We start from the raw sequence: 72,089 nt of genomic DNA, 5'->3' as shown, positions 1-72,089 counted from the left end.
TATCTTTCACAATCTTTTTTTTTTCTTTTGTGTGAACTCAACTTAATCTTTAATGAAGTGGTGTCATGACCGTTTTGCGCCTTGGGCTCTAAACATGACGACGCACCTCGTATGTCGAGACCCGACACCCGTTGAGAAAGACATTGAGTTCAAAATCATCTACCTCACGCACTGGCGTAGCATGAGTCCACACATTGGGTGGGGGGCACATGTATTACTCGGAAAATTTACAAGACTAATGATTAGGGGCGGGGGTTGCGGGAGATGGTCCGAGCGGCTTCCTTTCTTTTTCCCTCCTCTCCTTTCCATAATAAAAATAAATAAATAAAATTACCAATCAATGGGGGGGGGGGCATGCCCCTTGTAGATATACGCCATTGAATTCACACACTAGCGTAGCGTAGGTGAGGTGACTAGGAAGGAGACGATGGTCTTACTCTAACTAAACGTGCTAGATTGACGAAAAGGGGGACCGAGCATACGAAGGGATTGGGGGCGTCGCGTCCAGTCATCAATTTTTGATATCAGTTTAAAAACTAACATTGTCTGTCATTTAATCTCTCACGTCTTCCCCATACCCTTTCTCACACACTCAATACCCCTTTCTCCCTGCCCTTTTACCCTTACGATGTTTCCTATTCCATTGGGTTGGGGCAAGTGCTCCTGTGCTCCTTGCACATGGCGTTCCTTATAACTATGCCACTATCCTCATGCATTTTCATCATATTATATTCCGAAACTCTTTCTCCCTTTCTTAACCCAAAACTCCTCCGGCCCAAACCCAATACCATATTGTCCACTCGACATCCAGTACAAATTACCACGGGGCTTTCCTGTGATAAAATTACTAAAACAGCAATTTATTTCATTGATTCTGTGCCGTATTCTGGATCAAATGTCGAGAAACCAAAATTTGTTCTCCATCCCTACATGTTAGTCGGAAATAATAAGCCTCAAGGAGCTATCATGTCTCGGTTAAACAGGAAACCTTGATGAGCCCAATGGACTCAATAGGATTATTGATATGGCATATCACTAGCCAGTAAAGGCTATTGTCACGAGAAAGGGTACCCGGATGTATTTCATTAAAGGCTTTTGTCACGAGAAAGGGTACCCGGATGTATTTCATTCTCAAGTGTAGTACTCCGCTGAAGTCTCGTTATATTGTTGAGATATTTGTTGATGTTATGTTTTTTCTACACTTCTCACACTTCACGCGTTTGTTCAATTTGATTGAAAAATTCAGTGTTTTCATATCTTGGTTAGATAGTTTTCGTGTTAAATAGACTCGTTTATTTTATTTAATATTTCCAATTAGAAAATTAATGATGAGGAGGGTATAATCATTAAAAATTGACTTGATATAGGTCTAAAACACATTGTGAAAGGGAAGATCAAGAACTGATAGACCAAATAGATTCACTGACTCCAACTTTGATCTTATTGATATCTTACATTATTCGGAAAAAATGTACATTTCCAGAAAAGGCCTATACATTTAGGTTTTAAAAAAATCAACCAAGTGTTTTTTTTCTTCAATATTTACTAATCGGACATAGCCTTCGGTTGGACATTCACTGTATCTATTACTTTTTATTGTATATTTATTTATTGTATATTGGTTTATGTGCTACCTCTAAGAGGTAGGACATAAAACCAATATCTTTCCTGATTTCGTAGCCCAAACGTATGTCGGCGGGCGTCAGAAGGGCGTGTATACAAATTAATCTCACACCATTGATGTTTTCGAGTGTAATTTATCGTCTATATATCTTTCAGAAGCTCGTTAATAGTGTCTGCTGAAAATCCAGTGTTTTCACATCAGGATTAGATAGCTGTAAGGTGTATTAAAGAAAGCTGTTTGTAAACGTCTCAGATTCGAACATGGTGAGGATTATAATTCTTACGGATATGAAGTCGGTTATAAATATTAACGCATTTGTATATAGACCCCGCATACATTATCTTCTCATACTAGGGAATAATAAATAGGCTAGACCATCAGTATTGAGATAGATATGCGAGAATACGCCATTGAATAAAGCTACAAGTATAGAAAAGAAGTGACTGATGGTCTGGTGGATAGAACGGGGTCTAGGACATGAAGGAATCAGGGTTCAAACCATGTCAGTGAGCAATTCGGTGCCTTATGAGGTAAGGCGCTAATCCTCGATAATTAAGTCCTTCGCGTAGGACTTAAGCTATTGTCCCTGACGGATTAGGTACGGGCATTTTTGCTATATTAAAGCATAATGGTTAACGGTAAAATGAACTCATCATCGATATCAAGATAGATCACAACACTGATGATGATGAACTCAAACAATATGGAATTTTGGAAACTATATGCGAATAATCTTTTTTGTGTTATAAACAAATAACTCGATAAAAACAACACAAACAAACAAACAAACAAACACAATGAACAAACATGAAAGACGATTAAATTTGCCATTTTCCCGATTTTTTACCAATCAAAATACAAAGAGAAAGGAATTTTTAAAAAAGAAGGAAATCAGACATAATATATACTGAAGTCATCGGTATTTATTTAATTGTTCACTTTTGGTAACGAGGAAGGGCCATAATCTTATACCACGGAATATACCAACAACAAAACTATATATACAACTAAATGACTGCAAACTAAAATGAGAGTAATCTTAGATAGGAATCATTGAAAACTAGATACGTGCAGGCTACAAGACAACATATCTCATAATCTGCATAAGCGATTAACCTTTGATTATTCAGAGCAAAGTTTTATGATTTAGCTGTGCTTGTATTTTGCTGTTCAGAACAAACCCATTCGGGCAGGATTTTGTTCAATCTTGTTAACTACTTTACTATCGCTTCAAAATGTCATTAATTTGATATCAGATTTATCATGTTGATTACCAGAATCGATTACTATAATTCAATAACAACCTTTAATTCATTCCAAAGTATTTCATATCAACCTATCTTTCTTTAGCACGTGAGCTGAGAGCAGATAAAGAGAGAAGTGCTAACGATGGAATACAGCTGCGATTAATCGTCACTGAACGAGCCTGATAAAAGACGCGCGCTGATGGCATCGTCTACTTGAAAAAACAAACGACTCTGCTACATGCAACAACAAATAATGCGAGTGAATAATGGCGGTGTGTTATCGCGGGAATTTCTTCGAGCAACGAGTTGGATTGTGACATGAAGTAGTGCTGTACATTTAGCTCGTAACTGCTTGGCTATTAATTGCTTAAATTAGTGAGAATTGGGGCACTGCTTTCCGCCAATCTGCATGCTCTTTATCATTATTCTGCTGTAAATCTTAACTGTTCGATCATTAATAACTTTAACGAATGAGAAACGGGGCACTGCATTTTTTTAAAAATCTACACATTCTTTGGTTCCATTCTATCCGCCTTTTATTCATATTTTATTACAAATATTGTTGTTGTTACTTCAATTGCAAATTGTTGAGTGAGATGTAAATATCTAAAAATGTTATTTTGCTGAAAGGTATTGCACATTATTGGTAAAGTTCAAAGATATTTTGGATACACTTAGACTCTTTTTTGGTCAAAGATGTTGGAGACTTGACTCTTCGGGAAAATGTGAGAAACCTTATTTTGAGACCTCGGATCCACTAACCAAGAATATTCCTACAGCGGTGTTGCCCCTTCTACCTCCACCACCACCACCACCACCACCAACAACAACAACAACACCACCACCACCATCACCACCACCATCATCCTTCATAATCGTTATCATCGTCAGCATCTATAATTATCATTCTCTAAACCGTCTACATCTGTATCACCATTATCATTATCGGCCACTCCTAACTTTAACCATAAGTATTGTCATAATCACTGTCGCCATCATTACATCATTATTATCGTCATCGTCACCATCTTTTTATTTGTAATGGTTTATACAAAATCCCTCTTTAACTTACATTCCAAAACCTACCCTTCCCATCTGGAACCACCCTACCCCACCCCATCTCGGCACGCACCGTTGGTCTGTATGTTGGGGGTAAGTAATTCAATCGCCTACCACAAATCCCCTACTTATTCTCCCCAAGCAGTCTCCCCATTACAACCTACCCTAGCATCGCCCTGTCCTCTACCAACACCACTACCCCTGCCACCATCGTCATCAACATGATCAACAACATCATCATCGCCGATATCATCGTCGTCAACACAATCAACATCTTAGACGTCGTGATCGTTGTCTCCTTCTTCCCCTCTTCAAAATCCCATCCTTTTTTCCATTCTAAGCCCCCTCCTTCCCATCTCAAATCAACCCATGCACCCCACCCCATCCAAGCACGCGCTAATGACCTGGATGTTGGGGGGTTAGTAATTCAATCGTTTTACCACCAACCCCCTACCTATTCTCCGCGAGCAGTCTCCCATGCCTTGTCGAGTAGTTTGATGGCCTCTTCCCGCTCGCGTTAATGAGTAATGAATGTGATGAGTAGAGCAGGCCCACCAAGCCAGGCAAGTTATTTACCGCTCATCATACTAGCGTAGTCAAAGGGTGGGGGGGGGGGGCAAGGGGGATCGCCCCCTTCCTGGCATGATTATTTCCGATCAAGAAAAACCCCAGCGCAGTCGTCTTTTATGAAACAGTATTCTGTAAGTCGATCATTGTAAGATTACATGTAAGAAATAGAGATAAATCTATATTCTCAGAGACCGTGCTCCTTCCCAGAAAAAGTCATTTTTGGCGATACCCCCTTTAAAAAGTGGTTTCATTATGCTTACTGAAATACGTGGATAACATAAAGTGAGATGTTTTGCCCCTTAAGAGTCCAGATTCTGGATACTCCCCTGGCACATCACTATCTGAATTCCGTCTTCGCCATGCTGTACTTTCATACTTCGGTTTCCGAGTAATTCTCTAGTCTCAATTGAAGATGACAAGTGAGAAGTATGCTTAAGCAAAAACTGCAAACTCACACCTAATTAATCAGTTCATCTTATTTAGTTTGAATAAAGTCGCTTGAAATAAATGACAGGAGAGAAGTATATCAAAGGAAAGACGAACTCGTACCTAATTAGATTTTTTTTTTTAAATGGGGGGGGGGCCTGAATATCGTCATTGAAGTATCTATCTTCTTGCATGGAGTATTGCTTGTAGTAATTGATAGGCAATAAATGCTACTTATTAATCATTCTTAATTTCATTTTACTTCTTTAAAGTGCACTTTTGACATTGACATTGCGTCTGATTGACTCTTGATCATCATTTTCTTATAATCTTGTATTTTTATAATAAAAGCGAAGAGGACGATAAGAATCATGCTTGTTGTTGTTGTTGTTTTTATTTCCGAAATCAGATAAAAATATTATACATAGTAAAATATACAAAGTACATGTACATAGACAAAAATCGGTGGAAAGCCCAATTATTATCACAAATCTCTACCGTTTAATCATGTTCATTGTAAAATAATGGTTGTAGTAGAAGCAGAAGTATATTAGTAGTTACATGGAATAGTTCTGATTTTGAAGTCGTTTACTGTAATAATTTCTTCGTCACCGTCAATTCGTTTAACTCTTTTTTTAAGGGTTATATAGAAAACATGGTTTGCGCACTTTACGAACTTATTTTCTCTCCAAGTTTCTTATCTATATTTTCCCATGTATTTTCGTACTATTTCTGAAGCTGTAAACGTGTTGTAACAACGTTATATATATTTCTATTTCCCGGGAACTTGTCAAGACATGGACCTTGAATCGTGGTTCATGACATGGTTCAGGTTCGCGTTAAAGACTAGTCTAACAGGTGCGGAATGTTCATATCATTGTATGTGTTCCCGGTCTCATTAATATCGGATTCACAGGGCTCTTTTCCCGTGCCATCCTCATCAGCGAAAAGAAGGAAACGCAATATTGAAAAGCAGGAGAACGAGAAACGCATGTGCCCTGGAAGCGTGAAGTTATGATTCAGTGTCGCTCTCCAAGAATTGTGATTCCAATTAACGATTTAATTCAGGGAGATGGCATGCATGGCAATTTCTTACAGGCACGTCTTCAGTGTAAAAGCATGTTCAACTTTGAACTTTTATCATGACCCCATGATAAGCCCGTTCGCATTAGCAGATGACACTTGTAACAAATTGTACAATCCACCGAATGAGATTTTATTGGGTGATTTTGCAGATATTATTTTTGACCTTTCAAAATGTAATGGCCAATGCTATGACAGGCATGTTCCAGCAATATCCTAGAGAGAAAGATTTGGAGGTGGTAAATGATAAGGCACAAGGCGAAGTTGGAGAGTTAATTATTTCTTCGTTTCTTTGTATTTTTTATTTATTGATTTTTTTTAAAGATTTTTTAAAGATATTTTTTTGGTGGTAGTAAACTGCATACAAATATAGAGGAATGTTCTAAATACATATTTACACATACATATCAACAAGTTCATGATGTGTTGATTTGTATACCCACACTCATCTACAGAATGATATTTATATGCCTTTTGCATGACATGGAGCCTTTAAAGTAAACGACAGCTGAGTGAACGTATGAACCTTTCCTCTCTATATAGTATTTCAGTGCGGATTGCTTGATTTCGTTTCTCAATTGATTTTTATTTCGCGAGATTGCCTGCAAGCACTCTAACAATACTTGCTATCGAATGGGTGTAATTGTATGTCCATCAGCCACTTCGGGAAGAGTATAGAAATTTTATAAAGCAATCAATTTAGAGAACAATATCTTGTTTTCTATGCGCTAAAACCAGTCGGGGATTTTTTTATTTTATTGCAAGATATTTCTTGGTAAAATCGATGTGATGTGGTTGAGTGATATGTGATCCCCGAGATATTCTGAGTACAAGGGAAGTAGGAGAAATTGGGATGAAATCGTTTTTATTTTCAAATGTCTGGCTTATCCATCCTATATTTAACAAAAAGGGTATGTGAAATTGCTAGTCAGCCTTTTGGATAATGCACGCTGACAAAATCTGTTGGAAATGGAAAGCAAGATTGGGTGGCTAAAATTAAAGACTTCTAAATTACTCCTTTAAGTTATGCTGCTCCTTATCGAAAGATAATTATCTTCTTTCCAATTCTGAAGTCTTTTTTAAGAAGAGTAAGGGGATGTGTGTATTGTAGCGGGAAATTAATCAGTGTTTTTAGATGTAAATGTACTTTACTGCAATTATTTAAGTAAAACAGTACTGAGGTTTAAGCACCATGCATGAACGAATTACTTTGAAGTGTTGTCGGCTCAAACGCATGAAGTTAACCAAAAATTACATCCCCATTACAGATATCTAACCCGTTGTTTATATTAAATCGTACGTTTTTCGAAGATATCACCGGGAATTCCAAAACGCTGATAAGTAATTTTGTACAATACCGGAAAATATTAATATGTGGAGAATCGATTAGCCCGCTTCTTTCTAAGCGAGGGACATTGACCGATAGTACATTGCACTCTTCCCCTCCCCTCCCCCTCTCTCTCTCTCTCTCTCTCTCTCCCACCGTGTAAGTAAACCTAACGGAGTGTATGGGTTAAAGAGAGATGTTTGTCACATGTTCCTCATTTACACGTAAGATTTATGGAAATGAGAAAAACAAGATACTTTTCAAAGGCTTTACATATAATTTAGCCGTACATATTACCTGAAACGACAACCTATCCATGAATTAACAAACAATGACGTTATAAAGTGATAAACAGTAACAAATAATAACGTGAATTATATTACCAGACAAAGCCTGCGGAACAAGCTTTCATTTGAAATACCCCGTAATATGGGTGATTTTGCAAATGTTCGGGCGTTTTCCGAAGGGTTTTAATAATTGTCATAGAGGGTAATTATCTAAGGATGTGGTCGTCTTGATCGTGCAAAAAAAAATTACTTGATGTCCGTGGATGGTAGTCCAGAAATAAAGGTGTGTGTGGGAGTAGGGGGTAAGAATATTGTGTCGTATCTTCTTCTTCTCATATTCCCTTCCATACTTTTGCCCCTCTCCTTTTCTCTCTCTCTCTCTCTCTCTCCCACTCTCTCTCTCTCTCTCTCTCTGCCTCTCTCTCTCTCTTTCTCTCATTCCTTTCGGAGTGTGTGAAAGTGTATATAATTGATCTATTTTCCCTCTCTTCATTTTTCGGGGTATATTTCCACAATATTTCGCAAGCCTCGTGCTGTTTTGAAGACATCTTTTTATACTTATTGTCTTACCCATTCATTTTAATCTAATTTTGCTACATGTCATCGATAATAATGTCATCATCGTGCCACATATAGCTACGTCGCCGCTCAGGGGTGTGCCTTGGCATCGTATTTAGTGTTAACATAGATCTGTTCAATAATTGTAAAAACAAAAGGAATGCCCCAGGCCAAAATGTCACCTCAAGTACATACATATTGCAAGACCAATTCCGCTGCTTGTCATGTTCAGCTTCAGGTTTTTGCCATCTCTTAAAGGCATCGTTTAGCAAAGTTAAATCTTAAGATGCAAGGCCCTACGTGTGCTCGGTGTCTGTGGTATGGTTTAATATTGAAGCCCTAACAAAATTGCGCTTTAAAATGATCAAGAAGTGCCTCAAAAAGTAAAAATCTTTGAGTGACCGTTTTTACCATAATCGTTTTCCCCAACAGACTTAAGTGTTATGAAAACCGTTAGGAAAACGCAAAATTTGATTTTGATTTCCAATAATAGATTTCTTGATAATCAGACAGGCAAACGGCTTGTATAAAAGTCATGGGGTTCCTGACTGGCTTAAAGTTTTATAATTATCTGTTTTAGAATCTGAGACAAAATTACCCAATCCTAGAAAAAGGCAAGTAAAGCTTGAGGAAACTCAGATAAATAATCAGAATGTTGATTCTTTTACAATTTCAAAGCCCAACAATATTATTTATCACTTCACAAATTGGAAATAATGATTTACTTTGCATGATACTATCCATTTTGTTTATTATATAGAATTTCATATTATTTTAATTTCCTCTCAATGTAATGATTTATCGAACCTCTGCTCGAAATCAATATATTACTGTCTCTATTTATTTCAAGAAATATGATATTTCTCAAAACTGATGATGCACAACACAATCAAGGTTGGTTCATCAAGGAAAGCAAAGAGTTTTCAACTTGTGCAAATTGACAAAAACACTTAGTAACTAGATACTTATTTTTATCAATCAGTAAAAACTCCAATAAATTGGACTTTCCCTTTAAAATGACAAATATTCCTTCCTTTTGAGTGTTCCCTCATCGAGGTGCAATAAACGTTCCCTGGGGCTGTACACGATACTTCGATTTCTTATGTGCAATGATCTGGAAAATATGTTTAGAAACATGGAAACGACTCTCTTTTTCGAGTACTGTAAAGTTTTTAATGCAATACATACTTTGTACTATGATTAAAGGGTATATATAACACAGCGTTGGTAGATTTAGAAAACTAAAATTTTCTTGTCCATCATGAATTAGTCGACAACCGAATAGACAATTGGTTTTTAAAAATCATCTTAAGTGATCTATGAAAACAGTAAAAAGGACAAGATTCTGGTCGGTTACATTCAAAATATGTTTCCATCTAAATTCAACAATAAGAAGAGGAAAGTTTACAAATATAGGTATATTTATACTTTTCTGACATTAACATGATTTTTATTTCTTAAATGTTCATAATTGAGAGAATTAGCCTCAACAAAAAATAATTCAAGAATGTCGAATCGACCCCCCCCCCCCCCTAAATAGGAGTTATGGAAAATTTATTAAAAAAAGAGATAACACTACTTACGTCATTTCTCGAAATGCAGGTGTTCCAAAGCAAACGTTTTAATGGGTTGGCTTCTGACGTCATTGGGGTAATTAATCTTCTTTTAAAAACATCTCATCCGACTTTGACCTATCCCCTCCACCCATCAACAATTGACACCCTTTATCAACTATAAGAATCACTTTAAAACAAGAGATACATTCATATCTTCGACAGTACTCCCGGTGAGCTAATCACCTTTTTCCTTCTTGGAGGATAGAAGTACGTTAATGAAAATAATGTTGTTTCTAGGGCTACCGAAATGTTAAAGTGTCATTTACAGCCTATGGTACAAAGGAACAATCTCCCGTATATAATAAATTATCTGCTTCAATATGTTTCCATGGTTACTCAGGTTGTATACTGATAACAAAATAACAGAAAGAAAAAAAGTTCCTTTGAATGAGAAACCGTCATGAATTGCTGTCGTCAGTTTCATGAATTTCTGTTATTTCTAGTTACCAAAGACTCTGCAATTGTTATTTATAATCACATGTATTGTAACTCGTAAGATATAAATTTCCCCATGCTTTCTCTTTTACGAATTCTAGTACTTGTAGTGGAAATTAATACAGCAGGAGCGCTATCCCAGCATTATACATTGACAAAAAATGAAACAGAATAATATATTTCGCCCACTATGATCCCTCGCCTCCCTTATTATATGCTGCCACAAAAGTAATATTAACCTTTGGAAATTCATGTATGAGTACATTTATTACGAAGTCGGTAAAAAAGCTGATGCGAAGCAAAATTATGAGTGACAGCAATGGTATGGGTTATAACATTATACTCCTCTAACTAGGATATCTATCATTTGGTGATTAGTGATCGTTCCCTCCACCGAATGCAATTCTTACTATTCTTCATGGAAATAAGCTTTAATTTCCTCCTGTTTTTTAATATTCATATTCATATTCATTTTTACTTTCAACAATTCAACAGCTTTAGGATTTATGTCAAATGGTTAACACGACCTTTGAATTAATTAATGAACCAGGCACCCTTTAACCGGTGTGTCAAATACCTTTTAAACTCTCTAATTTTCGATTACTCTACACTGTTGTTTTTTTTGGTCTCTATCTGTCACCTTTCTTACAGTGCCCCTCTCTAGAGTACCATGGGATGGCAAAGACATTTTCAGTCATCCTTGTCGGTCACACTTGCGATTTCTCAAGTCAAGAGGGAAAGAGGGTGGAATAAGAAAGAGAGCGAGAGAGAGAAGGAGAGAGAGAGAGAGAGAGAAAGGGGTGGAAGGGAGAGAGAGAGAGAGAGAGAGAGAGAGAGAGAGAGGGAGAGGGAGAGAGAGAGAGGGAGAGAGGGAGAGAGAGAGAGAGAGAAAGGGTGGAAGGGAGAGAGAGAGAGAGAGAGAGAGAGGGAGAGGGAGAGAGAGAAAGGGGTGGAAGGGAGAGAGGAAGAGAAAGGAGGAGGAGAAGATGTAGAAGAACAAGAAAAATAGAAGAAAAGAGGGGAGGGGAGAAGGAGAGAGAGCGGGAGAGAGAAGGAGGAGTAGCGGTAAATGTATAGAGAGAAGGGGGAATAGATATGTAGAGAGAGGAGGGAAGGGGAGGAGCAAAGAGAGAGGGAGAGAGAGAGAGAGAGAGAGAGAGGAATAGTCGTAGAAATAATAATAGTAGATAGTGAAATAGAGACAAAAATACAGAAAGAGGTGGACAAAGATAGAGAGAGAGAGAGAGAGAGAGAGAGAAAAAAAAACTGATCAATCTCGTAAACTAATTCGATTCCACTATCACAGGTAGCACGAGTCATTTTCTTACCTGAATTGAAAACTGAACAGGCTGATAGACCATTAACCCGAGATGTTCTCCTAAATTGTCTTTTTGCCATTCCAAAGGCTATTTATTATTGACGACACAATCCAATGGGTCGTATGGTTTTGATATCATTCCCAGAATTCATTTATTTCCCCGTATAGTTATTTCTGCAAATTGAATTGTGAGTGGAAAAAAATCATCAAAGGTTTAACAATAATAAGATTTGTGACTTTTTTCTCAATCATACAGAAAAGGAAAAGAAAAATTCCACAAAAATCCATCGCAATGTTTTGCCACAGACAGGTATATATAGTACAAGGTTACAGGATAACAAATTGTAGCAGAAGACTAATCTTATTAAAAGAAAAAGGTGATACGGCCTTTATAATCTGTCAAAGTAGTTCCACATCTGAGGAAGATTAAGTGTTTGATTGGTTGTAATCTTATTATAAAATATATTGTACACAAACGTTTTTAACATAGTATTTCCAACAGATAAGGAGTGTATATTCATGATATTCATTTGGGTAGAACCCATTTTGATATCTGGACTATATTATGTGTGTGCGTATGAATTACCAAATCTGTGAAATTATTGAATTATTAATTATTTCAGGTGTCAGTGTGTTTCAGTGCGTTACATATTGTTTGGGAAATAAAATTCATTCATTCATTTCAACCAATTTTTATTTTCAATAATTTTTAAAGCACAATGCAGACAATTAACCAATACCACGCTAGATTTGAATATGTGGAGGAGCAGCTAGCCACGGTCAGCGGCATTTTATGATGTCCTTGCATAAATTAAAAAATCGTGACTCACATTTTATTCTCATCGATGTAAAAGACTTTAAATACACTTCGAAAGCAATAACAACTTTCTTAGGCGGGTAATACAGGCGACTTGATATATGCTATAGAAGGGGCTTTGGGGCTGAAGCCCCAGCCAATTTATTCTAGCCCCCTCCCCCGCCAAAGTTTTGATTATAAATAAAAAATGAATGCAAGAACCACAAGCCCGCATCCCTCCAATGCTTCGGCTTAGTATTTAGTAATGGGTATATTTCTATTCATGAGACGGCTTTGAAAAACATCACTGAATTATATTTCTTTCACAATTTCTCAAAAGGGTGGATGGTTGTTTCTCGAAGCTCTGCCAACTGCGCAAGTTTTATAACGCTCAGATTGGCTTATGCAAAAGAAATATCAAGTATCAGAATCGTTTGATGTTAACATAATCAAGTATTGGGCGCCAACTCATAGATCAAGTAACACTTATCCCACTGGCACACTTCACGAGAACATGAAAGTATTCCGTTAAATGTTAACATGATTCGATTTCATATCGGCACAATCCATCGGGGGGAAAACAAGACATGCTTTTTGATTGTTTGGCCTGATAATTTTATCCCCTTTGAGCTATCTTGGGATTTCTGATATTCAAAGCCCAAGTCACTTCAACATTGAAGTGGGTTGGTTTAGTAAATGCTATTGCGTAGAAGATGTGATGTAAGCCTCAATGGATACCCCTTAGAGTAAATTGAGACTGTACCCCGGTGCACTTATTCAACATCAGCGGTTGTTATTGTGGCGATGCAGTATTCATTTTCCCTCAAAAAACAAATCTTTGCCCTTTGCACAATCTTTGAAGGTCATGCCGTAACTTCCACATTGTTTGAATAAAACTGGAGTAACCCTAGTTGTGTTAGTTCTTCATTTCATGTGGGTCTATATGGGGTGAAATCTGTAGTGTCTGTTATTGTTTTAGTTTGATTTTATTCAAATCGTCACACATCGTGCCTGGTAATATTCAAATCAATGAATGACAAAAATAGACATCGTGACAGATGTTTATTTCATATTTTAACGTTATGTGTTTGTTATGCACCTAATACATCTTATGGAATCGAATACGAAAACAATGAAAAGGTCATAAAAAGGGTCTTGATCGAAAGGTCGAATGTAACCTTGGTCGATAAAATTGATTTGTGGAAACCAAATAAACCAAAGTGTGAAATCATTCAGCTGAGCGGTCAACACAACTTTCTTTTCTCCCTCCGTGATATTAATATCCCGTGAGATTTTCGACAACCGAATCTATTTTCGTTCTGAAATGTCAAGTTCATGTTTAGATGAAGAGTGCAAACTTTGTCATCGACATCTTCCGCTTGTGTTTTACGATTAGGCGTGAACAAATCTATACATCGATTGAACGTACGTGGGTAGACTGACATCAGTGGCGTATCGAAAACCCGCGATGCCTTAATCGTCTGTTCGTTTGACCCGAAGCTGTAAGCAAGAGTGAGCGCCGCATCGCTCGGTAGACTGCGAGATTTCGTTTTACACGGCAGCATCATCGGTTGAGAATGCTACAGTCGCAAGGCGCAGACGAGTGGTAGAAATTCAACACTGTGCGTGACATGGTCTTTCTGCAGGCACTACTGCCGACTGCTTGAATGGTTTACGTCGTAAAGCAACTTGGTATCAATTTCATCCACGCTACATGCCCGTGTGCTATCTACTTTTGACGTGCATGACATTGGTAGTTCGTAAACTTCGCAGAGAGCTTTGGAATAGGAACATAAGACATCACACCAGATGCATTAGTGTGCGTTGTGAAGTTTTCTGATAAGGTGAGCTTTGGAACTAAAGGCTTCGTTTTATTATGAGTTTCTTTACTTGAGTTTTGTGATTGGGGTCATCGCATATCCCTGGAAGCAGAACGCTCGATCGTTGGATTCTCTAGAGACGTACCTGACTGGAAGAACCGTGTTAAACATCATTGGTAAGTTACTTACAAGACGATGGTCATTAATGGATCACTGAAGCAGCATTACTGCTTTTCCTTTTCCCCGTCTGGTTAGCTTGTGAGTTGTAGGCTTTTAATATTTCATTTGGATAGTATACTATCTAAAATAATGAATATTTGAATATTGCTAACAATGCATTGAATTTGCAATTGTAATGTCACGTAATTTTTTATATGGCTCCCAAACTTTGCATTTGCCCATTTAGATTATAAACTGTAGCGATTTTTAACTGGTGACATTTTAGATCGTGCTGGTTGTGATCGTCACCTCTGATTTAAGATATCTGTTTTGATAATTTTCATCTTCTATTTTTAATATTATCCAAAATGATTACCGTTTATATGCAAAGCCATTTCTTTTGCCTATGCTGCTTTACGATTGTAGGAACATGTACATGTAGCATGGTATTCATCATTTATCTGTTCTTGGGGATAGGTTTGCTGTTGAAAAATTGACCATTACAAAGCTATTTAAGTTATATTGTTAGGAAAAGCAATTTATAAAAAACATTACCCTGCAAGTTCATGTTGTTGTTTTTGTTGAAACCCTTTGGTAATCTACATGTATTTTTTTAATAAAGTTAGGAAAGTAACTTCTTGTTCCCTACTCTTACAAGAACATACACATATCGAGATCTTAAGTGAAACCGACAATAACTGTCGTCGTCATTTTCAAAATATTGTCTTCTTAATCCCAAGGTTCTCCATGTTTGTTATGAATGATCGCTGCGGATGTATTGACCAATTTCGATTAAAGTTTAGCGTTTAAAATTCAACAGACAAGAAATTAACAATGATTAAGCTCAATCAACTGGAATGGGAATGGGACAAAATCATCGACGAGGGAAACGACTTAAAGCGAGAGACATAGAGCAGGGATCAGGTGAAAGTTAAATTCTGGATGATAATGACCTCTTTACATCCGTCACAGACGGACACTGCCCGCCCGCCTCGTATCGACCTTCTTTGACCCGTCTCATCTCTCGATCCCTGAATCTTGAGTCTCAGGTTTACACACCCTCTTGGTCTTGTCCCGTCACTCTCAGGCCAGAAAAAAACATAATCTCATCCCCTCTTATCTTCACCCCTCTTTATTTCTTTATCTCTCTATCCTCTTCACCTCCTCCTCTTCCTCTTGCTCTTGTTATTCTTGTTGTTCCTCTTGTTCTTCTTGCTTTCCTTTTATTCTTTTTTGTTGTCGTTCTTCTTCTTCTTCTTCTTATTCCACATAATCATCTCTACCTTTATACCCTCCAAGCTCCTTTACCAATTAAGCACTTAGCTTGAGTGTATACTTCAAAAAAGGATACTACCATATTTTGACATGCTTTTGAAGAGCATTGAAGAGTATCGATTCGTGGGTCAATAACTCTTCTCAAAAGCTCCACCTTGCCCTTCTCGCTTCGTACTTACGATTCGTCCTAGATTCAGTAGTGTAGAACGGGGGCTAGTGGGCACGTATTCTTCAAGCATGCAGGGAATTAAAAAAAAGAAGAGGAGGAAAAGGAGAGAAGGAGTGAGTAAGAGAAGGAGGTGGGAGAGAGAAAGCAAGAGCTGGAAGGAGAAAGACAAATGAAAGAGAAAGAGAAAAAAAAAGAAAAGAGAAAATGAAAGAGAAAGGATTAATAGAAAGAGAAAGAGGAAGAAAAAGAAAGTGAACTAAAGAAAATAGGAGACAAAAAGACGGAGAGAGAAAGAGAGAGACATTATAAAACTTCTCTTCTACCACACCTATCACTTAGCTTCGTAACGATGATTAATATCGCATTTCGTCCAGCCTATAAGAGCAGTGACCAGGCGCCAACGGAGACTGGAACAATGCTTTACTGATCTACCAATTAATTCACCCTACTATATGCCACCCTCTCTGCCCACTAATTGCCATCCACTCAAGTCATAAATTCATTCATTCATACCTTTTGTTGTCGCTGTTTTTAGTAAAAGGTTTTACTGACTTCTAGTAGCATTTAGGACTATCTTACCACCCTGTCTGGGATTCGAACCCATGACCTTTACTGTAGAGACACATGCGGTCTTATATCAATGACCTTGCACTCACACATACTGAGCAACCGCTTGACTTCTATAGCGAACCCGTGCGCCATTTGCCACCTGTCTTAATATTAATTACTCCGCAGTGTTTGACTGATCTTGAGATGTTTATTTGGATAGTGTTCATAAAAGCGTACTAACTTCAGTCAAGGGTCCCGTTGCATAAAACTTACCATTAATGGTAACTTCCATGGAAACCTTGATTATGGTTGGCTGTTGAGTGATGTTGCCATGGTAGTTAATATTGATAGCAAAGTTACCACTCAATGGTAAGCTTTATGCAGCAGGGCCAAGGTGTAACTTCAATCTTTACCTATGCCCCTTACTTAATTAAACCTAGATTAAATAGATAGAGTTTATAGTGCACAGATTTATGGAGCGCCGAGTGTCAAACTTTTCATCTCATACAAATACCGTAATATTGTAATGTTACTTAAATGATCAAACAAAGTTTACTTCATAATCAAAATTTTTGAACAATTTTATTTCATGACTAATCATTTAAAAAAAAATATATTTTGAACAGAATTTGTACATAAAAAACAAGAGTTCGACACTTTGCGCTACGTAAATCAATGAATTAAGCTAATCCAGAATAGATTTAACTTAATTTGCTTTTGAATAATAGCATTTTTGTAAAGCAGAAAGTTAACATTCACTATCTTGCAACATTCCCAAACAAAAGGACAAGAAAAAGGAGAAATTATATATATAAAGCATGTGACGGTAACACAATAATGGTAAAATAGAGATAATAGAACTTTTGTCAAATGAAACGCCGATGGTTCTTACTTTCATCTAATGAAGATGGTAACATACCTCTATTTCAACCTAATGATAATAACAATTACCATTTTGTGTATTGCGCATAACACGTTTTGTCCCTGTGCGCTCGGAAAGACAAAGAAAAGGAAAATAGTTGTTGTTTGGCCATGGCAGTTACAGATCCTTTCCCATGTATCCTAAAGTAGATAAATGTTCTATCTCCCAAACCTTTGATTTTATCGTGATTTCTGAGGCACTTTGTTTTGTTGTTTTGTTGTTTTGTTGTTTATAGAGAGTATTTACGTGTTTTTTTTTTGAACTCTCATGACAGTCCATTCCATCCCCTCTTTCTCTGCTCCCCTCCAAACTCTCTCTCTCGCGCTCTCTCTCTCTCTCTCTCTCTCTCTCTCTCTCTCTCTTTATCTCCCCTCTCTCTCTTCCTCTTCCACTCTCTCTCCCTCTCTCTCTCTCCCTCCCTCCTTCTCTCTTTCTCTCTTTCCTTCTCTTTCTTTCACCCCCTTTCTTCATCTCGAAAAAAAAATAATCATAATCCCCTAATTTTTTTAATTTTTTTATTTTAAGGCATGATTTAACAACTCACCCCCGACCACCCCTTCCCGACTCATCTCTCACCATTTCTCCACTGTAGCAAAAAATATGTTGTATGACGTCCAAAATACCGTGTTGGTGTCTTGTGCCTTCCGTCAGCAAACAGGCGATTGTTGCGCGTGTGATTTCGCTCTATCAACAGTCGGGAAAGCGGCCAAGCGAGCATGCATGATGACATCGATTTTTGTTATGTTTTTCATATTTTGAAGGGGGCGAAGAGGTGCAGCTGAGATGCAGAATGTCCGTCACAGAACTGGATGGCCCGCGGGAGAGGATGAGGGAGGGGCTCGATGGGGGGAGGGGGGGCATCCCAACCTGTCCAAGCATTTACAAAACAAATGCTAATGGGGCACTCCGCTCAATTTTTAGCACCCCGCTATCATAATCGTTCGGCGACGCATATCCAGTGACTAGCAGTACTAAAATATTGCTTTTCATGTTATAATGATAATAATTTTGTTTACACGGGTAACCTCATCAGCATCAATGCTGTTCTTCCTGAGTGCCCTACAATTATTATTACCCAAACAATAGCCAAGTACCAGGGTGGAGAGTGGAAAATGTGGATTAGTGTCTTGTCAATGGACGTTAGTGCCGGACTGGGATTCGAACCCTCAACTCTAGGATTAAGAGTCAAGTGAATGAACCACTACACCATGACACCTCCACATTGATGTTTGCATTAAGAAGTCACGAAATCTTGAATTTATCAACAAAATGAGATAAGCACTCTCGTAGAACATCAATATAGTTCATTCAACCTAACTGCACATCACTCGCTTTCTCTCATTCTCTCTCCTCCTCCTCCTCTTCTCTTCATTTCTCTTTTTATCTCATATACCTTTCCCTTTTCCTCCATAATTATAGAAGTGTCAATGTTCTCAACAATATGAACATTCACCATGATCACCATGGTTTTATTATCACCGTCATGTCTACTTTTATTACTTTTATCTTTTAGAATAGTCATTTTCACTGATGACTATTATTTGCGTCTTGCCATTTCCTTTACATTAACTAGTAACAAGATGGATCTCGCATCTTGTATCTGCTTTTTTCTGATGGGTGTGGATTGAATTAAGAAGAAAAAAAAAACGGAATGACGTAACCAATGGCGTGATCATGTCCCTATAATAGACCAAGATCCCTGTACTATTAATATATATGAATATCTATCTTCACATAAATGCAGTAATTTCCATATCAATCAATAATCTTTGTCACTGTCATCATACATTCTCGCATTATTCCTACACCAAGTACAACATAAGTGAATCAGGAGAAGGCTTTTCCCCCATTAAAAAACGCCTTTTCTTATTTTCCAAAATTGCACACTAGGCGTTTTCAAAACTGCGTTATCACACACCGCGCTAATAAACCTATACACCGGTAATTACACGGTACATCTTAAATTCACCTGTTGTATGATTTATATTTTTATATCTTTCACACAAATAGATACAAATATGAATTGCCTCTTAGTACGGCTTTTTACAAGATACCATGTTCTTTGAATTTAATAAAGGCTTCATGGTGTTGCCAATTTAAGTACAGACTAGAATATGGACGTAAGAGACACAAGAATCTTTCGAAATGTCAGATTTGTTTGTGAAGAAAATCGTAAAACTCTTTGGTTCGATTGTCGAAATGTTATCAAATGAAAAACAATCTCACTAAGTCCGCTATGCTTCCTGTCATTGACATTTCACTGATATCTAGCGTTCAATTTTGTTTGACATTTGGATGTTAGACGGAGAATGAGAGAAAAGGAAAACAGAACGAAACATACCCGAAGTCTCCTTTTATCTTGTCAGTATGATTAATGTTGTTTTTAATTACTTTAAGTTAAGGCCTTTCCCTTCCCTTTGCCCTATATACTCCCATCTCACTGGGCCATCCCTTCTCTCTATTTGTCCACTCTCTCTTTCACCCCTTCTCTTTTTTTATTTTCCATCTCTCCCCTCTCCCTTTAAAGCCCCATTGTACTACTTATAGCAACTTGCGCCCTCTATATAGCAAACAATGCCTAATCGGTGACCATTGGTCCCCCATGATCCACTTTTTCTTACGTTAATATTGAGAGCTGATTTGCTGAGATAACCACCTGTCAATGACCTTGCAGGGAGGTCTAATCCCCTCTGGCCAAACTACTGCAGACGGGCTCTAAGGGCAAGGAAGTCAGAGGGACAGAGAGCACAACGCCCCTCACTTTTCCAAGCACTTCACTCCTTCCAATATTATATATTGCCCTATTTTGAAGGAAGCTTTATACAGTGAGCAAAGTTTCAATAATGTTCATTTAAAAAGCTTTGTTCATAATGCTCGCTAGCATCTATAAGCAAATAACGAAGAATGAAACACCCCAACACTGATCATACTATTCAAATAATTTGCAAAAGCACGACAAGGGATACAGGTAAGGGGAAAAAATTAGGAGACCCTTTTTCGTCGTGCCCTCCCCAACGTTTATATTGGATGAAGTGCGTTACTAATCATTACATTTTCTAATCCCATTCCTTCTTTACCGCTATTACCCGTTTTTCTTCTTTCAAATAAAATTCTGTCCTTTATTCTTCTCTTTCTGTCTCTTATTAGATCTTATGAATGTTGGCCTATATTGAGTGACCATTATCCGATTTGATGATGGATGGTAAACAATGATGAATTAACGTAGTTCAGAAGAAAAGGGAGAAAAGACGAAAACAACACCGATAAAATAATGGATGAATGGGGAAGGGTAATAAGAGAAAAGAAAAAGCTCAAAGATTGACCAAATCAGAGCAGGTTTAATGGCCTTGCGAAGCACAGACCAGTCATCAGGGGAGACATTATGAAGTTAACCTGATATGTTGGGTAATTTCCATATGTATGGCTTGGCCCAATAAAATCGAATTGGAACGACGAAGATGTACACATTTCGGGGTTCATTTTCCCCGTCTGTGTGACTCAATTCTAAAACGAGTCGAAGTCACCCGGGAGCGAAATTCGATTTGGACTGCAGGTATATCGCACCGATGGGGGTATAGAAGACGCATTGGTACCAGGCATGCCTAGTCGAAATGAAGACAGAGATAAGGAAAGATGAAGATACCGTGGGCTCCAGATGCAAATTGGGGGCTCTCTCCGAGGGGCACGAGGGGGCACGGGGATCAACCGGAGGGGCACCGGGTGAGGAAAAGTGTTTTTTGTCGGGTATGCTCTGGTGGGGTGGAGGAGAGGTGGATTGATAAATTTGGATGGGAATGATTGTGAGAGGACGCAAAGAAATCTGAGATTAATCTAATAATAAAGATAATTAGGCTAGGTGAGATGGTAACGTGATCGAATATGAGTATAGAGAAATTGAGAAGTAGTGATGGAGAGCAGCACATTACGAGATGAAATATCGGGAATAGGAAAACAAATTAAATCGCAGAAGGGTGTCTACCCCTGCACCCCCTTACACATACCCCGGGCAGCTACCTCCAAGGGTATTTACACCCGGACTTTTAGCCCGGACAAGTGACTCGGACGACCACTACTTGGGCAATTACCAAAGAACAAGACAGTATCTCAAGACGACCTTCGTCCGGACAACTACCACTAGGATGATTGCACTACCCTCCTATAAATTTACTACCACCATTATCATTACCATCAATACCACTACTTGGTTTGTACGGATTAGTGGAAAGGGTATGATATCTACGTTGTGTACGTGCATGCAGAATATTGACATTTTCATGCACGAGCAATGCGTTCGTAATTGAAATAGGAGATATAAGTATTCTCATTCATTCATCAAGGGGATTCCCCTCGTCCACCTTTGCTCCCTAAGTTTCGCTCGATCTTCAGGCGCGATTTGAGATGACTGAAATCCTTCGTGGAAACCCAATAACAAGGTGCGGTTGGATTCTCAGATCAATTATCCCATCTCTGTCTCGATTAGCCGCGAAGAAGAAGGATGAAAAGGAGAAAGAGGAAGAAGAGGAAGAGAAGAGGAATAGGAGGAAAAGAAGGAGGGGGAAGAGGAGGAAGGGAAGAAGAAGGATGAGGAAAAGAAAGAAGAGAAGAGGAAGAAGAAGAAGGAAAAAAAGAAGAAGAAGAAAAGAAAAAAGAATCAGAGGGAGGAAGAGGAGAAGGAGGAACAGATGATGAAGAAGAAGAAGATGATGATGAAAAAGATAATTCATTAACTGAAAAATGGGGTGAGTTGTCCAACGGTGTCTATACTAGTTTGATTTCTCTCCCTAAAGTTTTGCTTTATTCATATCTATTCGTATTGAGTATAACAAACCACTGAGGCCACAAAGAAAAACACAGATCAATTCGACTATTTCCATAAAATCGACAGTCACAAACAGGAGAGATGGCAATCTTTGAGTTCCCTAGTAACTTAGTGACTGTTTTTTTGTATTCAACACCAAGAAATCGAATCAAAGAAGAACGTAAAATTCAAGGCTTTGTAGCCTTCTGAGATATAATTATGCACAGTTGCTGTTGTCATTCATCTTGGGCGCGTGCTCGCTCTTGAGTTTTATCCCGAAAGTTCGCTTAATTCAATTTTTCTCGTGACTTTGACTTGTTCCTTGTGTTTATTTGTTTCTTTTCATTTATTTGATGACATTCTTGGGAGCAATTGGCTGATGCTTTGATTGAGATACTCGTTAGTGAAAGACAGGTGCGTGACAAACGAAATCACATTATCTGCCAAGTTAAATGTCGAGGGATTCAACGTACAATGCATACCTCATTATCTAGCTGTCATTTAGTTTGATCCCTCATTTCATCTCCCGTTTCATCTATTCCATCTCCTTTCCTCTCCCTCTCTCTCTCTCTCTCTCTTTCGCCTATATCTCTCTCTCTCTCTCTCCCATATGTCCCTGTGTGTTTCACTAGATTATGTTAGGTTCCAACCACAACAACAATTGTGACAGAATCCTCCCCCTCCCCCTTCCTTCCCTCTCTCTCTCTCTCTCTCTCTCTCTCTCTCTCTCTCTCTCTCTCTCTCTCTCTCTCTCTCTCTGTGTCTCTCTCTCTCTCTCTCTCTATCTCAGCCCTCTCTCTCATTATGTGTCTCTTGATATTTAGGCAGCAAACGGTAGGCATTTCCAAACAATCGCTTGATTAAAAATGACAATGGGAGTATGGCAAAGGCAGTAAGTAGTGCAATGCCGACTTGAAGTCTTTTGAGAACTTTTCTTCAAATGAAACTATACATGTAAAGTCAAACTGTTTGTCGTTCTACTAAAAACTTTGGTCATCTAAACCAGATCTTGACGGACCTCACATCCTGTTAAAAGATGACGGGAGGGAGGGGCTGTTTGATGATTACTTCATTGCAATTTCACCATAATAAGAGGAGGCTGCTCAATACGACCACAGTACGCAAAGTGCCCACTGCATGGGGCCAATGCATTAATATCAATACATTTCTTTTAGAGAGAGAGAGAGAGGTTGATCAATTCGAGCCCCGTGACCCCTTCCTTTCCACGGACCCCGCGCCAAGCACTCCTAGTGACACTATGTCGATAATAGCATGATTAAAGAAGATTTCGAATCTCCTCCACCAAAGACATCCCTATTAACACATACTGAACTCTTAAATCCGGTTCATATACCAACCAACCCACCGATTTTCACTTATATTGCACGCGATAATGCCCCCATATGATTGAATGATGACTGATGGGGAGCGTTACCGTGTCTCGTTCATGGGTTCGTTGAATGGAATGCGATGTCAGATGGAATCGCATTTCTCATCGATTAGGCGGATGGTTAACGGGGATGCCAGATGTCTATGGACCCACTATCTGTTGATAAGTGAGAAGTCAGTGGTGTATACAACCTAGGGTGGGGTTAAATTGTGTACCCCCCCCCCCGTTTGCAAGTTGAATAAGAAATATTTTAATAGTAAACTGTCATCATCGACACCATCATCATCATCATCTTTATTAATATTACCATTATTATTATTATTATTATTATTATTACTATTATTATTATCATCATCATCATTATTATTGTTGGCCTACATATCATAATTATTCTGGAGAACATGTGCAAGAACTCCAAGCACATTGTGACTTCATTGCCGTCCCTTGTTGACACTCCGCCCCCTCCCCATTACATTTTATGGATACGCCCTTGATGAGTAGCATCCGAGAGATGGGGGTGAGGTGAGGGGTTAGTGCCTGGGGTTATCCTCTCCCTCCCTATATGACTAATACTTATTATGATTAAGACGAACTGATATTAGTCAACCATGTTGGTAGTCATATTGTTTAATAATTTAAATCTAGTTAGAAAGCGGTATATGGTTGATTTTTTTCATAGTTTAGCCCAAAGATGTCAACATGAAATTCTGCATGATTGCATATTTTGTACATACGTTTGTTAAAGGAAAGCTGTGGAAGGTGTTGTGGTCGAGTGGATACGAAGCCGGACTGTCGATCACAAGGTCCGCGGTTCGAGTCCCGCCGCTGCACTAATGTCCTTTGGCAAGACATTGATCTACATTTGCCATACTCCACCCAGGTGAAGTAAATGGGTACCTGGTAGGAATTTATTCCTTGAAACGCAGCGCGCGTAACAGCTGCACTGCTAAAGCCAGGGTAATTATGCTGCATTATTGTAGAGCGCTTAGAGACTTCTGACAAAGTAAGTGTTAGGCGCTATATAAGCACTGTAATTATTATTATTATTACAAATGCGTTAAGTTAAAGGAAATGCCATGATTCTCTTGCCGTAATGCATGTACGTACATGTAACTCCTTTATTCCGCACTCTTATGGAGAAATGAATCAAGAAAATATGTTTTTCCATCTATTAAAAAAACACATAGATGTAATGTTTTAATGAACGACAATATATTTACATTAACAATGATAAACATTTTTTACATTGATTCATGGATAAATAAATCCATATAGCTATTCAGTAGTTCAATGCGATTTATGGCTTTTGTTTTACTCTATACAAACTATAACGTATTTCTCGTGTCCCTATTTGAAAGCAATGATAGAGTGAAACGAAACGACAAATCTCAAATGAAAAGGAAATTGATTGATTAATACACAAGAATCATTCATGGAAAAAGGCAACAACCCAGAATTTGGGATTTAAAATTGTAAAAAGAATAGGCCTATTTATGTTTAGCCGTAGGCTACTATGGGTTTAATATTCATCATCATTGTTTTAGGGTAGACGACTTTATTGATGGATTTCGATTCATTTTAAGTCATCCATTACCGTTTTTTTCTTCTTTTTTTCCCCTTCAAATTCTTTACAAGACTTGATATGTCAGGTCTAATCGAATCATAATGGTTTTTGTTTGGTTATGACTGAACGGTGCTTTTAGTCTGTGAGTTTTACTTATGGAAGCAGCTCGTATATTGAAATCTCATTGGAAAGCAACCGAACATTTGATGCTTTTTGTACGACTTAGGTTTTGCTTGTTTATTTTGTTTTGTTCTCTTTTTTTGTGTCTATTTGCTTCTTTGTTTGATTGCTTTGAGTCTTTATTTATTTGTTGATTGCTATGTTTCATTTGATATTAATTCCATTATGAAGTCACCGTTTAATAAATATATGATTAGCTCTTCAATTTCATAAATAGACTTGTATCAATGTTTCAGTTCGTATGCTTGTCTTTAAAAAACAACTTGAGCTTTCATTTTCACTGACACAACTTCTGTATCTAGGCTATTTCAAAGACCAAAATTGTCTTGGTAATGTTCAAAGTGAAACGTTCTGAGGAAATCAGAGGAGGAAAAGAATCCAATAGATAAAATATGTTTTAAAGAGAGGTTGGGTTTTCTGGTGAAGATGACCAAAACAAAATTGTTTTAGCTTTGTCATTCTTTGCATACCGGTTAGGAGGAACAACCGAATAGAAATATCGCGTGACAGATTGCTTTTCAAATGCCATCATATTCCTAAAAATTGACAAGAATTAGATGAAAAAATTGGACCAAACTGTATATGTGTGCACCGCATGAGATGCTTTTAAAGCAAGTTTGAGAAAATTTCCTTTCATTTGGATGATTTCCAAACCTCACAGTATGTATAAATTCTTTTTGCTACATAATCAATATTTTCCAAATGCTTCCAGATTTTGTTTCTTACAATGTACAATCGCATGACCTGACTCAACTTTATGTTTATCTCTGAGCCAAGGAGACGAGGTGGGTTTAATACAAATATCCCCAGAAAATAGAAGGAAATCAATCAAGCCATTAAACACTAAACGTAGGTGCATGATGAAATTGTTCGCGGTATGAGGGAAGGCATTCTTTCAAAGAAATCAGCATCGAGATGAGATACTCTAAACTGTCTTCAGTTTCAGGATCTAATGACCCGACCCGTTAAGCCTTCTTGGAATAATTCGGATGAAGTCAGATCGTAAGCTGTACTGTCAAAAGGGCAAGTGTTAATGGGCAAATTATAGATGGGTATATTTTGTCTAATAATTAATCTATTGGGATGTTTTTCTCCCAAGCATTTACCATGTAGATTTATTTAACTATTGGAATTTATTGAAAAGAACAGGTAGATCTTACTAGGCAAATCTGCATGCTCAGCAATGGGTAAAAATACATTGTCCAACGATTGGGTGTTTCATCACCACCTACAAGGAGTCCACAATACAACATTCTGGCAGAAAAATAGTTGGCGAATTTAAAAACGAAATTCTTCAGTAAACTGGGAACTGATAACAAAGGGCGCCGAATATGATTAACTAAAAGATAAAGAAGTAAACATGTCAGGAATAGGGAGAAAGAGGATTAAGCTATATGGAGATGGCTATGTGCGCATGTGGAGGCATCCTTTTAACAAAATCAACATCGAGATGATATATCTCGTCTTGAGTTTCAAAACTAATGACCCAGTCAGCTTCCTGGAATCATTTTGATGGAGTCAAAACGTAAGCTATATGAATTGCACCAGAGCCGCCAATGACAGCGCCATGTGTATAGAACAGTGCTTTTTTGGGGGGGGGGGGTGGGGGGGGGCGCCCAGTGTGATTTGACATTGGTACAGAGAGGTGAAGGGGAATGGTAGTGGCATATGGGGGAGGGGGAACACGTGCCCATTGGAAACTTTAAAAAAGGTATCAATTTCAGGATTGGAGGCAAACATAATGATCATGAGCGCATTATAGGATATAGAGTTGAGTCCTTCTAATCAAGGGTAGGGGGAAGGGGTAACTTAAAAGTGCCCCTCTCCCAGGTCGCCGCCCTTGATTTTGTAAAGTACAAAATGTATTACTTTATCGCCGTAAAAATAAAAAGTAAAGAGTAAATATGAAATACCAAATGAATGCGAAAATCGACAAGGGAAATAAAAACAAAGCACCTCGGTGAAAGATCCTAATATTATCATTAATTATTCTTGATGTATTTTCCTGAACAAATTTCAAAATATTAAACATAGGCCTAATTAATATCGGAAGTTGCCCTATCCTCGTCCGAAATATTATCATTATTCTTTCCTGTTGATAATTATTCCTGATTTATTCTTCTGAATTTTTTAAAAACTAACGAACATAATTATTATCGGAAGTTCCCTCATCCTCGTCTGAAACACCGCTCTGCCGCTGCGGGCTTGTACCTCTGACTGGAAGGGTAATGTAGCGTATATTTAACCAATGAATCATGTCGAGAAAGATACCAGGAAAAAATTCAGCATGGCGTCCACGCAGTCCGACCAATGCGTTTGATTTGGTGTTGTGTTAATAAAATCGTCCTACCTGGAAACGACATCTGGTATGCCGATCCCTGACCCATGCTAATTTGCTTGATCTATATAATGAGAGGACGCGGTCGTGATCCATGTTGTTGTTTACCATGTTGTAAAAAAAACACAGACAACAATTTTTCTGGAGAATGTACAAATACCAATAGTCCACTCTAAAAACATAAGGATTAACTCATTTTTAAAGGGCCGAGGATCGAAAGTGTTTTTAAACTATTTCCTTCTTTTTCTTTAAATGCCGAAAATAGTAATTATATCAAAACGATATTTTTGAAGGGGGGCTGGACGCCTCTTGAAGAGTCTTGTTATCATATATATCACAATTTTCTTTGTTGCCCCTGTCCATAAAGTTTTATGAAGAAAGGCAGTTTTTCCCTTTTAACTTTTCCCCCTTTTAGTTCTGTCTTTCTTTCCTCCCCTCACCCTACACTTTGTCATGTTTGCTATGTGATGGGTGGGGTCACTGGGAATATTTACTTTACAAGACTCTAGCATGATCCATTATTCCAGGAAACTTCAAATGATCTGTATCACTGGTATTATACCTAATAGTTAAGTCAAACACCCCGTCTATCTTAGTGATGAGTTACCACGAAGCGTGGGTGAGTTCGAATTTCCGTACTATGATGGATTGCCATCCATAGACACGTATCATACCAGGGTTAGATGTCAACAATGGCCTTAGTACTTTGCCCATCCTTGTGACTAATTTAACAAATGTAGTTTGTGGCAAGGCCCTTTTAACAGGCCCTACCATCTTTATTTACGATCTGTCTTGATTGGTCGAGTCCACGGTCACTTTTTAAAGCACATCTATAGAGCGGGGTATAGGGTAAACTTTGGAGATGAGTTCCGAAATGAAGTTTTACGAGGACTTCTCTTTAAAAATGATCTGATGAAGTTTGGTAGGTATTTTGATGCACTGGGGAAAAAAGTAGACGGAAGAGAGAGACAAATTGGCAGACAGAATAAGGGAAAGAGAGAGAGAGAGAGAGAGAGAGAGAGAGAGAAAGAAAAACAAATATGCAGTATTGGGGAAATAGCACGAGAGAAGGAGAGAGAGAGGTGGGAGGAGAGGCGATAGAAAATGAAATAAGAATAGAAAGAGGAAGAATAAGAAAATGAAGAAAAGGGAAAGGAAGGGAAAAAGAAAGAAAATGAGAGAAGTAAAGATGAAAGCCCCCCAAACAGGAGCTAGATATCTACAGCAAAAATGTGATGAAGGCTACTAAGTAAAGGCTTATTATTTTACGGTTCCTCACCCACAGCAACATCGCTTACATGTGAACGCTGGATGGAATGGCCATTATTTTCAGGGAAAATAGATACTTATTTGAGCTACTCACATTTTCTTACAAATGATTTCAAGTTCCGATTTTAAAGTATCCTCATTGAACCATGGATACACAACATACGAGAGCATAACATGCCCCTGCGAACATAATTATAGATTAATGACTCATGTTATAAGATTAAGTTTCGTTCTTTTAGGGCTAAAAGTCCTATGCAGAGGCTTTAAAGATACCGAAAAATTGCTTTTGATTTCCAGATCGATGATGAATAAGTGACCGATTTACGAAGTCTTAATGTAACTAAATTTGCATAAAATCGTGATGTTAATGTCAAAAGAGTTTCTCCCTCCAGTTTGATAATAATACTTTACATGTATGGAGAGATCAAATTATGGCAATATACAGATTAATTATGATGGTTAAACTTAAGAAAGACAGAAAAAACTGAGGTATAATGAGCCGATAAAGAAGAACAATCGGGTCTTTTGAACCCCCCCCCCCCCTCCTCAGAGAAAACGCAGCAAGAGAGGGGAAGAGACGGGAGTGACATCTTCCTGAAATGAAAACAAAGAGATGATATCTGGGAAAAGGTTACACATCTTAAAGACACGAATCTACTTGATTATGCTCCTTAAATTGGCAGAGCACTATGTCAAATGAGACGTCTTTTGCTATTGACACTATCAAGTTTTCATGTTTATAAGTTTTAAACAAATATATAAATTCATGGAACAAATTTTCACTTTAACAATCTGTTTAACAGCTTAAACCAAGCATAGGGTACATTTATGTGTGCATGGATACGGACAAATGTGTAACTCAAGCACATGCCAAAAATGAAGAAGCAATTCATATACTGTCTCGTTTCAGTCTGACAGAGGGTCATTAATATCAACATAAAAGTACTTTAGTAGATGACGTTGTCGTTGTAGCAATCTAATCGTGCATTGTTCTGTATACACGTTTACTAGACGACATAAAACCTCAGGGGTGGTGTTGCGTAAACGTAATTTTTCAATGTTTCATGAATGTTATATTATACGTATGACACTTGGAACACTCAGACTGGTCGTTAGGGCCGACGCCTGATCTAAATCAACACAACGTTTTAAAGATCAAACCGAGTTATGGTCATGCCACTGTTTGCAAACAATAACGGGAAAGGGTGATTATGTAGTATATAAGAAATCGTATTTACTACAAGGATTTGGAATCATTGGAGTAATAAGAAATTCACTCCATCTTACTGAAAGCCACGTCTACTGCACATATGGGACTACAAAAGCATGTGGAAGGAAATCGGTGCCAGCCTTTCTGCTGATTCCCCTTTTTATGTCGAAATATAAGGGCGTTTGAAGAACAATAATTTTCAGGGGAAATTTCTCATTTTTTTTCTTCACACTGACATATGAAGAGAACTTCAAAGTTATTTATGCACATTTAGCAGGACTCCTCTTTACTTCTCTTTAAGTGTTGATGATAATGAATTGGTGCTCTTATGTAGCCCTGAACGCCAATAAAATATGACCAGTCGTCAACGGCATGATGAATTTCTGAGGCGTGTATGAATTCATGCGATTTGCGGCAGACATTATACATGTCATACATAAAAGAGATATGATTGATATCATTATTGGGTGATATAGAGGAGAGAGAGAGAGAGAGAGAGCATGAAAGAGGGCACAAACTAATATCGAAACAATAAGATGAAAGGAAGAAAAAGAGAGTGATGATGATGATGATGATGACGCCAACGCCAACGATGACGAAAAGAATGGAACTCGATTTTGAGACATGTACCGTTCTTTTAAAGACAACGATGATCATTTCATCTTATTTTAATGCGTGTATGATAATTGTTGACCAGAGGCACAAACTGAAATATATGTAAATGAACTGAAAAATAAAGTGTTTACAAAGTTCTAGTTATAATAACGATGATGATGCTGATGATGATAATAATTTTATCATGATAAAAAGCGGTAGTATTGTAATTAGAACTCAGATGATAAGAACTGTATGATTGTGATGTGGCCTAAACCAAGCGAATCTGCGATTTGTCATTCAAAATCCACTTTCATTCGCACTATGATAATTTTCGACAGGATTAAACTCCTTCCAAAATATTTAACAAAGTACGCTTTCGTGGTTTATTTTCAAAGTTTATATAAAAAGTACAGGTATGACACATACAATACTTTTGCTCAAATATTGGCGGCCCTCGGTAGGATGTTTTTTTTAATAATTCTGCGCGAGATTTTTGTTATTTTTCTTATTTTTGTTGAACATAAGGGGGGCGTGGATGGTGTCATGGGGGTGGCTCAGAATTTATCAGGGGCAGATGACGTTATAGAGAACTCGGTCATCGAATGAAAGGAGAAATGGGAGAGTTCACCTGATACTTCATTTCCTCACTCAATTTCTTCGTATTTCTTCCCCTTGTCCTTCTTTTCGACATACTTAGGGGGCATGCATGTGCACCCTACGATCTCGTAGCTCCGCCACTGATTGACACGATCGAGTTACACTGTTAACAGTTCCGGACGAGGCGTCTAATATGGTTATGTGAATTATTACCCGGATTACCCTCCTTATTTGAGCGTTGCGTCATTTTAGAATCCCACCTTCTTGTTCTACGTCTTCCCCACCAAGCGGTGGAGTAGCGTAGATCTAGCCAATGGGGGACCTGGTGCCATGGGGATTTTTTTAGTTTTTTTAGTTTTTGGGGAAGGGGGGGGTGCCGGTTTAGTTAAATGCATACAATACCGAAAGAACAAGACTGTTGAGTGGGGTGAGGGTTTGGGATTTTCTTTTACGTTGTCTCCTTTCTCCAACTCCGAATCTTTCTCTCTCTTTCTCTCTCTCTCTCTCTCTCTCTCTCTCTCTCTCCTTCTCTCTTTCTGTCTTCTCCGTTTTTTCCCTTCATATTTCATGGGGGGGGGGGAGGGACATGCTTCCAGTAGCTACAACACAGCCTCCAAACTTCTGCATCTCTTGTATAACGTTACGTAACCATAGTAATAAAGTTGCACCCATAAGGGGTCGAGAAGAAAGACTGGAATCATATCTATATTTTTGTTAGTTCCAAAGCCAAGGTTGGAGTTTCTGACAAACGGTACGGTTACCGTGAAGATGCGATTAAGACCAATCTCTAATCGCGAATTCACACACTGTCTCTGGAGCTATCATGAAAACTGTTTTTTGACATGGTCTATCCGTATCCTCCTTCTCAAACTGTCTTCAAATAGTTCGCTACTTTCTTCTTGGTTCTGTTGAATTTTTTAAATTGATCAGAAACATGTAAAAAATGGAGTGAAAAAGTGTTAATAATAAACTCTAAAAGTCTAGATAGCCAGAGGAGTAAATAAATGGAGTTCTATATTACACTGTCACCTCACATCACTTTTATAATTGTCTTCCATAACCTTTTGGATTGTATTGGACATGTAAATCAGTCGAATAGTATATCAGTTCAATAGAACTATTGATCATTACACATAGCTTACTGAAATAATTTCCCTGATCGGACCTTATCAGCATTGGGTATCTGTTCTACAAGATACGTGAGATATCATTATTACATTCCTCTTGGCGGGAAAGGGCTGCCCAATTTATCATACCTTAACCCACATTTGTCTGAAATAACAAGATCACTCGACTGCTCACGCTCCAAAACGGATTAGTTTCAATGATCGCATCCTATTTTATTTCTCTATCTCCTCCCTCTCTCTATTAATTCTCTCTCTCTCTCTCTCTCTCTCTCTCTCTCTCTCTCTCTCTCTCTCACTGACTCATTCTCCTTTTCCTTGCTAGCTCTCAGTCCGTACTCACTACTACCTCGTTGTATACCCCCCCCCTCTCTCTCTCTCTCTCTCTCTCTCTCTCTCTCTCTTCCTCCTCTTTACCTTATTCCACCCATGTCTTTACCATGCACGTCCTCATCCTTTTGTTTTCTTTCCCTTTCCCCTTTCTCTTTCTCTGCCTATCCACATCTCGTCTCAGTATCACTCCTTTTTTTGCTCCATCTCCCAATTCCCTCCATTTCCCCTTATCTCTCTCTCTCTCTCTCTCTCTTTCTTCTCTCTCTCTCTCTCTCTCTCTCTCTCTCTCTCTCTCTCTCTCTCTCTCTCATGTTCACACGCAAGCTTATTATCCCTTACTACAAACTCAGTTCGCCATCATTAACCCTATTTCGTCATTCCATCATTGTGTTCGTTTTTTCTCTCTCTCCCTCTCTGTATCCCTCTCAGGATGTCCCGATCTCTTATATCCATATATACACGTTATTCATTTGTGTTAATTTTGTTTTGTCCCCCCCCCCTCTCTCTCTCTCTCTCTCTTTCTCTTCATTCTGCACTCATCCTTACTACATGATTGTCATTCCACGGCTTGTGAGTGATAAGAGACTAAGCATTATAGTTGGATTGAGAAATTTGAAAGTCGCATATTCCAAAAGTATGTCATTCAAATACTGAAAATCAATCAAATTTCGTAATGCTGAAGTCACGCTGTGCCCAAAGGGGGTTACATCGAGATCGGCTGTAAATGCTTATTCCTTGTCTTCCACAGTTAGACATTTTGTAACTGTACGGAAGAGGAACTTTACGAAATGCTTTGTGGTTAGGATTTGGAAGTATCACATCACGAGTTTGTTTCCTGCCAACTGTGTTATCGCGCGTGAACATGTATGTATGTGGGTAGGTGTGGGGGGATGTGTGTGCGTGTGCGTGCCTGTGTGTTTGCCAAATGGCGAATGACCAAAGCAAGCAGGTGCACAAAATGCGGTCTAAACTCCACAGCAAGTTTCGTTGTTGTTAAAGACCAGTGAGTGCAGTTGGGTCAAAAATGCCAGAAGGGCAAATGCATCCGCAGTTGCTGGTCCCACTCCTACAAGGTCCACTGACCTAACACATCCATGTTAATGTGGCGCCACGCCTGGCGCCTCCGATGATTCTGGTGGAGAAAGTGTGTTAATAGGGCGGTAAGTGAGTACCAGCGGGAGGTGGAGTCCGTCCGTACACCAACCTCATCCAGCCAGGTCACAGCCCAGTAGCATCTCACTGCGGTGGATAGTTGGATGGCTACCAGACTTATCAATTTATCAAATACAACCTCTCATTGTGACCATGGTATAAGTGATTATATTGAAGTTTAAAGTAAAATGCAGAATAAAATGAATGCCTTATAGTCCTTAAACTCAAAAGTTGGCTAGCACCGTGCTATCTGTGTACAAAGGAACTCATCAAATATTCTGGACTTCTTCTGGACTTACACTTTTTTTTAAAGCTGAATTTGAATTAAATTATATACATTATATGAATAAAAACATACGAATTAAATAATAAAGTATAATATGATTAATAGTAAATTATAGTAAAAAGCATTGTTTTGATATCCTCATTCAGTTATTGCGGCAACTGTTAATTGCTACTTATTATGAATTTACTCAAAACGAGTTGTGAAAAATGTTTAATTTTTGCTTAAATAGCAACAAAAAGTCTTTATATTGCCGACCCTAAACTACCCGATTATCACCATTTCTAAAGTGTCCGAATCGCAATGACGCGTGGCTCGTACGCACTAAAACAAACGAGTTCTTAGGAAACTCATACCATCATCGTAAATACTCACTAATGACCGGATGTAAATGTCCAAGTGAATGTACACATCCAAAGACAACTTCCAATTAGTTTTATCAAATGTTTCATTACGCCTGCGCGGAGGTGGTGATCCGTAGCAACGGCGAAGCACGATACAAAAAAAAAGACTATCGTGAATTACGGCCATGTCAGAGCGTAATTTTGTTAATTAAATTTTCGTGCTATCATCTCTGTTTGTCTTCTTGTTTCTTACGCCATACAGGTCGAAAGAAGTGATTGACCGGAGGTGCGAAAGACGCGGCTACCTACATGTACGGCTTTAGTGATGACTGGACGCTGTGATGTGTGAAGCATTCTTTTCGTCGGAAAACTTCTTACTGAGCAAGACAGGGTGCCATTGAGAGCCAGCGATGATGACGTAATTAGTCTCTCCTCTTGAACCAAGCGACAGGTCATTTAACTTGGCGAACTTGCAAGAAAACGCCAAGGAGTCGTTTTGGAGAATACTATCGCAGTATTCTGTAGGTTGACCAACTCAGCAGCCCAATGGGTGGCAACTTCATCACACAGTCTGAATCACAAGACGTATCAAACACGAGAGACAACATGGGGATTGATCACAACCTTGCATCATCTGACCTGGCGCCAAGCGCCTACATGAGCTCCAATTATCCAGACCTGAACTTTTCGGCATGGGACAACTCGGACTACTCGTCCTTCTCTCCGAATAAAGATTGCATCGAGACGAACTATAATGTCTCTGAGGGTGTCAAGGTGTTCCTTACAGTGTCTTTCGTCCTGACCATAGTCGTATGCGGCATTGGTAACTCCTTACTCTGTTTCCTGATCGTAAGGCATAAGAGGCTCCGGAGCGTCACCAATCTCTTGATTGGTAACCTTGCAGGATCGGACGCGTTGGTGGCGCTCTTCAGTGCACCCTTGTCACTGCACGCGTACTTGCAGCAGGACTGGACGTTGCCTTCCGTCCTGTGTCCCATTGTTGGAACGGTCAAAAATGTCTCGCTCTACGTGTCGGTCAACACACTCCTAGTGATTGCGATAGACAGGTAAGACTGATATTCCATAACCATTTTGTGTCCTTTGGATTCGATATCTTTTTTATATTTTTTCCCCCGCTATATAAACTGATAGGCCTATAAGTTGTGTGCCTACAGGAAGATCTACAGTTAGAACATTTCGACAGTAAGTTTTATTAATCAGCAGAAATTGGTTGATTGTGTGAAAAAAGATGATACAGTAAAGTCACATATCTTTCCATTATGTAAAGTAAAGTCTACCCGATCATGGTCTCCGAACTTAAATATCTAATTTTTTTCGGAGCGCCCTCTACCTCTAAACTAATATGAAATTTTATTTTAATCACTAGAGAATGGCGGAGAGCACGAGAGTAAGGAGGATGAGTAAAGAGCGAGGCAGAAAGTAAGAGAGAAGAACGGAGTGGGAGAAAGGGATAAAGAGAGAGAGAGAGAAAAAGAGAGAGAGAGAGAGAGAGAGAGGGAGAGATGGAGAGAGGAAAAGGGGAGATAGGAAGCAAGAGAGAGATAGAGAGAGAGAGAGAGAGAGAGAGGGGGGAGAGATAGCACGATGAGTTAACATCTGTAGTAGATAACTGATGATGTATTGAGGGCAGCCGGGGGACTACTTAAACGTTGCCCTGTATTTATTCAGGGTCTTACAAGAAGGTCAACGGTCAATACATCAAATATATCTACAAGGATAGGATACTGTCCCCGATTTCAAAATTATTATTGGCAAGCCTATCCCTGAAAATTATTTAGGGCGGTAGTTTAAGATGGTTCTGACATTTTTATAGGGCGCATGAGAGAGATTAAAAGAGAGGGAAAGGGAGAAAGGGAGAATGATAAGAGATAAAGAGGGGGAGAGGAAATAGGAGAGTTACTATCTAAGGTAGATAATTGATTGACGGTAACGAGGAACCACGGTAATGTCCGCTATTTTGTTAAGGGTCATTGTCCTAGGACAACAGCCAAAGATAAATACAGTACGAACCTTTTTTGTCTGAGGATTCCGTCAAATATTTCTTAAATAATTAAGTTCTATTCAAAGGAATTTCATCATTTTTATGCCAAGAACTGTCTCTGTTTTTCAGTCCTTTTCTAAAACGGTTTATAGAGGATTAAAAATGTCAGTGGGGCTCAACAGGAAAAATAGAATGATATTAAGAGACGGGGGAAAAGGGGGAAGAGGATAAGAAAGAGGTAAGAGAAAAAGAGAAACATAGGGAAGACAAAGAGAGAGAGAGAGGGGGAGAGAGAGAGAGAGAGAGAGAGAGGAGAGGGAGAGAGAGAGAGGGGTGGGGAGAGGGGAATACTAGATTCAATATCTAGAGTAGATGATTTATTGAAAAGAGTAGGATACCAATGTCATATTCCAATATTTATACGGGGTCCCCAACAAGTGTAGAGGTCAAATATACATGTAAATACATCGATTATTTCCGGCAACCATTCTGATCTGAACTCAAGAGATGTGATTTCGCTGCGTACGATAACTGTATATTCTGAAAATCTTTCGAGCGAGTTATAGATGTTGACATATTCAATTTTCAGAGTTAGAGTAAGACATTTCTATTTGAAGTCACATCTCGTGATCACTGCTTGTATGGGGTTGTCCTGGTTTGTTAAAGAGCATGCTATCAGAAAAATAGGGTTCTACGGAAATTTATTGAGTTTGTTTTGGGGTATTATTATTTTCATGCGATTTCTCGCCCTCTCCCTTGCACTGACGCTTAGGTTAATTGATTTTACAAACTAATCGAATCCCTGGAGGTGCTACAACTGTGACACACAAGTGATCCTTTTTCTCTTTCTTAGCTCTTTTACCATCTCTCTCTCTCTCTCTCTCTCTCTCTTTCTCTTTTCCGTCTCTCTATCCCTTTCTATCTCCCCTCTCTACCTCTTTAGGTTCCACTGTTTGTTCTACATCTTTGTCTTTCTCTTTTTCTCCTCTCTACACCACTTTCTTTCTTTATCATTTTCTTTCCCCCTTACATTTCTCGTAATCTTGTCATCTATCTCATTTCTTTCAATTTCTCTTTCTCTTTCTTTTGATCCTCTCAGTCTACCCGTGCCTTTCATTCTATCCTTTATGCATATTTGAATCCCTTTCATTATCTCCATCTCACCCCTCCCCCTCTCCCCCCCCCCTCTCTCTCTCTCTCTCTCTCTCTCTCACACACACACACAATCCGTCTTTCCATCTGTCTTTCCATCTGTCTCACTGTTTTACTCATTCTTGCATTCATACATACTCTTCTCTTGCATACCTCATTATACCTTAATATCTCACATAATGAACATTCTTCTCTTTTTACCACATCACTGTTAACTCATTTTCCTGTCTTTATAATATGTAACTTAACATTATTCTTACTCATTACTGCATAATTATATAAGATAAAAATTCATGAATATACATGTATCAAAGCTGAGATATTTATGTTCGTATGAACCGAGATCCTTCTCTATATTTAGCTATGGAGATCCTATTCAACTGGTTTTTCAGAATTCTGCGTAAAATCTTATTATCTCGGCGATTCTCCCCTTACTCCGAACTGCTGGTCATTCGTCATCTAATAACACGCGTGCTCGCTGCGCGCGAAATCGTTGAAAACAAATTTTTGGAAGGGTATGGTGTCGTCTGCATGTGACATATTTTGCGGGTTGTTAACTCTGGTGTGTCTTGCCTGGCAGATGCCTCGCTACTGACAGTTGTTGGTTGATTTATGACTCGTTTGCATGGATGGACGGTTTAAAGGTCCAAGTCAAGCAAGATAATGATATATGTACATGTATTTCGAAGAAAATGGAAGAAAGAGAAGAGAAATGAACGAATGAATAAATAAAAAGGAATAAAATAGATAAGTGAATCATAATTAGTTAAGTAATGATAGTAATAATGATAATGATAATGATTGGTATTATTAAAAGTAAGATGACTAGAATCTAAATAATGATACAACTGATATCATAATAATAATAATGGTAATACTATTACTACTACAGCGATATTGATCAACTACTTCTACTACTACTACTACTACTTCTACTACTGCTGTTGCTTCTACTAATAATAATAATAACAACAGTAATAATAATAATGATAATGAAAACAGGTATCACTGTTCTCGGGGAATCAAAGCTGAAAATCTTTCCTATTCCCATTTTTGTTATGAATTTGCCTTCCTTAAAAAGTTGTTTGGTATTGTTTGTCGTTATACCTGCATCTTTTTCTATTTTCTCTTTCTTTTAGAAGAATGTTTTAAATCATTTCATCTGTGTTGTTCTCTTTTCAAGTCTGAGTCTGATTCCTTCCTCTTTCATATTGATTTTTAACGTACATCAATCTGTGTGCGAATCTATAGGAAAATATAGGGAACAAAGTATCTTCTTATATTTTCTCTGAAATTTCTTCCTGTCACTTTAGTTCTATGTACGTGTGGTGTTTGACGCATATTATTTTAGCAATTTTGTTCGTGTAAGGCATTCATGTTACATGTACAGTTATCGAGTTACGACATATACGCGGAAACAAAAATCTATTCGGTAATTTCTTGTTAAATCAATGAAAATAGGAATACGACAACTATTACATGAACAGTAGAGTTAACAAAATACGCAGGAAAACAAATCCATTTGGTGAAATTTAAATCAATGAAAATGGAAGGAGATAACTAAAGCATCTCTAAGGTCCTTGACCTTAACTGAAATATGAGAAATACAATTTTAAAGGAAGGAAAAATCGAATCTTTCAGTGCTATTGAAAATTCGCTTCGTGACAGTCACTCATATGCCGCTTTCTTATTTTTTATTAACCGTTTTGTACTGTAAAAAAAAAATGACACCGAGAAAAACGGATGCTGGAGCTTCCATTGAATTAAGAATTATCGATCAAACATCGCCATTTCCAGATCCGTCTCTGAAATCAGATTTCTTCCTCGGAAAATATTTGTTTTGTTTGCGTCGCATTCAACCGCATATTTTTCATTTGTTAAGATGTAAGTGCTAAAATATTCTCACGCACTTGACCTTTTATCTGATCTAGGCACACACAGCAAAGTGATCTACTCTCCTTTACATTGAATGCCCTTTTCAGGATGTAGATGGAAAAGGAGTTGTTAGACATAGTAAGAATAATATATTTTTCTTTCTTACTTTAACCTTTTCTTCATCTTATCTTTCTTATGAAGCTCAACGATATAAATACTTCAAAATATCACATGGAGTTCTATTTCATCTGATAATGTTTCGGAGGAGACTGAGCTTCTAAAATTGATGCAATTGACTTAACTTTCAATCTTATACAGTCATGTATATCGTTTTGTAATACTTTAAAATTCCTTATATACTTTCCATGAACAAAATTTCATCTCTGTGATGTAATGAATATTATCAAGTAGTGTATTAAGTTTTGAAAATTGAATTGTACCATTGTCTATATTTTCATTTTATTAATTTACCTTTGTATATTTTTTCATTGTAAATGTGGCAGTATTATTCGCTGGAGTTTTGGCATGTTTTGGGGTTGTCTATAAAATCGAAATTGAATCGAATTTAAATGAATTATAGCCATTTGGAGGTCTTTTTTTAATGATTACATCAAGATAGAGGTGCAAATTCCAGCCTATATATAATATTTCTTTCTTTATCATGGTATGTATATGCTCAGTTAAAATAAAGGCTCACTTCAACGTTGTCCTCTTTAAATTTCCCTTTGGATTATGAAGTTGTACTTTATCATAATGAAGTATACAATCGTGATTTGAATCATAATGATCCGTCCAGTTCCTTACAAGATGTACTGAGTGTATAACTTAATAAATTGGTTTGTATAAAGATCAAAACGATGATATAACATTTATACAAGCAAAGGACATCATCTACGTCATCCAATTCTTTAATTGAAAATATCGCATTTTCATGGGGTTGAGGTTGGAGCTGAAAGTGAAGATTTATGAACGTCCTGAGAGCATGTTCTGAGCGTCTGGAACATTATCCCCTTTATTCTAACGTAAACTAACCGTCGTCTCAATATACAACAGTCTACAAATCAAAGTCTACGTGTGGGACTACAGAATCCGAGCAGACGACATTAAGCCCCGTCACATAACTACAAGATCTCAACACCCCCTTACCCCCCTTGAGCAAAAACAAAAACGCAAAATTGTGGGTTACCATCTTTTTTGCAAGGGGGGGGGGCTTCTTTTTTTAAAGGTAAAATTGTCGTTACCCTCTTTTTGTTTAACCTTTTTTTTTGCCAGGGGGGGGGGGCGGGCGGGCCCCCATGCACCCACACTGGATCCGCCACTGGTGTAGGATATGGCGATATGCCATCATCGGAGTAACTTGGGGAGGTGAAACCCATGACATCAGAACCGCAAACCTTTTCCATTCAAAAACTGTAAAAACCGATTTAGGGAACGATTTAATAGTTGCAATAAATTATTAATTGTACGATTTCGTATAGTTATAATTTAATCATTATTATTTGAAAACAAAAATTGTTGGTGACATGTTACCAACCCTTCTTTTTAAACACGCGATGTTAACGTTAAAGGTATCACGTAAATACTTCTCGATGGTCACATTTCTAGAACCGATATTTCATAACTAGCGCAAACACAATGTCAGATGATGGTTTGTACAATGTAAGTGGCGCCAATTTAATGGTTCGGAAAATAGAGCAATATAGAGGAAAGTCTGCTGTGCTGACAGCGAGACAACGCATTAATATTGCTCTGTACACAGTTAACGCCGGTCAACCGAGGAGTTTACCGGCTTCTGGCTTGTGGCTCAATTTGAGACACCATGAAATAAAGTTGAGGTCTCAGAAAATTAGGGTAAATTTGGTTAATCGATTAAATGTGTTTCATAGTGACGTTATTGTGTACAGTCTTCATGTTTGTTTGAGTCTTGGGTTTATTTATTTATAAACGGTTAAAAGCTTGCCATCAGATAAGAGCTGCTTTTCAGCACGGCCTTGATACAATAAAATTAAAAATTAAAAAACGCCAAAGACCGATCTATCCTAAAGAATACGCTTGATTTTTAAACAATTTCAACAAAGTTGTAACCTATTCCAATTTTTTGCTAACGGGGTTTGCGATCGGATTTCTATCACGTATAATGTTTCACAACTGAGCAGACCTTAACTCGAACAGAAATCCGAACAAATTGAAGGATTTCGCTGTAATTAGATATCCATGACTTTTAAAAATGCAATGCATCTTAAAACCTAATCGCATTTGTTGTTATCAATATTGTGATAATTGATACTTACATTTTGAGTTTGTCTGTTCTCCCGACCCTTGTTTCCCTCCCTCCTTTCCTCCCTCCCTCTATCTATCTATCTATCTGTCTATATATTTATCTTGGTTTATTAAAGGTAAAGACCAGTTATGGTCATGCGATTGCATTGTGAAAGAAACGTTGTGGAATCGATCAGTAAAGGTTGATCATCTAGCATCTAGCATCTGCAAGGTTCTGGAATCATCAAAATGATAAGAAATTTGGCCCATTCTTCGTAAAGTTACAAGCACTATACACAGAAAGATGTATGTGGGGCTACCCTATATCTCTCACAGACCATGAGAGAAACAAATTTACCAAATATATCAATTAGTAGGCGGTTTCCCGGCAAATTTGTTATCATCATGTATTAGTCAAATCATATTCTTTCACATGATTGGTAATGAGAGCTTCCATTTCATTTTTTGAAATTGGGGCGTTTCCAATACTGGTCTTTACCTTTAATGTTATTGATTGATTGCAATCATAGGTTGGATTCCATTAAAAAAAAAAAGAAGATATATAGCAATCGTTCCTCTCTCTCCTTCTCCTCCTGCCTCCTTCTTTTGTTCTTCCTTTTCATCCCACCCTCCCTCTCCTCTTTGTTTCTCCTTTTAATTCTCAACATTCTTCTTCCTCTTCTTCTCTCCGTCTCAACCCTTCTCCTCCTGCTCCCCTTCTTCTGTCCTTTCTCTCTCCTCCTCCCACCACCTATCTTCTCTTCTGTCTCCTTTCAATCTTCTCCTCCTCCCGTTCCATCCTTCTCCTCATCCCTTCTTCTGTCTTTCCTCTTTCTCCCCTCCCACTCTTCCTCTCCTCTTCTGTCTCCATCTCAATATCCCTCTTCTCCTCCTCCTCATCCCCTCATCGTCTTTCTCCTTCTCTTCCTCTCCATCCTCCTTTCCGGCTACCCCTCATCATCTCCTTCTCCTTCATTTTCTCGCCTCCCTCCTTTTGATGCGATATCACCCTTATACAAGCGCAACAGTTCGTCCATATCGAATATTGTTTCTAGAATTGATTACTGCCTGCTGGTGTCGTAGCCCCGCGGCCCGCTCCCTGCACAGCCGCGAGCATGGTCAGCTGTTGCGCTAGCACGAACCCGTGTATCTCCCGCACGCGATGTCGCACTCTCTTAAAATCCATCATGAAACGAGTTCAAAATTCATTCATAAAATCATATTTTGCTGGCTTAAAAATTCCTTCCCAAAATGCTACATTTTCGTTCATTTTTAGGTTTTGACATAAGGGCGTTAAGGTGCTGATTTTGATCACTGCTTTACGCACGCGATACCGCTCTCTCTTTAAATCCATCATGAAACAAGTTCAAAATATATTAACAAAGTAATGTTTGACATACATCTCGCTAGTTTGGACAGCTTTCCTGTGAAATCACAATTTTGTATGGCATTAGAGACGTATAAAAGACGACATGATCACTCGACCCCGTTTAGTGTCAATGTGCAGTGTCGTCTCATAATGTATAATCAGACAGGAAATGTTTATTTGCTTAGAAGGCATATTATTCTATTTATTGGTAAAATTCAATAAGATGGATGTTACTCTTGCCAAAATTGCACTCAAAATTGTAAAGGTATAATTCTTGATTATCAATATGGGGTAATAATTTTAATGAAATATGATGAGACAATTGTGTTGCGGGGCTTTTTCGTTCAGTAAAATAGCACTGATTTCATGAATTGTTTTTCATAAAGTTAATTTTGAAGAATTGTACGCAATCAATAGGCTACACCACGTGAAAAAAGTGCTGGCTGTGATTTTCGTAAACACATGAATACATAAGGCTTGAATAAACGAGACATGAAAATAAAACTTTAGAAAGAACAAAATAAGGGGACCTTTCTGTCATCACTTTTTCACTTTGGGATACTCACACGCACACCCACCCAAATGAAAATTTGTATAGCGCCATCACAGCAAAAACAAAGCCAATGTCACGAAAGCAATAAAGTGAGATGAGACTAACGTACAGAGCTTTGCATCTGTTTGTTTTTACTCGATAATAATGTTCATGTCTTTAAAGATTCTAAATGATTTATAACTTGCCATAATTTTTGCTACTATATACTTTAAGCTTATCATGTGTAATTCTATGAGAATAATTTCGGCCATTTTATTACTATTTTCAGCGGTTCGGTCTATAACACTGTACTTGAAGTAATAACATACGAAAACAAAATTAAATGAATATAACGGATGTAAACGTTTCATTTTCGAATGCACACAATGGCTGATCTCGACTCGAAATTTAAATTTCTATATATTGATTGGGAAGCTTAAAGCCATTTTACGGATAACACGGGGATAACTTTGTTATTTCTCTGCCAAGGCACCCTTCCGTAGAACATCTTACCTTTGGAGTTTAAAATTACACAATCATTAGAGTCTCAAGTCCAAGTTAAAATCCTACCTTTTTTTTAGCAATGCTTGATACGAGAATATGACACTTAATATTCGGATTACATTTTGTATCTATTTTTCCGTGTGCGCCTCGGAATACAAGTTTTAGATAGATGGCGCAATACAATGTGTATATTATACGTTCTGATTTATGGATAATGCAGCAATGATCTTGTTAGGGGTAACAATGAGGAAAAAATATTTATTTGCAATATTTCAGATTAATTTATTTTAAAAAAGCATAATACAGTCGAACACGCCATGAGCGGCCCGAAGCACATTCACACTGCAGTCCAAACATCGCGATGTTTATATCTTAGTGTAAACGGGCTCCAAGGCGGCCTTTTCCCTGGTTTCCACAGAATATCATGATGGACAATGACCGAGCCGAGCATATGTCAGAATGAAACCTCCCAAGAGAGACAAAATGGCGGGCATAGTCTGAATAGCTCAAGGAGATCCCCATGTCGGTTACCATTACACGAGCAGGCTAACACTTCGCTTCAAAAAGGCATCCACAAATAAATAGAAAAACAGCTGAACTATGAAAAGATGATGAACTAGTTTGAAAGGGGATCGGGAGTATTTCAAAGAGCGACCCGGGCAAGGGGATTTTATGATTTAAACAAAATCCGGGAGCTTAGAGGGGTACTGACTGCGCGTTTTGTATCCCTTTTTATTTTAAAAGGTTGAACGGTCAGCTATGATAGAGTGGCTGGTATGGTTTGAGAAGCAAAAGGAGTTAAGCAATCGCATTAGTGGTCTACTAGCCTTAAGTCAGTTAGACTTTGCTTTTCTATCATATAAAGAAACGGACGCTTTCAGTATGTAAATGGTTAGTATTGTTTACGTATACATTTACTCATGAAATATATGAATTTTATGAAGTAGCGTTTTGTTCCCATAGTAACCCATTGCTTACTGGAACCAGTTGGGTCCTGTGTTAAAAAGAGAATTCAGAAGTCAACGGGTTAAATTAGCAATGTCTGATCGTTGTCACAGTATTATTGTTTGAAATACGTATTATTAATATTATTATTTTTAAACCTGTTTTGCATCGTGTGGATGTTATGGTATGTTTTGTTCTTAAATATTGAAATTACTTTGCGTGCCATGATAATACCCCCCAAAATGCACATGTCCACGATCTATGAAAGAATATAGTACTTGCTTTAACCATTTCTGATGAGGCTCAATTTAGTTACAAAGACGCGCATGATAGAGAAGGACTAAACAAAAATAAATTGAAGTTATATATTGTACGAGAATATGTTCTTTCTTTAACTTCGTCCCGTATTTGCCATTATAAAGCATCATAATCATCATATTGCCATATTTTTCCAATCAAAAGGTACGTTAGTACTGATTACTTTGCTCGACGCTTTCCATTTTATTATACATTGACGGACAGGTCAAATAAGCTTTTAATTTTAATTTTAAAATGTCATAGCATGAGCCAGGATACCTTTCCGCTGGCATTTTATCAGCACCTTCACACACCAATGCTAACAATCACTGTACAGCCCTCCCATATAAATAAATCAATCTATAGGTATGGCAAAGAGATTAAATACTTCCTCCGGAGTCGGCATCCATTTATCCATTCCATATTTCCTTTGATTGCTGATGATTATTTTTACGCAGTAGGCGTTAATTGATGGGGACGCAGAAAAAATATGGTCTACCGGTTATGAAATATGGCGCTTACCATCAGTGGCGAATTCGAGGGAGGGGGTGGGGGGGGGGGGCTTTCCGGCCCGTGCCCCCTTTTTAGAACCCAAATGGTATACCATACGTACTCCAAAGAAAATGAGCCCCATGCGTTTTTTAGTCTTCATTCAAAATGTTGACCCAAAAGAGTGACAGATGAGTGTAATGAAAAACTGAAAAATTAAATAAAACTGTTGTTGCTTGTTAGAGCTTTACTAATTGTGCCCACTTGGAAGAAAAAAAAACCTGGTCCGCCATTGTATACCATCGACAGTGATAGTCACCATGGATGGCTGAAGCTAGAGACAAGAAAACGAAAGGGATAGAAACAGCTGTTGAAACGGTAGAATTAACAAAGCTACTCTTTTCGTCATTCAGACATAGCCTATATGGGTAGGGGCATCATTTCTGTGGGAGGAGCAATTCCCCTTCCCTCATTTATCTCTGCCCCCCCCCGCCCCCCGCCCCCCCTGGATCCGCCACTGTACTTTGTATCCTATGGAAAGCTGAGTTACATCGTCCCTCCTCCCTGAAAGTGGATCTGCGCCCCCGGTCTACCGGTCAGCTTCTTTCTTTAACCTAAAAGCTTAAAGAATAAAGATGGAACAAAAATAAAACGAAGTTATAATGGCAGTTAACTTGGACTCGATTTGCTTATCATCATCATCTTATACAAATAGTTATGCAAGACATATTTTGATCAAATATCTTTGCCTGTTGACCACAAAATAATTCTGTGTAAACATTCAGCAATTTCTAGAATCGTATAAGTAATGGAGAATTATTGGTATACTTCTAATTGATAAAGCACATACAAATCATTCTGCTGCCTCCTCTTCACTTCATACGTATTATATCGTTTATCACCATGAACATGGTGCAAGGGGCGACGACAGAGACTGTGTTTTTCTTTTAAATGTTATTGGTTATCCACTGCATTGTCTGATGTTATTTCTATTGTTGTCGCGTAACTCCAGAAAAATATTTTGGGAACGCCAAATAAACATCTTTTCTAATTCTCATTCTAGGGTTATTCTCTATCATTTCGTTTGATAGTACAACTGTTTCAGTCTTTAAACAATGTTTTTCTTCTAATTGAAATCAAAATCTACTAAACGTTGTCAAGTACCTCTAAACATTTGTGTCTGTATACATACTGCATATAGGACAGATAATTTGTTTTCAAAATACGAAAAGCAGTGCCAGTCATTTGGTCCGACAGTGTATAGGCCTTCTCCATCAAAATCGATGATAGATATACATACAAGCATTACAGTCACCAATTACATTTACGATGGTTACAAATGATCAATAATTCAATTACAAATCATAAAGTGAATTCGCCTTCAACTATGGTGAAACCGTATAGACTCCAGAGCAACATTGTCTACAGAATTTGGGAGACATCTTGTATCATTACTAACATACCAACGCGCTTTCTAACCACGGGCCTCGTGCTGTGCAATAATCCAAATGACCTGTGCTTGCCGAATCAAAAACAAGTCCCTAAATATCGAAAATGACGGATTTATCTGGGGCAATTAGCAAAGGACAGATCGTATATAAATTAACTGCCCTTCACAATGCCGTTTCCAGATTCCCGAAAGTGAATTTATAGACGGTTAAGGCCGTTGCAAGGATTTTTAATCAGTCGTTTTAATTCGGCTTGTCTGTATGTTGTTCCGGGATGCCTTTTGAATTAAGGGTTGACGTTGATGGTGTATTCTCCCTATCATTGATTTGGATTACAGGATAGTAGTTTAGTTCACATTGGAATACAGAGAATATTGTCATGACTGACCAAATGAGAGTGAAATTAATGAAGAGGTTATGATTTGAAATATATTCCAGTTAGCTACTGACCAAAGGGGTTTGACTATAAAGGATTCAGCCCCGGGAATGTTGGTATGACTGGCCCACTCGTGATTATTCGTCACTGTAACCACACATCGACTTGACTCAAGTCAAAATACCAATGAACCTGACAGAAATACAAGCAAAATGTTCCTATTACTAGCCCATTCCTGTTAAACAAACGAACACTAACAAACAAATCAAGTAACATAATTATGTAGTCAAATATGAATACTGTCATTTCAGTTCTTTGAATATCTCGGCAAAAGAATATTTCTTCCTTGTTCATGTTTCTTTGTTCTATCTTATCCAATTTCATCTAAAACTAATGTTACTAGTTCATAATCTTGCAAAGTGAAATCCACTGTATTTGCATTATTCTTTTCAAAGCTCATTAAGTAATTATCAATAAGAGGTCAATAATCGTAGCTGCATTGGCAAGCTTGGATAAATCAATATATATTTTTACACATGGGGGGGGGGGTGTATTTAAGACCTTTGCGGGTAAAATGCAAAGAAAAGCAATTGAAATGAAACTACGTAAGCTGAAACCATATGCTTTCAAAGATATATTTTTCATAAAGGGGAGAGGAAGTGGAGAGGGTGGAAGAGGGAGGGTGAGGGAGTGAGAGAGAGAGAGAGAGAGAGAGTGAAGATGGAGGTTCAGACACAGTGAAACATAAGTTTTCTTAGAAATAAACAAAATCTTGCGTAGATGTGAACGTCGTATATAGTGTTGAGCCAAATTTCATAGATGGCGCTCTTCCACTTTGTAAAGTTTAATTGTATCTGTTTTCTTGCTAAAGGCGGTTCCGCTGTTACGCTCTTAAACTAATTTACAAAATAGTATCATTGGGTAACGCTTCGATGATCTTTGAAAGTACCTTTTTACCAATTTACGCCTACATAAGATAATTATAATAATAGCCAAAATTTATAACTAGATAAGTATAAACCATCATTACGTATTTAATGAGTTTAAAAAAATGTTTTACACGTTTATATTGCGCTCACTTGAAAAAGAAAGGACGTTGCATTCAATTCACTCTCTGAAAAAAAATCATGAACTCGATATTACGTTTACAAAAGAGCGAATAACAATCAAAGAGGTGGAATTTAAGTAGTGAATAAAATAATGTATTTCCAAAGTAAACATGACAAGTGAAAGTATACTGTCTTTGCGACGATTTTTTAAACAAAAAGGTTAATTCTTTATTGTAAGTTTCTCCTTCATGTTTATCATCCTAAAACTTTCAGTGTCAGTGTCTCTCTCTCTCTCTCTCTCTCTCTCCCTCTCCTTCTCTCTCTCTCTCTCTCTCTCTCTCTCTCTATCTCTGTCTCACTCTTTTTCTCTGTCTGTGTGCCTGTCTCTCTCTCTCTTTTTCTTTTCTCGGGAATTTGTTTCTTCTTCGTGTATACATTACTGAAAACAAATGCATTTACTACACATCGCAAAGGTGTTACAGTAAAGAAATACGTGCCATTATAGTGTGCAGCTTTAAACACAGCTGCCGGGAAGTGAGACAGAAAGTAAGAGTACTTAAGATTCTTAGGATTGCATCTCGGCAGGGGAGATGGACAGAGAGATGATGCCGGGCTTGTGTGATGAGGAAAGGACTGGACAAGAGCATGATGGCGGTAGTCATCTCGTTGCTAAGGAGAGGGTGAGATAAGTAGGGAGAGGAAAGGAGGCAAGAAGATGGATGAAAGATGAAAATGAACATCTGTGAAATAGAGGTATAAAAAAGTAAATAAATATAAAGGCATATTAGAAGGCACCGAGAAGTTTCACATGACAGTGTGTGTGGTTAAGTACGCGAAAGAAGGGAAGTGAGAGAGAAAGAGAGAGAGAGAGAGAGAGAGAGAGAGAGACCTACTACAATAGTAGGTCCATGGATATATTGAGATAGATAAAGAGTGGTGGACACTTTGCGGTTAATACATTTAAGATTTAGGAGAAAATTAATTAAATGAGATGTGGAATGATAGAGAGAGATAAAGAGAAAGGATGAGAAAGAATGATCAAGAAATGATACAAATTAACAAAAATGAGGGTGCAGGTGACTATATAAATTACTGGAGAAGGCGAGGGGAGAGGGGCTGATGAGACAACTATAGGGATGGGGATAAAGAGAAACATACATACATTGAAATGAGAGAGAGAGAGAGAGAGAGAGAGAGAGAGAGAGAGAGAGAAAGCCAGCGGAGAGGAGAAGAGAACTTAGGAAGGAAGGTGGGGGGGGGGGGTCGGGATCTTGCGTATTTTTATATTCAAGATAAAGTTGAAACGTCCAGCCGTTGAAAGATAGTTCAACGGTATTTAATCTGCAGGAATGACAAGATAAATAATTTGTTGAGAGAGATAAACACGCAAGGCTTTCATCAAAGTCCCCCAGATCTAGCGGGTCTAAACCTAACATACACATCAAATACCAAACAAAGTTTATAATCTTGTCGAAATACTGAAACAAAATATACTGGTATTGAACGTTGACACAATGTGTACGTGAAGCTATTTCTGTCAAAATTAATGTGGTGTAGGTGTGACGCCATCAATTTAAATTGTCTTTATAACTTCTTTTTGGTTAAGCGAAATTCATTTCCTTGTACGTGTTTAGAAGCAATTCTTTTATTTACATATTCTTTTTGTTTTAAAGATGGCATGCATGCTTCAGTTGAAGAATTCAAACCTCTCCAAAACTTTCAATAAAAGGGAACATAGGCACTATTCGTATTATATTCTTCTATGTCTTTCACAATTCTCATTCCTTTTTATCTATTTGAAGGGGAACTTTTTTAATGCTTTTCCTACGCAAAGGCAGGTACCTTTGACCAAACTCTCGTATTTACAAACGTCATGCAACGGAATGATTGAGCGAGATTCGTTTATTTTTTTCCCGAATACTTCTACTCTTCTTTCTTTCCTCCCCCACTCTTGGGAGACATCCAAACATGAATGATAGAATATGAAACCATTTCAGGCAACCAGTTTGGTGTCATCCGAAACAAAATCTTTTAAGTCTGACATTTCCATGCGAAGACAAAAACGGATAATGGAACGCTCATCCGGGGACTTGAGATACGTACGATGACGTCAGCGCACTGGCGGGAATGCGCCTTGGTGCGATAACGATATTTTATCAATCGTCTGCTCGAGATGTTTCATATCTCTGATCCGTTCGCCCGCGTAAACAAAAATGACATGGTCTTTTCTTGGAACACGAAAGGTGAGAGATGATTTGAAATGATCCGTGACGGTCGCGATGCCTCAATGATCAGTTTTATAAAGCTAGACCAATTATGCAATTAAAATGCCCCGCCGTTTCTTGCCGTGCCGTCTAAACAATTATCCAAATATACACAGAAGACAACCGAATCACTGCAGCTCATCATCAATGAAAATGGTGAAATGGAAGAGAAAGAATGAAAGCGAGCAAAGTGAAAGAAGGGAAATTCGATTGTGTAAAATTACACGGAGGGGAGGGGAGGGAGAGAGAGAGAAAGAGAGAGAAGGGGGAGGAGACCACAACAATAACTGACGTAAAGGTTTATTAAACGAATGTATTTTTCGCGATTTTACAAAAAAAATATGTCAGTCTCTTGACATGATTAAAATGGATACCCGTTCATAAACTATACACAAATTATACGCCAAACTCATTTGATATTAAAGTCCGTAATGAAATCGTTCATTCACCAAAAGTAGGTGTAAAAATTGACATTATTTCATGATGTGATTTGTGCTTTTCTATGATTCTTTTATATATCTTTTAATGTAATCTGCGTATTTCAAAGGTTAATGATGTCATAATCTCAATAGGTTGAATGTAAGGATAGTTATGAATATAATAAAATATTATAAAATAAAACGAAACATCCATGTTCGAAGTTTAACAAAAAGAAAATCCATTTATATCAGTCATATAGAACGCGCCGTCCCCCGCCTCTCAAATCTAGCTCAGGTTTAAATCGAAATTATTCCTTTCCCGCTTCATCTTTTGTTTCTCTTTCTTTACCACGCTGAAATAACCCGTGTTTTAGGTTACAATGATTGATTTTCGAGGGTGACCTCAGATTTTGCAGATCATTCTCTTGGGAGAGAAAGGTTCTTTAATCAAATTCAATCAATTTATTCTCTCTCATGGAGATTGGATGGTGTTTGTAAAAAGGGTGCCACATTTTACACCAGACGAAGGACAAAAACTGTGATAGTTTTGTAACAGTAGCACAGTACGTTTGTTTTAACTTCTTCACCGTACTGCTGCATGGCAATTAAAGTAGACCTTCAAAGTTACGGCATTGTATTTTTCCTAGAACGCAAAATCTATTAAATGCAATATATCTACGAAGCGGGGTTAGATTATTTTCAAGAACGTTATTAACATTGTGAAATCAATGTTTATTCACTGAAAAATTGTATTATTATTTTTTAAATATATTTCCAGAATTGTAGTCCCGTTTATACGTTGAGTCACAGCTGCGTTTATCTTTGTAATATTTTTCTTGAACATTCATTTTTATCTTAACCAGGCGTGGTGATGAAAAACTATTTCTGGCAATGATTTCTTTAAATTAAATGAAGAAGAGCGATTCTTAATCTTAATTTCGTGTCTTCCTGTAATCGTGTTAAAAAGGCTTTTCACACTTTTTGTCTCATACTCTGTTTCGCTCTATGTTTGTACTTTCCATTGTCTTGCATTTTAATCTCTGATTCTTTACTTGCTTTCTTCGTTCCAACTTTATCTCCTTCCTCTCTCATCCAATTCTTTATCTCTCTCAAACCAACAAACGCTTCTGCACGGCATCTTATCAAGATATTCGAAATGTCTTCTTGATAACGCCATTAGAAAGATAGATGAGCAACTTTATTGGCTTGCACAGCTGTTGGCGAACCTTCCGCCATGGGAAAGTGACCAGTGGAAGAAAGTTCACTGTCCGTTAACCCGTAATGAGAACATAAAGAGCATTCCCACATCCTTCTAGTTGAGGCACCCCGCCTTCCTAAAAAGAACCCCTATATGTGAGTAGGGTCGTAGCTTTGATTCTTAAAGCGAAAGCATCTGATGTAAATCTTAATTATCAGCATTCATATTTATGACCTTGGTGACCTTTGCGGGAGGTCGGTATTTTACTAATGAAACGGTTTGTTTGATGGCCAAAGGACATGGTACTAAATCATCACTCTTAATGGGAGGATAAGTATGTGCAATTCATGACTGGAGCTCAAATCTGGCCTTCCACTTATAACTCATTGACCTGTGACTTGACCCATAACATGACTTCATCTATCTAACGGTGACTGACCAGCCTGGTTCTGATCATACATGTCATGTACGATCAGAAAAAGAAAGCTATTTACAAAATTGTCATTGATAAATTTGCACAAAATAACTTCAGCTCTACTAACTTTTATCATGATTTAATGTATCTCCATTATATTCATGCGATCAATATCCAAATTATTAGTATAATGGATGAGATTTGAATTCCCAATTTTATTTTGTCTATGTTGTATTTTGTATTTATAAATATAGACTACTGTATTCAGTGTACATACTTTTCTTTTCCACATGAAATAAAATCATTTTCAATATTGTATGACGTTTATTTCAAAATTATCTTAGATCATAAACGTCAGTCAGAATAAGGTATGATCATTTTATAAACCTTTTCTACATGACACGATTTTGTGTAAATGATGTAAGATCGTACCGAAGCTAATTTCATTGATTTCAGTCGCTCTGTAAAACTAAATTTTTTGAATACTTAGTTTCGGACCAATGACAAATTGAAGGTATATACATGTACTTAAACCTTCATTATACTTGTATAGGTCAAATTCGTATACAGTTTGACAATAATCCCCTTTAAAAGTTCTTATTCAAACCAAACATAGATACTGCATATGAAAACGATCTGCTAAGTCTACATCTACTGCTGATCAACAGTTCGAACTAGGAAGAAATTACATCCGTTAAAGCTAATGCACGTAAAGGTCAAACTAGAAATGTTAGTGTAAAGACACCAGATCCAAACTTCGTCCCCTCTCGTTCCCATTTTCTCCCTTTTTTCTTCTTCTCTCTCTCTCTCCCTCTTTCTCTCTCTCTCTCTCTCTTTCTTTCCATGTTTATCTCTCCCTTCCTCTGAGTCCCCAACTTTCTGTATAATTCTGCCACGCCTCCTCCTCTCTCTTTAATTTCTATCTCTCCCTCCCCTTACACCTCTCTCTCTCTCTTTATCACTCTCTCATCTGCTGTCTGTCACCACCATGAGCGGAACCTCCGTCTGTCCAATGCTGATGTGTGACCGACAAATACAGACCAAAATATATCCGCTAGACAGCCGGCACAGAAGACAGCTTTTCTTCACCATGGCACAGGTGGACGATACCGATCCCGAGCCAGCGGCCTAATCAACCAATAGAAGGCGTTATTTATAGAGGATAACCCGCCTCCCTCTGTCCCATTCCAATTTCATCCATCCCCTCGATCACCATCAAAATTGACCCCAGCGCCACATCAGGCGATGACCCCTCTCCCCGGGGTCATCATCAAACCCATGCTCCAAAATAAAATACAACTTTTGATTGCGAAAGAACTTTAAAAGAATAAACAATTGCTTGGTCGTGATAATGAGGTTTAAATTTCACTAGCCCTTTGGGTTGGGCAGTGAGCATTCTCAACCAAGCGTTTAGGATCTTCAAATACCATCGCGCGCCCCCTTAAAGTAAAAATGGTTTCAGTGTAATTATTTGCAAGTCAACTTGGGGGCAGCGAGATTTCATTTTACACCCGAGGTTAGTCGCTCGGTATAATAATTATGTCAGCAAGGCCAGTCCTGTTAGTGATCCGATTTTTCTTTTTAGTTAAAAGCATTTTCAGTATGCTAGATAGGGAAATTATTCTTAGTATTCTGAGTCTTATGAATGAATTCAGAAATAAATTAAAATGGTGCCCCGGAGAACTTTTCGAAATGTGAAATAATTATTTCAGTTTTAACTTATCACTTATGAATCAAAACACAAAAACACAAAAGTAAACATGAGAAAGTTATCAAAGGAAATGCAGCTACTTTTCTCAATACCAACAATGGAGAAAGGGTGAGCTACAAGAGGAAAAGAAAAGGGAAGAGGGGTAAAAAGAAAGGGGATGGAACGATTTACCGTAATATTATAAATACAACTTATCCGTGTAAAATATAGAAAAGGTAGGAAGTTATAATTAGCGCATAAACAAATGACCTTTTTATATTCTTACTTTTTTCTCTCATTATCAATTCCTGTTTAGATGTAGTCAAAGGGACATTGCCCTTTCTAAAATGAAGAGCGTTTATCAATATTTTCTTCTACGGTTTATTTATGTATCATTTGGTAATTATTGTTGGCACCACTTGACACAATTTTGATACAAAATAAACCATTCTATCTACTTTGATGCGTATGCTCCACTGCGCATTTTTCAGTTGCCAGTAGTTTTCAGATCTCTACAATATCTAAAGTGATAAACCATAATCTAAGCAAGACAAAATATCTAGCTTTGTCAATTTTTCCCTCGCTCCGGAGAATGAACGGTTATCTTTAAGAGATGGTGAGTTAACTTCGAGCATTTGGACGGGCTTTTACTGGAAATTAGCTGTCAGTCAAACTTACGCCATAAGATACCGGGGATTTTGAAATCTCGTTCACTTCTTCGCTCATCCACAAAACTCGGAAATGATATGGAAACAGTAGACACACGGCAATCAATAACCGATCACTGAACAGACGATGTCTCCTAACCATGGTACATTACACGTCGTACTTACGGGCTATTGAACATTTCCCGCTCAAATGGAAAGATGCGAGTTACGGAAAATTGGTAAATCTTTTCACAAAATCTTGGCCACTTTTAGGTGTTTTATATTTTTATACTCAATTATTGGTCGGTTGGGATGATGAAAATCAGCCATTAGTTAGATCAAGTTTTTATTCACGACGAATTGACACACACATTTTGAGTTTTATACATGATCCACGATAAAAGTCGCCTTCGGCTGTATGCTGTTTGTTATACTGTTCTACACAAAACGGGAAAGAATTTCTTTTTTTAAAGGACCAATTATAATATAGAGCTTTACCAAAACCCTTAATGAGTTTACATCATCATAAACGTCGATTGTGCATTGAGCTAGAATACAGTAGGATTCGGGATAGGAGGTATCTGAAAATATTGTAATAAAGTCGATTAAATCCCCTTTCAAGAAATATATAGTCGGTAACAAAAAAATTATCCCGATGTGGTCCGGAGTTAGCTAGCAGTGTGTGGATACCAGGGTTGGATTTGCGCCATCTTCGATGGAAACATGACTAACCGATTCGCAATCAATCGGTAAGGTTCAGTTTCAAATAAGTGAGTAATTCGTCATTCCAAGAATTAGCGTTTGAAATCGAAACTCTATCAAGGGTATAAACATGAGCGATTTTTATCGACAATGTTGTAAGTTGCCCCAATGCGTGGAAGAACGCAGACTTCTTGGAAAACAGCTCCAGGAATGTACATAATTATATAGCACATACTAGAATAATATCATTAAAATATAAGGCTCTTTTACAATATCGCCGAGTTCATCAATATTACGAAAAATCACCAGTCGGCATTGTCATGATATACATGTATGAATCGGAAGGGAAATTACAGTAATTCCTTACGCAGAAGGATACAAGAATGAACACAATATACTTTCATGAATTTCATCCGAAAACTAAAAAAGATTATTGACATTTTGTTGGGGGGGGGTGTGGAGGGGCAATGGCCAAAAGTAGTTTTGTTATACGGTAGAAGGAAAGATAATCCTATGAATCCGAGTGTCATTGTCCTACCACAAGCACGTATCCTCTTTAGAAATAGAGATGGTGCACATATTGTATGTTCTTGACTACATTGATAGCAGTACATTTTAGAAATGCAAAATTGAACGATGGTATACATACATTTCTTTAGCAACTTTGCTTTATGGTGCGTTATTGCATCATCAAAAAAAGGTGCACACTTTATTGAGATCACTTATTCAGTTCATTAGTTTAAAAAATGCAGGATACATAATACATTTACATGTAATTGAAAAACAATTATTAAAAATGCCATATATCAGGGCAAAAACTTCATAGGTAAAAGTGTTCATATCGGGATAATTTAGGGAACTGCAATGAACTACGATTCAAAATATTATCCCCCCCCCGGAAAAAAAACATTAGAAAAACATGCCAATGCCTGGACATTGGTAACCGTAGTTGTGTTTCCCATTTCTTCTTTTTCCTCGACTTAACGATCTTTACCTCGGAAGAAAAAACAATTCGACGAGAAACTCCATCCGTCTTCTTATTTTTCCCAATCTTATCCCATCCTCCACAATTTCCCATCCCCTCTTACAGTGATAAATCGTTTTCCATGCATACACATCTCATGTGCTTTCCCCGAGGATTGTCAGGGTATCCTCCCAAAATATATTTTTTTGTATTCTTCCTCCGACTGTCTCTAAAACAATCCTACAAAATCAGAGGTTCGCTTTTTGCAGGTTAATTGGAGAGAGGTTGTTTTTGATCTGGGAAGCCTAACATGCGACTCTTCGATGCAAGCCTCACACTTTAGTAACACGACATCCGCGGAATATATTTTCTCAGATTCCCGTTTTTCATTACTTTCCATATATTTTTAAAGTTTCTTCTGCCATTTTTTAGATGGTTACACAACGGAAGACGAGTGCTGTTTCATGAAACAATCCCTCTTAAAGTGGGTCAGCTTATCCAGCCGATTTTCTACATGGCCTGAGTGTTTAACGTTGTATTGCAAATGTACTTTCCATGCATAGAAATTCATCCCAAGTTGAAAAGTTGACTTAAAACGGATACCATATTTTGATACCAAGAATATATAAAATAGTTTCAACTTTCTCGTGACATGTGACCTGTGAAAAACATTATATTATAACACTTCAGATGAAAGGTTGTTGTATAAGAAATACAGTAAGAATAATGACCAACCTTGTTTAAAAAAAACTTGTACCTTGTAAAGCAGGCCCTCTGTGGCTCGGAATAGGACTACCCCGCTTGTTTTTAAAAGAAAACATGAATTGAATTATTAAATAACAAATCTGGATATCCAATTATTTTTAACCATTGGTATCAAACGAGGTTTCATTTTTACTATCACCGAAATAACATTCACATGGTCCTTAGAACTATGGGACTGGTTATGGACTATGGAACTCTTTAGCCTTCAACATTTTAACTAGGACTACGGGACTTTTTAACTAATACTATGCGAGTGTTTGAATTCTAAGTTTCTAACATTATACAGGGCATAATGGACTGTTTAGCTTTGAGCATTATTTTTTGATTGCGTCGTTGGACTGCTCAACTATCATTCTCATACACACTGTGGGACTCTCTAAATGTTACATTTTGAAAAACTAAATAATAAGCAGTTATCCTACATTGAAAATAAAACTGAAATTAAGTATTCGCAATCAACGATGTAAAAGAGATAAATAAGACAAATGTTAATAATCATAATACTTACAGAGCTGATGCGGCGATAATAATTATACCACCCTGTATTTTAATTGCTGAACGAACGTAGCGACCGAATATCGAAGGACAGTATAACAATTTTAACAAAACGTTTATTTTTCATCTAGTAGTTTCGTGAAAATTGTGGGACAAACAAAATATAGGCCGGCCGGAGCTTCCGAAATCTGACAATGTCATATACTGTAAGAAGTTATCGCAGATAAATTATTTCGAACTGGTGTGAACAGTTTCGTGAATAACGTCGGGAAAAAGAGAGATGCTTAATACTCAGACACAACACACCATAAGCCAGTCAACCACCTTACATTTATTACCCATAGGTCACAACACAACAATTCTTGACATGGAACCACAAAATTTGCTGAGATGGGTTATAGCCAGGATTTAAGTCAGACGCCTATGAGGAGGAGGAGGAGGGGGGGGGGGGTCCTACTGCCCTATTAACTATAACTTATAAAGCTACGTTACCCTGACGTTACACCCAGACTTAATCCATCTCAGTAACTTTCACATCGCCACTAAGATCATAAGAGATATTGTTGCATTGGTCTATTGGTAAATATGACTTACCCCTCACATTATTTGGTTCAGTCAGGATATCATCTGGTCCAATCTGCTCCAGGTTGATAATCCGCCGATAATCCGTCAGTGTCATAATCCAAATCCAATCCATGAATTGAGCTCAATCAGATATAAGTCCACAGGCGTTCAGATGAAATCCTTCTCCAAACTTTCATGATGTCCTCTTCTTATTAAAAAAATAAGAAAATATTCCATAATCTGTATGGGTTGATCAGTCATTGGTAGTAACATCATTACCAACTTGCATGAAAGTTAGCTTCTGCCTCGGCAAGCCACCTGTCCGGCCCCGACATATCCACAAACCTCGCGCAAGGTTCGGTCAAGTCAGGCCAGCATTAGGGCTTGGGCTAGCTCCATAAAGATCCTGATAAATGATTTTACTTAATGATTATTGCTCATCATCATTGTAAATCATGGTTTTAATAATCGTTAATCCACCAACGTTTTGCTTCGATTCTTCCTGTCTTGTTGCAAAGTAGACGTAGTCCTCATGTCCCTATTGGAATTCCATTATGAAAATGTTTTAAGCTTGCAAAATATCCGATACAAGGGGATACATTTGGAAATGGAGCCTCGTGGAAATAATGTGTTGGCAAATATTTGCATAGGCTGATTATGCGTGTAATGAAGAGAACAGGTGGCACTTGACAATAGTAATGAAATATGTGAAAATACCAAACATTCCAATTGTCTCTTATCCCAAACGGACAACTTCAATAGCCATTGTGACGTCACAGGGTCCTGCTCTCCGTTATGTACGTTTGTAAATCACAGTAATCATTACATGTATGTCATTTGCATTGTTTCAAAATGTTCAAAATGTTCAAAATCCATTCATTTCTTCCCCATAATGCATTCATCGTTGCTTGGTCGGACAAAGCTTCAACTTAATACACTGAATTTTTAAGGACAAATTTTGTTTAGCATGCAAAACAGAACCTGAATACTTGACGAAAAGGGAATATCGCCTATTGTTGTAAATGATGGAATGAATAAAGACTAACTTTTTTCCCAATCCACCCCGAAAACATCGAGAAAAAATAAAAATAATAAAGCAAAGCAAAGTTCACTAACGCACTCCAATACCAAACAAAAATCAAAAGCCCATAATAATATGTTTTATTCATTCATACATTGATTTCTTGATTCGAATGCGTTAATATCTATAGTGAATAATTATTGATTTAAATCAAGATATTCGTTTCATCTGAATAAAGATTATCGACCTATGTAATTTGAGTGATCCTTGCTCTTTAAGTATGTCGTTCATGTTAACATAGTGATTTATTGTGTTATCGAAACTTATTCGAAGCACGAAGACATGCAATAAAAAGTAGGACGATACCTGAACTTTAAATAGCAAGAATCGAATGCTCAGACATAAATCAGGTGATGCGATGAGATAAGGGGGTAACAAAACCTGCCCCCTTTGGTATTCGAAATCTTTGTTTCCCTTTTTTTATAACCCGCCTCTGGGATCGACCCTTCTCTCTTCGCGCCCCCTTACGGACTTCCTCTTCCTGTGCCACCGACGGACAGACTTGGCGAGCCTTCATCAGAAACGATGGCTCATCTTCAAATTTCAGGGTCGTCTTGCGTTACAAAAAATTGCATTTAAACGCAACTCCATGAAATAAACAATAGTCCTTATTTACACGATCCTGACTGGTTAAAGATCAAGGTGTGTTTACATTTTGAGTTGCATGTCAGTGCAACGTTTCCACATGTTATGCAGAGGCCGTTTGCATAGAAACAAAATAAAATAGAAGAGAACAAAGTCTACAGACTGACAGACTGGAGAGAGAGAGAGAGAGAGAGAGAGAGAGATACAGACACGTCGAGAGAGAGACAGAGAGAGAGAGAGAGAGAGAAAGAGACAGAGAGAGAGTGAGAGGGGGGGGGGGGCTAACAGAGGCAGATAATTATTATAGGGAGAGAAATGGAGACCGAAAGGCCGTTAAATCTTACTTCTTTTAAAGGTTTCATAATTTTCGGAAAATCGAGCCCATTTTCTCTGACTCTGAAATCGAGTTATCATTCTCTGGCATTTCAATCATTAGCCCCTTGAAAATTTGGCTGATTTACGGTAATTTGATCATTAACGTGACATTTGTGGAATGGATGGGACCTTCTTTCTTATTGTGTGTATATCTCATGAAAGGCCAAGAAATTGAAACACTTTAAGGGTGGAACATCAATCTACACGTATCTGTCTAGGGGTTTCATAACGCCTTTCCCCCTCGATCTTCCGCCTATCCTGCCCCTCTCACTATGTCTATGTCTATTATCTCCTATTCTTGAAAAGCAAGCATTGTTTATTTCATTTGAGACGTTGTCGTGCCATGCTTCTCTTTCCAGCAACCTTCCCTGTCAATAATCCTTTATGTATAATTATGAGACCAACACATTCATTTGCCTCTTTCTTATTGTGTTGATGAGTAATGGTTTTATTTTTTTGTCAGTAGTTTCTTTTTATTCATTTACTAATTGGTTATGCTTTTTGTTTTATTCTGTCCAGATACATCGGTATCTTCAGGCCGCTGCGTCCTCGGATGAAGAAGACGACACTTGGCGTGATCATTGCTTTAATCTGGATTGTCTCAATCTTGGTCACCTTACCCACGCCTCTAAAGACCCGGGTCGTCATGTTCCGGAACTGCCACACCGGCCAGATACAGCACCAATGCTTTGAGCTATGGCACAACCTCCTGGCTGGCAAGATCTACGTCTCCTTCATCACAGCCTTTGAGTTCTTGATACCGTTCTTCACCATGGGGTCCATCTACCTTCAGATCGCCATGCAGCTATGGATGCACCGGACGCCACCGGGCAACCAGACAGAGCGCCACCGTGAGGTAACCTTCATCCGCAAGCAGAAGACCATCCCCATGCTCATCACCGTCGTCGTGGCCTTCTTCGTGTGCTGGGCGCCGTACTACGTCTACCAGCTCGCCGTCAACTTCGCCATGGACGCACTCGAGAACTACTCCGGCCACCTGGCGCTCTTCTACGTGGTTGAGAGCATCGCCATGCTTAACGCGGTCATCAGCACCATCATCTATTTCTTGATGAGCCCCAATTTTAGGTCAGAGCTGACCATTATGGCCTCCAGCATATTTGGACGGAAGTGTGCCGGACGGTCCAGGACGAGTGACATTGATAAGGACAAGTTTAACATGCCTAATAACACTCACAGCAACATCTCTCAAGGACGCAATGGTTACATTCAGGTCGGACTGGTACGGAAGAGCTCAGACCAAACTGCCGAGGCTCGGTTCTAAAAGAGAGAGGACAATCACAATCTCGATGCACCTTGTAGAGGAGACACACATGACTTTCATTGTGACGTAGATTAAGACTTCATAATTTGCTACAGTATAGACAATGTACTTGTTATTTTGAAGAATTCTAAAGGAAGGATTAATATTTAGAATTGACGGTTGACGGAGAGATGCGAAGAACGACACAACTTTTGAGGCGAGGCTACTTTGGTTCGAAAGATATTTTTACGAGGAGCGTTTTGTTTATTACTCAGGAATATGCGATAATCCGTCATCTTACTTGGGACCGAAACTGACAGATGTTTGATATCGTGCTGGCAGAAATTTAGTTTACGGAAACATCAAGGTTTCTGTAAACATGGCATTTAAGAAGTCTGTCTAAGAAAATTGCGTCTTTACAGAAAAGGTCTAAATTGATTGCACTTGACCACGAAACGAAATTTTCACTCACGCTCCTTGAGAACGTCATGCCCGTTGAACATGTTGGGTCAATGTGTTTGCGTTAATCACCTACGCTAATCAACCCTATGAAGGTAATTAGCACACGATCAAGGCTTATGACGCAGTGTTTGCATCGTTAAATTTGCATGCACTGCATACACGATGCCACTCTAACATCACGCGTCAAAGATAGCGTTAGTCGCTGACGTAGCCTTGCGTCAGGGAGTAACGCCTGGTGCAACGGACATACGCAGTGGATAGATTTGAGCAGACAAACTTTTATTTAAATTCGAATAAATGCCTGCAAGGGTGACAGGTTCACTTGCCATGTTTCTAATATTTTGTTGTGCTAACACAGAATAATTGTACCATTTATATTTATGAATGTTATTATACACACGAAGTCACAGTTGCAATGCCGTAAATATTTTTGCACTTTTATAAAGCAAGAGAATTGATGAATTGAGAATGGATTTAGGTAAATATCATTAAAAAATACCCATTGGTTGATACAAAAAATATCAGGCCCATACCGACATGATGGCGCTATGCATATTGACTGTGCATGTAAAACTATAAACGAGTAATATTTTAGTATTTATTATTTAGTGCTATATTGATCACTTTACTCATTTGAAATATTAGATTCATCCTAATAAACAATTATATTTTATAATAATACTGATAATCTCATTCTGTCAGTAGCTCTTGTGGTTTGATAATGAAATATTACCTAATTAGATAGATTCAATAAGAAGAGGGATGGAATTTTCGGAATAAACAACTGAATTGTATTTTAACAGATTGTCAATCATTTTTTAAAAATTATTCTTATTTTGACCAAAACAAGCACAATAACAGCACAGAATTCGACATGGACTTATAAAATCTATTTCATGTTTATATGCATATAAACTGCATTTGAAATGTCGGATTTAACAATAGTTAAAATTGACATTTGCACTACATGAATTACATGGTTACGTGGGAAAAGGGTCAACCGTTGGGAGGGTGGGGGGGAGGGTAGCGAATTACCGAGGTGCATCGGCCCTTGATAGCCCCGTGTGATGTATACGACTAGACAAATAATGCAGTTCTCACTCATTATTTTTTTCCTGGGTCTTCTAGGGGCGGGGCGTAGACAGACTTTATCCGACGTTAGATACATGATTTGTCGTTTTTACCCTTTTCCTACTTCTTCTTTCTACCCAGCTTTGTTCTTTTGGCTACTTTGGATCACTATTCCCGGTTCCCCCCTCTTATTTGACCTACCAAAACTGTTATATTAATAATAATTTTCCGGACATGAATTATCAGCCTGTGATCATTAAAAGTGTCTTGTAAACACGGTTACAAAGGTTATCAAACTGACTAATGTGATTTTGTCTCACTTTCAACAGATTTGGGACAATATATTTGCTAGAAGGCGACTATATAATCGTTCTGCTCTTGATAAACAGGGATATGACCTACATGTGACCAAAAAAATAACATGGACGATAAGTATTATAAGACATACATGCCACGACTATAGTATCAATACTATGAAAACGACAATATACGTGTATTTTAAAGATGGCCAGTCGCGTGAAATTTGCAGACCAAAGTAAAACTTACACCGCATATAATTTGAAAATGAAGCAATTATTCGTTTTCTTTTCTTTCTATATATATTTCAGGTGCTTATGGTATTACCCTTATTTAAGATTTGATTGTGATGGTGATTTGCTTTTATTATTGACTAAGTAATGAATCATTTTTACTATTTCATCATTGAAAACATACATGTACTTAATTATATGACTTTGACGCAACAGTTGTTTAGTGATTTTTATATAGTAGTAAAGCATGTGTGTATTACTTATTATTCATTATTCTCGTCACATGTACAGTTATGGTAAATTCAAATAGTTTTGATACAAGGCAGAAAGTACTAGTTTTGATGTACTGTATTTAAATAAATGCGTGTTTACACAAGTTTCTGAGTCAAATATGTTTTATTATTCGGGATGATGATGATGATGATGATGATGATGATGATGATGAGGATGGTGATGATAATGGTACTGATTATGATGATGATAATGAAAGAGATGGTCATGATGATAATGATGACAGTGATGAAGAAGAAGATGGTGATAATGATGATGTTATAATAGTAATGATTGAGATGAAGATGATGAAGATGATTGTGTTAATGATAATAAAAAATGACAACAACTGCTATGACGACTCAGATAGTGCCTCACATTGAAATGAAATGTTTACAAATTCCCAGAAAAATAATCTCTTTTTTCGACCGCTAAGTTCTAATTCGCCCAACTTTCTTGCTTCTTAAATTATGGCCACTCAAAAAGTATTCTAGATTGTGACATCAATAAATTATCAAGATGAGATCACGCAACTCTGTTCTTTAAATACATAGTCTTAAAAAATGGAAAGAAAAAGAGACGATGAAAGTCAGTTTGATCAACGCTAAATAAAAAGAGTAAACCAAAGTGATGATACACACTATAAAAGAGGCGTGACGTCATGTATTTGTGATTTAGGGCAGGCTTTTTGAAAAGCATTTCACCCAGCGATATTTGAACGTTATCGCAAGAACGTGACTGTCACATAAACACGAGTTTTAAAAGCATCGTTTGAAGTGTAACGTTGGATAGACAAATCAAAACCTGATATTGATTTAAATCGTTAAAGCGATTGTGAATGATTTACAAATGTACTAAACTCTTGGAATATTATGTCACGGAGACAAGTCATAATGATTCGGTATGGTTCAATGGATGGAGCGATGGTGCTGAAAGTAGTGTAACACAGGTTCAATACCATGCTATTGATCACCGGGACCCCTCATCTCTAAACACTAAAATAAAAGACAGAAAAGCAGGCCATTGACACAAACTGTAGCTCGAAATAATTGTTCACAATTTATTCATAATCAAATTATAATAAATACAATTAACATATCCAAAATAATTACATTTTGATTACATCATAAATTCCGAGACAAGATTAGGATCAACCAGCGCTATTACTTGGTCCAGTTTGGATTGTGCAGGTTGTTGTATGTGTTTTGTTGGTCCGGTTCTGAATCTTTAACGTCCATAAATTAAAGCAAGAGGCTGTGTCTCATATTTAGTCACGGTTTCATAAAGATGTGATGGGGATAGGAAGTGGAGCAAACATTGTTACAATGTAAAGGAATATAAACGGTTTGTTTTCCATCAGTTTGGAACTACTGTTTTCATTTATCAATCTCATAAACAGATTTTTAGCATAAACTGTACAAACCAATATCAAGTTAGAAAATGCAAAACTGGTTTGTAACTTGGGACCGACTTTGACAGTGGGTGAAGTCATAGGCGTTCACTGATCCAATTTCCAAGTATAGGAATGTCCAAGTCCCATGATCAGTCAACTTCACGGCTCTGACAATACTTGGTCTTGTTCCTGAATCACGCCATTGATAACAAAAAATAATTGAACCACTTCGATACCAATATCTATTCCCATTTCTGTGAAGAAATAAATCACTGTTATATGTGTATGAAATACTATGTAAGTTAAAATGGAAATTTAATCGATTTACAATGCATGGCATCAGTGGCATAATGCAAAGTAGGATTGATAAAATATTGATAGATACTCGTCTAAAATTTAAATGGAATTCACAAACTCGCTTGCTTTATTAAGTGTTACAGATTGCAATAGCTTTCATGAATACGTTTGCCGGTTTTGATGAACACAGTATGCTATACATAAAACCATGACAACCTCTCATTAACTTTTTCAGCATATAATTGGTCTTTGACTGTTCAAGAACAAAATGACACTAGCTAGTGTGTGCTGTGGTGATTAAAATGATGGCAGCGATCATAGACACAATGGCCTTCAGTTTTACGTACTTCTGAAATATATCATACAATAATTTTTCATAAATCTTACATTATACGGTCGTCAGGATTTGAGGTATCAATAAAAACAAACATTCATTTCCTTGTTAGAAATAGACTTGCATTTGGCAACTGAAAATTAGAAATATGTAAATTGGCACCAGATACATTAGTTTCTTTTTGCTTTCACTGCAAAGTGCTACACTAATGAATCACGAAGAGATAGCAGAAAATAAAACTCATCCTGCAATTTCATTTGACATACAATTAACGATAAGTTCTAGACATTTAAGTCAATTAATTGATACGGTATATGTAATTTGAAGTTCAGTTCAATTCAAAGCTTAGAACCAGAGTTGTTTTACCGTAGTACAATGATATTGCTCAAAATGAGATTAAAAAATAACTTACAAAAGATAAATTGTTTACACTTCGATTCGATCCCTTCCTTCACAAAGTTTCACTGATAATCCAAGATTGAAATGAAAATTACATTATCATAAAAATACTGACCAATTCATACACAAACAAATATATTGAAATAAGATAGTTTACGACCATTGTGATACTGGGCGTGGGGCGTTATCACAAGAGTATAATTGCAGGCAGTGCCATTTTGGAACACATTTTTAAGCATATTATTTTCAAATTTGCCTGCAGGGGAAAAGAGTCCTCTGGATAATAATTTGGGCAAAGTATAAAACGAACAACAAAAGTCATTTATCGAACAGGAGATTTGAGGAAAGGAATTATTTTACAAGTTTAGATTTTTCGACAAAAATCAATGACGGGGTAATTTAAGCGACGCTCCTGTAGTTAAGATGACTTTCATCATAACAAGTCCTTTTTTTTTTACTGAAAAGACATTGATGAAACATCTTTACAACAGTGACTGCACACATAATTAAACAACAGTAGGAATACCGTTCAACTTGTAAAGCCCATGCTGCACAATGTAAAAATACAATGCTATAGACATGTTTGTTATCATCGTCTAATTTCGAAGAAAGCTTTAAATATGTATTTACAAAGACGAAAAATAGAGCCATGTTATACTATTTACAGTCATTTTTTGCCGAAAATGAGACATTCTCCGTCGAAGGCACGCAATTTCATCTCTAATTTATCTAAATATTTTGAAGCTAAGAAAATAAATGACTATCATTCAATCATTCAACCCGTACGATGGTTACAGCACACAAAGATTCTCTCACCAGTAAAATATGTTTTTCCTTCTCCTTCAAAATAACACAAATTAAGAACATTCAGGTATGATCAATGCCCGTAAAACATATACAAAACTACGCCCTTTGCAAGACAGGACTTACGTTTCAATAAAATATAGTATATTTGTCAAAGGCGCTCGATTAAGAGTCGCATTAACGCTTATGATAACAGCTCCATTTCCATCACGATAAACAAAAATAAATCGCAATATTAGCCTTGCATTTACAATGATAGAAACAAATGCCTCATTAATCAATGTGCATAAAATTGCAGTTTAACAATTATTTGTTAAAATATTTATCTCAAGCTCAAGTCCGACAGAATTCTAAGAGTCCGTTAAAATCGTTTGTTCTGAAGCGATGTAGAACGACACCATGATTCATCGGGCAAAGCAATAGAGTTACATGGTACTTGAGGATAAAGATTGGTGACAATGTCATTAAGTCCTTCTTTTACAAGTGCACTGCAACAATGACAGCAATATCAACAAGAATTCGAACAATATGAAGTACTCTCCAGATTCCATTATCTGCCGTAACACAACGGGTGCTTCAGAAGGATCATGTCCTCATTACAAGTTCACACATGTTATCATGATTGCTGATTGGCCATTGACTCAGTCATATCCGCGTATCAACGGTCTCAACGGTGATAGGTTTCCTTGTTCCGTTGGTGTAGCCATTAAGTCTGGGGATGTTGGAGGACTGACTGCCATTGGACCGGTGTGACGTCCGGGTCTGGGACAGGCCGAGGGATGGCAACTTGCAACAGACAAAGGCCTTTCCGAACATGTTCGCAAGCTCCTTGCGGAATACAGGGCTCAAGCCGAAGTAGATGATGGTACTGACCACGCCATTGAGCATGGCGAGTCCTTCGACGACGTACATGAGGAGAAGGTAGTAGGGCTGTCGCTCCAGCTCCTCGTACAGGAAGACCACGGCGACGTTGTAGGCGTGGTAGGGTGCCCAGCAGAAGCAGAAGGCTACCACAACTGCCACAAGCATCGGAATGGTCTTCTGCTTGCGGACCAAGGTAATCTCACGATGGCGGGCTGTCATGTGTCCAGGAGGATGGCGGTGTAGCCACAGTTTGGTCGCAATGCTCAGGTAGATGGTGCCCATGATCAGCATGGGCACCATGAACTCCACCACGGACAGCGCCACCACGTAGATCTGCGAGGCTTTGACGTTGTGCCAGTACTCGGCGCAGAAGCGGAATTCTTTCCCATTGCATGTACCGTTGTAGACCCGGGTGTAGAGGGCGGTAGGCGTGGCGACGAGCAGCGATGCAAGCCATGTTACGATGACGATCACCACCAATGTCGCTTTCTTCATCCGGGGCATCAGAGGATTGAATATACCATGGTACCTGAAAGATATAAAGATAATGATGCATACGTCAATGATTGTGATGAAATATTTTTATAAAGGCAACTGCACAAAAAAGAAGAGATACAGAATTGTTATACGACTCGATTTTGCAATGAGATGCCATCGATATAAAGTTTTTTTTGTTTTTGTGGTAACATTAACTTTTCTGTCAGGAATGTTGGAGATCCGTTTTATTTTATTCGTAAGTCATAATTTTGTTTGAATGTGAGTATGGTCTGCGTTATTCATTGGGAAAACAAGAAGAACAAATAATGTTAAAAACGATTTTCTCCTGCTAAGAACAAAAAAGATCGTACTGAATTATATTCAATCACATATTAAAGTACATGTAGACCCCTACGTATGACATGAATATATTGGAATGAAAATATGAAGATTATACTGCGGCAAGTTTTTGTTGCGGTTAAGTTGTGGCTAAAAAGAGACAACTCAGATATCAAACTAATGAATACTAACTCCCATCTCATAATCAGATAATATGCTTTACATCAATCATTCGCGCATATCTGCTGGGTTTATTTTGGTAGGGGAAGGGGGCGGATGGAATGGGGCTAGCGGTTAACAAACTAGCACACATTCTCCGAACCAGGCTCCACCATGATTCACAACCGAAGTAACTTGGTCATGAATGAGTTTGCTGATTTAAGCCACACATCACGATCCCCCTCGATCATCTTTTCCCCTCTATTTGACAAGGGTATTGCACAAACAAACTTGACATGAACGCGCGTCAAGCGTTTGCTAAGTGATAACCCGTATGCAAGGATGGAAGCGTGCACCGGTATCTGACCAGTTTGCTTTTCTTTCTTTTTTCCTCTGACGTCGTGACAGGCAGCCGTGCCAAGGGAATGTCGACTGACGGATGAACCCTGTAAACAGAACGCATCAACGGCACGCGCTCACGGTGTCATCATCCAGATTTCTGCCCCAGCTATGGTAGCTATCAATAGCTGGTGGTAGGATGTGTTTCAACTCGTAAAAGTTCACCGGAAGGGAGTGACAACGCCAAGATGGTCAGAATATGAGGAGATGTATTACTATAAATTTCTAAGAGACTTGGTCAGATGCCTTGGGGTACTTAAAAAAAAAAACATGTATATTAGTTCTGGTTTGGTATAACATAATTATCTCATTCTATCAATACAAATATGTTATTTTTCTATTCTATAAATGATCTAGATGGAAGTACATAGTCTTAAATGGAATATTTCAGTGCTCCACGATGAATTGAAATAATGTAGGCATCCCCTTGAATTGAAAGTCACTTTACAATTTGGAATATTTGGAAACTTGCAATACCGATACGTCATGTTGTTCTCTTTGCTGATCAGTACCCAATTATAATGATTTCGTTATCGAAGGAGACAAACTGGTTATCCTATATTGCATTTCCATATAAATTATGTACAATCTCTATTCTATTAAAAATTTAGTACTACGTAGGATCGAGCACGATCAAAGAGTTATGTTTGTTACGTTGGATGCACGTTTTAAAATTTCCATTCACAAATAATGACTGACTGAAGCTGCAGTTCTTTTCCAAGAATCAAGATTGAAAATGATGAAAGTGAAGATGGCGTTATATAGTGTTGATGGTGATGGTGGTTATGGTGGTATAGGTTGTTTGTGGTGGTGGTGGTGGTGTTGATGTGATTTTGTTATTGTCATGTGATCAGTGACGTCACTGACGAGTGAGAACCCATCTGGAAGGCATGAGAGTGATCACGGGTTCACCGGCAGGTCAAGACATACACCACTTCTTGAAGAAAATGGGACGGGGTCACCCTCTTGATCCAATCTTGCAGAGAAGATTGATTTCCACTAAAGATGATAATTAAGAATATAAATGTGTATATTACTCAGTTTTGAAGTATACCATTATGATAGTAGAAATGTTCCATGAAAAGTATTAATTGACAAATATATTCAAAATTCATACAGTGGAGCGCCAGGAGTGTCAAGTCTGTCATACACGAATGTTATAAAAAGAACACACTATTATTATTAAATATGACGAGAAAATAACAGTGGACCAAATTGTGACGCCACTTGTGTAATGTGGATCTCACATACCTATATCTGTGTGCTGTTATTTCCCCTCACTTGTGTGAAGTTAATGTGAGTTTCATCAAGACTGAGTTAATTTTTTCTCATTTTGACGATTCCAAAAACCCCAAATACTCAATTAATAACCTTTTCCCGATAACTTATAAACCGCTTGTTCACCATGCAATCGACCGGACTTGACTTGTAAGAACAGCCCGCATGATTCTTTTTGAAGGGCTTTTTGCGTGCACGTTTCCACTACCAAAAGAAAACGTTGGGGTTGCAATTGCGCCCCTGGTACCCCCTACAGACACAACCTGAAGAAAACACATGTAATGGATCCAGGGTGTTTCTCTCTGCCCGCGTCATCTAATCAACCTTGACGGCCGGGCTAAGACCGTCTTGAGATGGCACCCGTAGGCTTTATCTCTCACCGTCCAGGCACTCAGAGGTCGGTGGGCCTATTGATTGTTTGCTTGAGTGTTGACTGATTGTTTGTTCGTTTATATTTGTATGTTTGTCTGTTTACTTTCTTTAACCCAGTTGTAATCTGTGTTTGTCTGAACGTTCAGATTCATTTTTGTTTACAAGTGGTTTGAATGGGAGCTCCTGATGAAGGTTATAAATACATTGCTATCAAATTCTAATAACATATATGATATTTTCATTGAATTACCATTATTATTATTTTTACACGGTTGTTGTTCATTCATATTCTATGTTTTCCTATGAACCCAGTATCCGATTTGATTTGCGTTCGGTTTGAATTTCATTATGAAATGAATAAAACGAGTCTGATCCAATATTCTTTTTTTTTAAATCTTCGAGCAGGAGTACCAAATGCAGGCCTACTTAAATACAATCATCAACTTTCCCTAAACGTTCCTATTTAAATGATTACAATTGTTTGTTTGAGTGTTGATTGA

General features: G+C 37.9%; 2 protein-coding genes across 2 annotated transcripts; one reads left to right on the top strand and one right to left on the bottom strand.

Moving 5' to 3' along the window:
• The first annotated feature begins 34,965 nt into the window (after positions 1-34,965).
• LOC115918509 (prokineticin receptor 2-like) lies at positions 34,966-62,519 on the top strand. The gene is made up of 2 exons (XM_030981243.1): positions 34,966-35,486; positions 61,400-62,519. The coding sequence occupies exons 1-2, from the start codon at positions 34,966-34,968 to the stop codon at positions 62,160-62,162; spliced, it is 1,284 nt and encodes a 427-aa protein (XP_030837103.1). The 3' UTR covers positions 62,163-62,519.
• A 5,827-nt stretch (positions 62,520-68,346) lies between these two features.
• LOC115922348 (prokineticin receptor 2-like) lies at positions 68,347-69,115 on the bottom strand. Its single transcript, XM_030981242.1, has one exon. It carries the CDS (start codon positions 69,067-69,069, stop codon positions 68,347-68,349), a length of 723 nt encoding a protein of 240 aa, XP_030837102.1. The 5' UTR covers positions 69,070-69,115.
• Between the last annotated feature and the right edge of the window lie 2,974 nt (positions 69,116-72,089).

This window comes from Strongylocentrotus purpuratus, unplaced genomic scaffold (genome assembly GCF_000002235.5).
Source record: "Strongylocentrotus purpuratus isolate Spur 01 unplaced genomic scaffold, Spur_5.0 spur5_scaffold_11, whole genome shotgun sequence".
NCBI classification, from domain to species: Eukaryota; Metazoa; Echinodermata; class Echinoidea; order Camarodonta; family Strongylocentrotidae; genus Strongylocentrotus; species Strongylocentrotus purpuratus.
The sequence above is the reverse complement of the archived record's forward strand: the minus strand, read 5'-3'. Positions and strand labels throughout refer to the sequence as shown.

Bases quoted from the DNA above. Each gene is read 5' to 3' on its own strand.
- LOC115918509 (XM_030981243.1), top strand. From the start codon at position 34,966: ATGGGTGGCAACTTCATCACACAGTCTGAATCACAAGACGTATCAAAC. The intron at 35,487-61,399 runs GTAAGACTGATA...TATTCTGTCCAG, and splicing joins CTAGTGATTGCGATAGACAG to ATACATCGGTATCTTCAGGC.
- LOC115922348 (XM_030981242.1), bottom strand. From the start codon at position 69,069: ATGCCCCGGATGAAGAAAGCGACATTGGTGGTGATCGTCATCGTAACA.